At 46.0% G+C, this 72089-nt stretch overlaps 1 long non-coding RNA gene across 1 annotated transcript; it reads right to left on the bottom strand.

Moving 5' to 3' along the window:
* Positions 1–19339: 19339 nt before the first annotated feature.
* On the bottom strand, positions 19340–40259 carry LOC127489677 (uncharacterized). Its single transcript, XR_007917571.2, has 3 exons — positions 36611–40259; positions 31645–31837; positions 19340–21008 (listed from the first exon to the last, which is right to left on the bottom strand). It is a non-coding gene; the product is annotated as an uncharacterized lncRNA (long non-coding RNA).
* Positions 40260–72089: the final 31830 nt, after the last annotated feature.

The following is a 72089-nucleotide window of genomic DNA, read 5'->3' as shown; positions in this document are numbered from 1 at the left end:
TGTTGATGGTGCAGAGGTAATTGAGGAAATGCACAGGCTCTTCATCAGCATACCCCATCTGTACAAAGCATTAGGCATGGTGTAGAAGAGATATTCCAGACTGTCCATGCCAACCAAGGATGAGAAATGGTAAATGAGAAGTGGGGAGAAACAATACCAGCGTTCATGGTAAAAGGAAGAGTCCCACCTTAATATGTTGACCATGCAGGTATACTAAGGACTTGTCCTCCTTTTCGCCAATGACCCAGCAGGCTGGTTCACCACACTGATGAAGTAATACCTGATTCAGTGCCCACAGGTCACAATTATCTAGGCTATGAGCCCAGTAAACAGATGAGTGTCACCCACAGAGGTGCCAGTGAGGTGTATGAACTACTGTGCCAAGGGACCTACTATGGAGACTATCTGGGGGGATGAGCCACATCAGTGCCGAGGAGTGTCTGAAGCAACACATGAAGTTTATCTGAAATGAGACAACTTGGGATCCCCCTTCAACACAGCATCTAATAGTGACCACTTTGATGTGGATGGCCAGTTGTGGTATCAGCTTGTGGAAAGTGGATGAAGAGGTGTCAGGCAGAACAGCACCTGATGGCACACCTTTAGCTTCATAGTTCCGAGTGACAAGCACAGCACAGTGTGTGAACACTCCATTGCGTGGATGTACTTGGGTATTTTCTAGAGTGTTGAGGGTCTGCACAGCTTAAATTCAGGGGCTATGACCATCAGGGCCAGGAGAGTTGGTTTGGACTGTTGTAGGGCTCCTCTTAAAATAACAGAGGGGTGAGCATTGGGGAACAGCATGTAAGATGGCTCTTTCGAGACCCACATCCTATATTAGAGTAGGTTTGAGTCCCACTCCACTTCCAATCCAGCTTCCTACTAAAGTGCACCCTAGGAGGCAGCATATAATAGCTCAGGTACTTGGGTCTGTGCCACCCACACTGAGTTCTGGGATTTTCACTTCATAAAACCTGATGTTTTCACATCACAACCTGGCTGAATTCCAGCTATTGTGAATATCTGGAGAGAAGAGTGGATGAGAGATCACTGTGCCTTTAATGTGAATAAAATTAATTTTCAAAATTTAAATAAACCTCCTGCATCCATGTGGCCAGACTGGGACTATTCCAGTTGGGCCCCTTCCCTGTGGGGATGGCAGCAGCATAGACTAATTGAAAAAATGCCTGAATACCTCAGTGGCCTCCTTTTCTCAGTTGTGCATCATTGTTTGACATACAAAGTTCATGATGGAGTGTTATTTTCCAGATCACCAACACACATTGCAGCAAAGGAACACCTTATGTTCATCCACTCTGCATGGAGGACCCCATCAGCTCTGCTTCCCAGATGATACGAGTCTCTCATGTGGGTTACAGGGACCCACATACTTCAGCCATCACTCCCTCCAAAAGTGCATATTAGCATAAAGCTGGAATTGAGAGTTGTGACTGTAACCTAGGCATGCCAATATAGGATGTGGACATACTAAGCAGGGTTGTAACACATGCCAAATGTCAATCCCTCAGGGAATTTTTGAAGTGCCTCTGTATATCCAAGGCTTTCAGAGAAAGGAGACAGAGCCTTCTGGGCCCTGCCCCTTTACTACATAGTTTCTGCTTCTCCCCAACATTGCACACTGCTTCATGTGTCTCTCTCTGTGCATGCTCACTTCTGAGGTCTCTTCAGGCAGACAGGGAAGAGCAGCAGAGCACAGAAGAGTGGGTCTGGGAGACAAGGCAGATTAGGGAAAAACTGGACTGTGACAGTTTCTGCCTGGATCCTGCCACTTAGTGTTTAGTGACCACATCTGAAGCAGAGGAAAATTGGACATCTACATGCCAAAAACTGAAATATAATATCTTTATATTACCCAGGCATGAAAGTCAAATCAAAATGAATTGAAGGCTTACATAAAAGGGCTGAGAATATAAAACCCCTTACAAATGGAAGCAAATTCATTGATATTAGTCTCAACAATGATTGTTTAGATATGACACTAAACGCATAGGTGACAAAAGCAAAGACTGAAAAAAATCTAAGAAATATTCTGCATGTGATAGGAAAAACAGAACAGATAAAGCAAGAAATGAAGAAAACATTGGACAACCTGAGTTTGAACACAAACAACTCAAAAACAAATATTGTAATAAAAATTGCACAAAGGATTGATCAGTTTTCCATTGAATATATACAAGTAGCCAACAGGTAACTTAAAAGGGATTCAGAAACAGCTAATGAAGACTACAATGCTAATTAAGACCACAGTGATTATCATCTCATATATGTTAAAACAATTATCCAAAAGTAAAAAGATAACATTGTCCCAGGGTGGAAAAAAGGAATATAAAAATTGTTGCTGAGAAAGTAAATTGGTACATCCAATATAGAAAACATTATGTAGGTCTTCAATCAAAATTAAACATAGAACATATGACAAAGCAATCTCACAACTGCGTGTATATCCAAAGGAAACCAAATCAATATCTCAAATAGATACCTTTATCTCCACATTACTGGCAGCATTATCTACAAGAACAAGATATGGAGACAACCCCACTGTCAACATATGAATAAAGAAAATGTGATAAACACACATACACAGGAATCACAGACAACCTTAATAAGGAAATTCTTCCATTTTGTCAGGATGTGGATCCAAAAATATGAATGTGGACATTAGGCTATTTGAAATAAGGCACAGAAAGATAAATGCCACACAATATCACTCATATGTGTAAGCTAAGAAAGTCGCACTTAATCACAGAATAGAATGGTGGTTGTCATGGGCTGAGAGTGAAGGACATGGGAAAATGTTAGCTGAACACACATTTGCAGCTATGAGATAAATTAACAAAATTAACACCTCAAGACCTTAATATTCAACACAGTAAACAGTTGGTTATGGTATCACATACTCACAACTTGCTAATATCTTCCATATTCTTTAATAACATAGGGATGTAATGTGATGGATATGTTAGATTGTCTTAATCATTTCACAATGTATATGTACAAGAGGACTCCAGAAAGTTTATGAAAAAATGTAATGAAAAGATAATGTGAATTGTCCATAGCTTTTTAACGTCCCTCACATAGCAAAACATCAGTTTTTGATGATACACAAATTGTGTCAGTCATACTCTGACAATTTCGAAAAAATTAAAACAAGCAAAACTAAACAGGCTCCAATATTAAAATATAAATCCAAAATAACTTAGTAAACTAGACATATCTACAGGATTTGGAAGACTTTCATGCAAGAGAAATCATTTTTAAAACACACATAAATTTGAGTGGTCAAAATTTCTATTTTGAAAGTGCAAATAGAGATGGCACCCTGTACAGAGAAAGTGTAAGTGCTAAGACGATGCCCAAGTACCAAATTACAGGGTCTTTCTGCTTCTCTAAAACCTGGGTGAAAACCCCAAGCCAAATAAAATTTCTGTTTCTACCTTACTCAGTCTATGTTACTGTGATATTGGAAACATATGAAGGAGTGAGACATCCTAGAAACAGCTGTGTAAAGAGGTCAATGCCCTGGAAAATACCCTGCAGGCCACATATTGAGAAAACTCGGGGGAACCAGGTCCCTGTGGGGAGGGAAGGAGGAACCGACAGCGCCTGTCCTGCATGAACCGCATACACACAGCCCACATTCTCCCTAGAGACCACCCAGTCCCCACTGCACAATCGGGGGAGACGTGGAGCTACTGCCACACAGCTGGCCTGCTATGGCTCTGGGCTGAGAAGTCTCACCCAAGCAGGGAAGGGGCAGGACCTCGGCGTTCCTGGGTGCCGGTAAAGCCCCCAACCCACGGGTCTGAGGGGACCGAGGGGAAGCCCTGTGCCAGCGCCAATATGGAGCCCACAGATGCCGGAGGCCTGTGTCCTCCTGGCCTTCGGCTCCGTTTTCCCCTCTCGGTACAACCAGGTCCACACACTCACCATGTCGCGGTTGTCAGCTTCCTAGGTGCCCAGCATCCCCGGTGAGTGAAGGTGGAGAGCTGCAGAGGTCGACCTCGCTTGGGAGCCTCCTGGCGGCGGAGCTGTCTCCCAGGAGTTCACTCTGCAGGCAAAACTCTGAGAAGATTGTGATGTCCAGGCCCCGCGTGCTGATGCACTGTGGACGTCACCTTGCCTGATTGGTCAGGTTGCCAGCCTTGAGTGCACGGAACGTCACAAAGCACGGAGCCAATCAGCGTCCCCCATAGCAAGGACCCCTAACTTCAAGTTGTCCTGGATGGGAACAGCGAGAGACAGACCTGGGTTCAGGTCTGAAATAGCCGCCCCTGGGCTCTGCCTCCCCGCGGCTGGAGGGCTCTCACCTCCGAGCTCCTGCTACACACTGGCCTTGCCCTGGGTCCCCGTCCTTCTCCCTGCGGATGCTGCCTGGAGCTGGCGGTAACCTGTTGCAGTGAGTTACAGTTCTGTTTATCCGCTTCCGGCGCTTTCGTTTTCCTTGTATTTCTGCTCATTCTATTGGGTCGTTTGCATTACTTATTGATTTGAATAACATTTAGATGTAACATAATTTACTCTTTTTTTTCTTTTCTTCTGTTTTCTACTCTGCCTATTGATCTTTTATATTTTCTAGTTATTTCTTGCTGGCACTGGTAATCTAATGGATTTTTAAAACATTGATCTTTCCCACAACATTAAATTCATTTATCAGTTTATTTGTTTTTAGATTTTATGGATTCTCCCTAAATAAATATCTTCAATATATTGGCAATTTATTTTTAAGAAATTGATCTTTACATCTTATTTTATTTCTTTTTGCTCTCCCCCTCGCCCCCAACTACTCCTCCAATAAGAAGTTGGCACTAGTAGAGACTTCCTGGTCTAGGTTTACTTCCAGGGTAAAAGCTGTCAATGATTCTGTATTAATCATGGTTTTCGTTGTAGGATCCTTTTAAAAATTTTGATCTGAATAAGAAAGCCATTGCTCTTCTATACTATACTGCAAGCAGTTGTTAAAAATTACATGCTGATTTTTAAATGTTTTTGAACATTAAATTGTCATGTGATTTTCTCCTTGAATTTGTCACCTACCTGGAAAATTTACATGACTTGTTAAGAAATGTTAACCACCTCTTGTATTTTTTATTATATGTGATTTGTTATTCATTACATTTTCATATGCGATTTCATTTATTATACAAATACTAAGGATTTATACATCTGTATATGAAAGAGAGTTTATACTTAATTTATATTGAAAGTTCTGGTCAACTTTGCATCATTATCAATGTAATGCTGGCTTTCTTAAAGAAATCTGAAAATATGCTTTGCTTATTTATACTTTGATACATCTGAGAAATATAGGTTTTTTTAATTTCTTAAATGTTTGAAATATTTTGTGTTTCTATAACTGAAGTTTTGTTTCTCTAACTGTTTTATTGGCTGGTGGCCTTCAAACTGGGATTCAACTTGCTTGTTTTAATTTGGAGTTTTCCTATTTTATACTTCTTATATTGGATTTTAGGAATTTATATTTGTGTTTGTGTTTGGGAATTTGATTTTCAAAGTATAGTGGATTTTTATCTCTAGTCAAGTTTTTATCCCAAGAGTTTTTTTTTTTTTTTTGACATGCAGAGTTAGATGGTGAGAGAGACAGAGAGAAAGGTCTTCCTTCCATTGGTTGACCCCCCAAATGGCCGCTATGGCCAGAGATACACCGTTCCAAAGCCAGGAGCCAGGTGCTTCCTCTTGGTCTCCCATATGGGTGCAGGACCCAAGGACTTGGGCCATCCTCCCCTGCCTTCCTGGGCTACAGCAGAAAGCTGGACTGGAAGAGGAGCAACCAGGACAGAATCTGGTGCCCCAACCAGGGCTAGAACTCTGGGTACTGGTGCTGCAGGCTGAGGATTAGCCTAGTGGGCTGCAGCGCCGGCCTTACCCCTAAGAGTTTTGCAATATTTTTTTCTGATCTTGACAAAGCTCTTTTCTCTGTAAACAATTGTTTTAATACATGAAAATGGACACTAGTGTTACTTTTCCCTGTGTTTCCTCAATTACTTTTACTCATAGTTTATTAATTTTGTTAAAATTAAAAAGTATATCCTGGGGCTGATGCTATGGCATAGTTGGTAAAGCCACCACCTGCAGTGCTGGCATCCCATATGGGCCCCAGTTCAAGTCCCAGGTACTCCCCTTCATATCTAGCTCTTTGCTATGGCCTGGGAAAGCAGTAGAAGATGGCCCAAGTCCTTGGGCCCCTGCACCCATGTGAGAGACCTGGAAGAAGCTCCTGAATTAAGATAAGGCCAGCTCTTGCTGTTGCAGCCCTCTGGAGAGTGAACCAGTAGATGGAAGACCTTTTTCTCTCTCTGCCTCTGCCTCTCTGTAACTCTGCCTTTCAAATATATAACTAAATCTTAAAAAAATATTTCCAGAAATGAATGAAAAATCTGTCCCGGTTGCTCCTCTTCCAGTCTAGCTCTCTGCTATGGCCCAGGAAGGCAGTGGAGGGCGGCCCAAGTGCTTGGGCCCTGCACGTGCATGGGAGACCAGGAGGAAGCACCGGGCTCCTGACTTTGAATTGGCTCAGCTTGCCGGTCATGGGGGCCACTTGGGGGTTGAACCAATGGAAGAAAGACCTTTCTCTCTGTCTCTCTCTCTCACTGTCTAACTCTGCCTGTCAAAAAAAAAATCTATGAGTGTGTGTGTGTGTGTATATATATACACACATATATACATATATTATTATATTATATATTATATAGTTATATAATATATAACAGTTATATAGTTACATAACATATATAATAATTACATAATTTATAATAACATAATTATATATTAGAATATATCACATTAGACTATATATTATATATCTTAACTATAATATATATAATATAATAACTATGTATAATATATATATAATTATCAGCAAACTCAGTAAGATGTTTAATTTATTTAAAAATTGAATAAATACAAATTAAACTATGTGTTTTTCATCAGATTCAAAGCAATTATTGCAACTGCTGACATTTTGACATATATGAGGCAATGGCCATTGAATAGAATGTGAATTTCCAAAGGAAATCGGTGATGTGTACCAAAAGTCTTAGCATTACAGATTATATTTATTATATACTCTTGTCCCAAATAAGCACTTCCTAAAAAAATCTTTCTTTGGAAAAATCGGTTTCAGAGGTGTCTATGGAAACTTTTTCTTAGGGAAACTTGAGGATAGAAAAGTAAATATCTAACAGTACAGTATTCATTTAATAGTATATGATAAATCCATATGAAGAAACATAGTTTAGCTATAAAATATATTTACATTATTAAGCAAAAAAAACCTTGCAAAGCAGGATGTATTATATATATATCCACTATTTTTCAAAAACATGCTTATTTATTTTTTAAATATTGATTTATTTATTTGAAAGAGTTACACAGAGAGAGCAGAGGCAGAGAGAAAGAGAGAGAGAGAGAGAGAGGTCTTCCACTCACTGGTTCACTCCCCAATTGGCCGCAATGGCCAGAGCTGCGCTGATCCCAAGCCAGGAGCCAGGAGCTTCCCCTGGGTCTCCCACACGGGTGCAGCACTTGGGCCATCTTCCACTGCTTTCCCAGGCCATAGCAGAGAGCTGGGTCGGAAGTGCAACAGCCAGGTCTTGAACTGGTGGCCATATGGGATGCCAGCGTTTCAGGCCAGAGCATTAACCTGCTGCACCACAGCACCAGCCCCAAAAACATGCTTATACAGATATATTTCCTCAAGCCTTGTGTTATGTGTACGAAGACATCTGTTTGACTCACATAAGCATACCTTAAAATGATTGTGGAAATGGAATTAAAAGTTAAATTTATTTTGGTTCAAAACATGTTGAAATTTACATATACATGGGTTATTTAAAAAGTTCATATAAAACATGTATTATGAGAAATACATATTTCAAATGTTATGCACCAACATAAACTTATCTTCTACTTCTATTTCCCATGAAATTTTGAAATCCATCAGAAAAACATGGTGTTCCTGGGAAATATCTGCCCATTATTTAATATATTGTAGAGATGCTAAATCTGCCTGAAGTTACTAAGAAAGAGTGTGGTCGTGATTAGACACCTTTTCATTTAACCTCTCTGCGTTGTAACCGATAGTCACATTTAAAGAAACTATTTCCAGGTGTTGTGCAATCTCTGATACCTAAATCAGAGCAGAGTGTCTTCTCACCGGCCGGAGCCCTAGGGCCAGTTGAAGGGCTGCCCGCCAGCAGCGAGTCCCGGGCGGGCGTCTTGCCCACCAGGCGCAGCAAGTGGAGCTGCACAATGAGGGGCGCCTGGAGCGCGCGCAGGGCCAGGCGCACTGGGGCTGGGACAGGTACTGGGCGCGCAATACTCCATGAGAGCCACCTACGCCTGCTCCTGCAACCTCTCAGCGCGCGCAGAGGCCGAGAGCGCCATGACATTGAGGCACCGGACTCCACCGAGTCCCCCTGCAGGCGGCCCAGCTCCTCCACCTGCTCCTGGTCCAGGAAGGCCACGCGCGCTTGGCCGGCAGTGGCGCCCTGTGCAGGCAGGGGCAGCACTAAGCAGCTGCGCCGCCAGCGTTCTCACCTGGTCCATGCCCAGCGCCGCGCCACCACCCGCACCTGCCACACCCGCAGCTGCACCGAGAACAAGCCTCTGTCCGCCTTCTCGCCAGCAACCAGCCAGGAGGGCTGTCTGAGGAGGCGGCCAGCGCTGCTGGGCAGCGATTGCGGGATGCGGCCGCGCTGCAGTGCTGCGGGGCGGCAGGAGGGAGAGAGAGAGAGAAGGGCAGGGAGAAGAAGGCCAGAGCTAGGCTCTCTCAGAGTCCCCCCACCCCAGCTCCGGGAGAGCCCGGGTCGGGAGGGGGCCGGGGGTCTTCCCCAGGTGGGACTGGGAGCTGGGGCCTCGCCCATAGAAAGCAGGTGAGGTGGGAGGAGGGAAACCGAGGCGGGGAGGGCTGGCTGCCAGGCAGGGCAAATTAAGGAGCCTTAATGAGCCCGCCCACCTGGCCTGATGGAATCCATGAGCTCCAGCCTTGGGCCGGCCTCACACAGGGCGCATTACCAGCCCTGGAGGGGACTCGGGACTGGAAGTGGGGCTGAGTCCTGCAGGGGTGGGAGTCAGCTGTCCAGTAGGAGTGGCCAAATGGGGCCCAAAAGTGGTGCCCTGGTTATAAGCCCTGCCTACACCACTCCTCCCCCCCATCCTACCTCAGGGCCTTTGCACCTGCTCACCCCCCGTTCTTCAAACCCCCACCCCCAACTCTTCCTCCTCCAGCCCAGGCTGGGGCGTGGGGTTCAAATCCCACCCACAACTCCCTCTTTAACACCAACCCCCGAATTAACAAATCTGCTTTAGAGCAGTATTGGCCATGGAGGAAGGGCTGCCATGGAGGAAGGGCTACCCTGGTGGCAACTGAAGCCATGGGCTATTTACTGAGGGCCAACTGTATGCAGGGACCCTGGGGCACAACATTGCACAAGACAAAGAGAGTCCCTGGAGAAGTCATTGGGTTCCAAAGCAAAGTAAGGGGTTGTGAGCCGTGAGGGTGGGAGGCAGCTCATGGGGTGGGGGGTGCAGCACGTGGCTGTAGGCGCGCCCACCTGAGGGCTGGGCCTGCGTGATTTCAGATAAGCCACATGAGAAGAGGGGCACATGTGAACCCCCCCAAACTGAAGGGAGTGGCTTTTCCAAGGGGCTCTGAGCCGACTTTATCAGCTTCCCTCACAGACGCAGTGAGGGGGGAGGACTTTGAAAGCACGAGAGACTGGAGTCAGACGCTGGGAAGAACCGGCAGACAGAAAGCAGGTATGGGGTGCGCATTTATCCTGAGGCTGGAACCCCCACCCCCACCCCTACCCCGAGACCACCACCCCCCTCCCCCTTGTGGAGCCTGGAGAAACTGCAGGGCATTGGAGTTTAGGGCCGCGCTGCTTGGACTCTGTCTGCCCTGGGCCAGGCTGGGGCTTCTGGGGAGGGAACAAGAGTGGGGTCCCCATGGGCTCAGGCTGCCCAGCTCCTGCCTTAAGCAAACAGAGGCAGGGGTGGGAGCAACAGAAACCAAATGTGTGTATGTGCGTGTGTGTTTGTGCGTGTGTGTGCATGTATGTGTGTGTGTCTGTGTATTTCTTCAGGATGCAGTGGCCTGGCCTGGGCAGGGGACCGGGCCCTGGCCACAGCTGTAATTGGATTCCTGCGCCAGTACAGGGTGCAATGGCCCTGGTCTTGTGGTTAGCAAGTGCAACGCTGGGCCCCACCAGCCGACTGCAGGGAGGAAGGGGGCTGCTCACCCTCCTTCCGCAGGCCTCCCCCCAGCTGCAGCGGGGCTGGGGGCCACTCACCTTCCTTCTGCACAACCCCCCCGGAAGCACTTCTTGAGCCGGCAGGACTGGCACTGGTCGTGCTGATGTTGGTCCATCTGACAGTCCCAATTGGACCTGCAGGTGTAGCAGTGTTAGGAGCTGATTGTCTAATGAATATACAGGTGTGTGTTTTTAAAGCCTGATAATTTTAGACATAACTTTCTCCACGTTTTATATTTCTATTTTTTAGTTTTTGTGTATCCATTTGAAAGGCAGAGAGTAATTCTACTGTGTGCGTGGCAGGTACCCAATTCCTTGAGCCCTCCTGTGCTGCCTCCCAGCGTCTGCATTAGCAGGAAGTTGAAGACAGAAATGGAAACAACACTCAGAGGCCCTCATTCCATTGTAGCAAGGTTGTCTCAAGGGGATTCTTAACCACTTGGCCAAATGCTCCCTCCTGCTTACTACTTTTTAAACACCACTCTCTTACATTACATAGGCCCAGGATCACAAAAATTACCAATTCCAATGTTGGCAAAGCCAATGAAAATGGAGCTCTCGCAAAGAAAATGAAAGCCGGCCGGTGCTGCAGCTCAATAGGCTAATCCTCCACCTTGCAGCACCGGCACACCGGGTTCTAGTCCCGGTAGGGACACTGGATTCTGTCCCGGTTGCCCCTCTTCCAAGCCAGCTCTCTGCTGTGGCCCGGGAGTACAGTGGAGGATGGCCCAAGTGCTTGGGCCCTACACCTGCATGGGAGACCAGGGGAAGCACCTGCTCCTGGCTTCGGATCAGCGCAATGGCCTGCGGCGGCCATTGGAAGGTGAACCAACGGCAAAGGAAGACCTTTCTCTCTGTCTCTCTCTCTCTCACTGTCCACTCTGCCTTTCAAAAAAATAAAAAGAAAAAAGAAAATGAAAGCCAATGGAATTATTTAATTAGAAGTATTAGCTTGAATAAAATAATAGTTTGAGTTTCCAGTTTCATCAGGTTAGATAAGTGAATTTTCAATGTCAATATACACGGAACATAAAAAAGATGTACAAATATCTTCAACAATCAATATTACACTATTGCAAAAGCAGTGGATGCTTGAATAGTTCTACAAAAATGTGTTCTAAAATCATGTGATTAGTCTTTAAGTAAAGGAAATGAATGTTTATCTCAATGAACCATTTCCAGAAGGGCAGAAATACAAAATAAAGCCCCTAACAGGAACTGGATATGACAATAATTATCTTTGTAAATTCATTTTGTTTTAAGAACTGTTTCTGAAAACTGTATTTTTTAAAAAGTAAACAATATTTTAATGGGGAATTACTAACCATGATATAATAAAATATTTTCTGGAATTCGTGATCACAGTTTGAAGCCAGATTTAATTTAAAAAGTTACTAAACGTGGGAAATAGGCATACAAGAAAAACTATTTTTAATTTTTAAATGTATCTATATCTTTTTTTAAAAACTTTTATTTAATGAATATAAATTTCCAAAGTACGGCTTATGGATTACAATGGCTGCCCCCCCATAACGTCCCCCCCACCCGCAACCCTCCCCTTTCCCACTCCCTCTCCCCTTCCAATAACATCAAGATTCATTTTCGATTCTCTTTATATACAGAAGATCAGTTTAGCATACATTAAGTAAAGATTTAAACAGTTTGCTCCCACACAGAAACATAAAGTGAAAAATAATAGATGATTTTTTAAATGATGATGAAATCAGATCAGACCTATTGTCATGTTTAATCCCAGTGAGAGTCAAGTTGGGAATTGATAATTTCTTTTTTCTTTTTTTTCTTTTTTTTTTTTAACAGAAGATCAGTTTAGTATACATTAAGTAAAGATTTCAACAGTTTGCACCCCCATAGAAACACAAAGTGAAATATAATGTTTGAGTACTCGTTATAGCATTAAGTCTCAATGAACAGCACATTAAGGACAAAGATCCTACATGAGGAGTAAGTGCACAGTGACTCCTGTTGTTGACTTTACAAACTGACACTCCTGTTTATGGCATCAGTAATCTCCCTATGCACCAGTCATGAGCTGCCAAGGCTATGGAAGCCTTTGGAGTTCACTGCCTCTTATCTTGTTTAGACAAGGTCAAAGTCAAAGTGGAGGTTCTCTCCTCCCTTCAGAGAAAGGTACCTCCTTCTTTGAAGACCTGTTCTTTCCACTGGGATCTCACTCACAGAAATATTTCATTTAGTGTTTTGTTGTTGTTGTTTTTTGGTTTTTTTTTGTTTTTTTTTTTTTGTTTTTTTTTTTGTTTTTTTTTTTTGCCGGAGTGTCTTGGCTTTCCATGCCTGAAATACTCTCATGGGCTTTTCAGCCAGATCCGAATGGCTTTAGGGCTGATTCTGAGGCCAGAGTGCTGTTTAGGACATCTGCCATTCTATGAGTCTGCTGAGTATCTCGCTTCCCATGTTGGATCACTCTCCCCTTTATTTATTCTATTGGTTAGTATTAGCAGGTACTAGACTTGTTTATGTGCTCCCTTTGACTCTTAGTCCTTTCATTATGATCAATTGTGAACTGAAATTGATCACTTGGAATAGTGAGATGGCATTGGTACATGCCACCTTGATGGGATTGAATTGGAGTCTCCTGGTATGTTTCTAACTCTACCATTTGGAGCAAGTCAGCTTGAACATGTCCCAAATTTTACATCTCTTCCCTCTCTTATTCCCACTCTTATGTTTATCAGGGATCACATTTCAGTTAAATTTCAACACTTTAGAATAACTGTGTGATAATTACAGAATTAAACCAGTCATATTAAGTAGAACAGACCAAAAAACTGCTAAAAGGGATAATGTATTAAGTTGTTCATTAACAGTCAGGGCTATGCTGATCAACTCACCATTTCTCATAGTGTCCATTTCACTTCAGGAGGTTTCCTTTTTGGTGTTCAGTCAGTTGTCACCGATCAGGGAGAACATATGGTATTTGTCCCTTTGGGACTGGCTTATTTCACTCAGCATGATGTGTTCCAGATTCCTCCATTTTGTTGCAAATGACTGGATTTCATTGTTTCTTACTGTGGTATAGTATTCTAAAGAGTACATATCCCATAATTTCTTTATCCAGTCTACCTTTGATGGGCATTTGGGTTGGTTCCAGGTCTTGCCTATTGTGAATTGTGCTGCAATAAACATTAGGGTGCAGATCGCTTTTTTGTTTGCCAATTTAAATTCCTTTGGGTAAATTCCAAGGAGTGGGATGGCTGGGTCGAATGGTAGGGTTATCTTCAGGTTTCGGAGGAATCTCCAGACTGATTTCCATAGTGGCTTGACCAGTTTGCATTCCCACCAATAGTGGGTTAGTGTCCCTTTTCCCCCACATCCTCGACAGCATCTATGGTTGGTAGATTTCTCTATGTGAGCCATTCTAACCGGGGTGAAGTGAAACCTCATTGTGGTTTTGATTGCATTTCCCTGATTGCTAGTGATCTTGAACATTTTTTCATGTGTCTGCTGGCCATTTGGATTTCCTCTTTTGAAAAATGTCTATTGTGGTACTTGGCCCATCTCTTAAGTGGGTTGTTTGTTTTGTTTTTGTGGAGTTTCTTGATCTCTTTGTAGATTCTGGTTATTAACCCTTTATCTGTTGCATAGTTAGCAAATATTTTTTCCCATTCTTTCGGTTGTCTCTTCACTCTCCTGACTGTTTCTTTTGCAGTACAGAAACTTCTCAATTTGATGCAATCCCAATAGTAGATTTTGGCTTTGACTGCCTGTGCCTCCCGGGTCTTTTCCAGAAATTCTTTGCCTGTGCCAATATCTTGAAGGGTTTCTCCACTGTTCTCTAATAACTTGATGGTGTCAGGATGTAGATTTAGGTCTTTAATCCATGTTGAGTGGATTTTTGTGTAAGGTGTAAGGTAGGGGTCTTGCTTCATGCTTCTGCACGTGGAAATCCAGTTTTCCCAGCACCATTTATTGAATAGATTGTCCTTGCTCCAGGAATTGGTTTTAGATCCTTGATCCAATATAAGTTGGCTGTAGATGTTTGGGTTGATTTCTGGTGTTTCAATTCTGTTCCATTGGTCTATCCATCTGTTTCTGTACCAGTACCATGCTGTTTTGATTACAACTGCCCTTTAGTATATCCTGAAATCTGGTATTGAGATGCCTCTGGTTTTGTTTTTGTTGTACAAGATTGCTTTAGCTATTCGAGGTCTCTTTTGCCTCCATATGAATTTCAGCATCATTTTTTCTAGATCTGAGAAGAATGTCTTTGGTTTCCTGATTGGAATTACATTGAATCTACAAATTGCTTTTGGAAGAATTGACATTTTGATGATGTTGATTCTTCCAATCCATGAGCATGGAAGGTTTTTCCATTTTTTGGTATCCTCTTCTATTTATTTCTTTAAGATTTTGTAATTCTCATCGTAGAGATCTTAAACGTCCTTGTTAAGTTTATTCCAAGGTATTTGATTGTTTTTGTAGCTATTGTGAATGGTATTGATCTTAGCAGTTCTTTCTCAGCCGTGGCATTGCTTGTGTATACAAAGGCTGTTGATTTTTGAGCATTGATTTTATACCCTGCCACTTTGCCAAACTCCTCTATGAGTTCCAATAGTCTCTTAGTAGAGTTCTTTGGATCCTCGAAGTAAAGAATCATATCATCTGCAAAGAGGGATAGTTTGACTTCTTCCTTCTCAGAATCCGGCACCCTGACCGGGACTAGAACCCCGTGTGCCAGTGTTGCAGGCGGAGGACTAGCCTAGTGAGCCGGGGCACCGGCCTGCATGGTATGATTCTAATTCTTTTAAATTTGCTGAGACTTGCTTTATGGCCTAGTATGTGATCAATCCTAGAGAAGGTTCCATGCACTGCTGAGAAGAATGTGAAGTCTTTAGATGTAGGATTGAAAGTTCTGTAGATATCTGTTAGATCTTTTGGGCATAGTGTCGATTAAATCTGCTGTTTCCTTGTTGATCTTCTGTCCGGATGATCTGTCTATTTCTGAGAGTGGAGTATTGAAGTCCCCCAGTACTATTGTATTGGAATCTAAATCTCCCATTAAGTCCCTTAACATATCTTTTAAATAGACCGGTGCCCTGTAATTAGGTGCATATACATTTATAATAGTTACATCTTGCTGTTGAATTGAACCCTTAATCATTATACAGTGTCCCTTTTTGTCTCTCTTAACAGTTTTTGTATTAAAGTTTATTTTGTCTGATATTAATATGGCTACACCTGCTTTTTTTGGTTTCTGTTGGCATGGAATATCTTTTTCCAGCCTTTCACTTTCAGTCTGAATGCATCTTTGTTAGAGAGATGTGTTTCTTGTAGGCAACAAATAGTTGGGTTGTGTTCTTTGAGCCAATCAGCCAATCGGTGTCTTTTAACTGAAGAATTAAGACCATTAATGTTCAATGTGACTATTGATATGTAGTGACTTTGCCCTGCCATTTTCCCGGAGATATTTTCTAATATATGCTTTGAGCTTCCCATGCTCATTTTACTGGTAGGTTTTCTTCCTTTCCCTTCTTTCATATTGATGGCCGTGTTTCTGTGTTTCTGAGTGTAGCACATCTTTAAGTATCTTTTGCAGGGCCGTACAAGTGGCCACAAAGTCTTTCAATTTCTGTTTGCTATGAAAGGTCTTTATTTCACATTCATTCACAAATGAGAGCTTAGCAGGATATAATATTCTGGGCTGGCAATTTTTCTTTCTTAGCACCTGTGCTATGTCTCGCCATTCCCTCATAGCCTGTAGTGTTTCTGATGAGAAGTCTGCTGTGAGTCTGATTGGAGATCCTCTGAGAGTAATCTGACGTTTCTCTCTTGCACATTTTAGGATCTTTTCTTTATGTTTCACTGTGGTGAGTTTAATTACCACATGTCGTAGTGAGGATCTCTTTTGGTCATGTTTATTGGGGGTTCTATGAGCTTCCTGTACTAGGATGTCTCTGTCCTTCTCCAAACCTGGGAAGTTCTCTGCTAGTATCTCACTACAAAGGCCTTCTAATCCTTTCTCTTTCTCCATGCCTTCAGGAACTCCTAGAACTCGAATGTTGGTTTTTTTAATAGTATCCTGTAGATTCCCAACAATATTTTTTGGATTTCTAATTTCCTGTTCTTTTCTTTGGTTTGACTGTATGTTTTCCTGTCCTCTATCTTCTAAGTCCGATATTCTCTCTTCTGCTTCACCCATTCTGTTTTTAAGGCTTTCTAATGTGTTTGTCATTTGATCTATTGAGCTCTTCATTTCATTTTGATTTCTCTTCACTATCACACTTTCCTGCTCTACTAGTTTCTGCGTTTCATTTTGATTCTTCCTTAAAATTTCATTTTCATGAGAGAGATTTTCAATCCTGTCCATTAAGGATTTCTGTAGTTCAAGGATTTGCTTTTGAAAACTCCTAAATGTTCTTATCATAAATTTTTTGAAATCCGTATCTTGCATTTCTTCTATCTCATCATCTTCATGATCTTTGCTTGGGGTGTTTTGTTTATTTGGAGGCATCATAGTGTCATCGTTGGTCTTGTTCCCTCGATTTCTGTGTTTGTTGCTTGGCATAGTTAATTCTTCTTTTGTCACTGTGCGTTTTTTTTTTAATTTTTTTTATTTTATACTATGTCTGTGTTAAGTGGACTGCCTGCTGTTGGAGGAGCCTTGGAGGCTTGAGATGGGTGTGGCCTGAGAGCTCTGCTTGGTTCTTCCGGGTTATGGGTGTGCAAACGTGACACCCTCATGTTATGCGTGGTAAATCTCTATTTATTTATTTATTTATTTATTTATTTTATTTATTTTATTTATTCAGGGGGTAAGTAATACCGCACCGCACAGCTGTGCAGAATTGATGGTATTTAGCTTCCAGTCTCTGGCTTCTACCCAAAGAGTCTGTGCAGGCTCTGTTTCTCCTCTGGACTCCCACTGAGTTGCCTAGGCTACTGAATTGTAGTGACTCAGTTCCTTAGCTTTCCCCTGTTGTTATGTAAATCGAGAGAGGGGGCCTGCTCTTTGTCTCTTGCAAATTCTTGCAAACTCTTGCAAGCCTTGCAGAGAGAAACCCCCCACCTTTTTTTCTTTCTCTCGGGTAGTGTGTCCGGTGCACTTTCCCACTCCCCTCTAGATTTTGACTGCCGTTTCCCTGCCAATGTCTCAGGTTATTGAGCTCACCTCCCCTTCCAGCGCCGATGTGTGGACTCAGAGCCCTGGGCGTCCCAACTCTCCCCGCTGGTGTCTGTGTGACATGCACTCCCCTTTCTGCACTGGCGCGCAGACCCTGCGGCTCCCGCGGCTCGGCTTCCATGCAGTGGGCGACCTTGTTCTCACAGTAGGTCCTCCGAGTCACAGCCACTATATCCAGAAGAGTTTCCTCTGCAATTTTTTCTGGTCTTTTTCTGAGGCTACCATAACTCCACTTTTATTAAACTAAATTTTCCCAGACTATCGGTGTGCACCCTCACTATTCCGCCATCTTGGCTCCACCCCGATTCAATTTTTAAATGTATCTATATCTTTAAGCATATCAAATGTCAAAATGAGATTATTGAGAAAACACATGGTAATAGAGAATTATTAGATTTATTTCAAAAATTCTTATTGAATTTTTATAGGCTCTCAAAACTTGATGTAGCAATCTATTTTTTCTGGGACCACATTTGTTCCTTTGTCCACTCCTGTTAGCATTATTTGGCAAAAGTTGTACATTGAGGTACACGTGAGAGAATTATTACTCAATTTTCCTGGCCAGTTTTAGGTAAGAAATCAGGAAACAACCACAACCACCACAACAAACACCACTTTCTCAAGAGCATTTGCAGATCAGTTCTGCAGACTTCAAACGTTTTCAGGTTTGGAATGTTTAGACTACCGCTCTCATGCTAAATTCTCAGTGGCTTTCTTTCTATTTCTGAATTGCTTTTTACAAACAGAATGCAGCATAAGGAACTGACAGCAAAATACACTGTTCCCCAGATGGTTCAAATAATAACTATGCCAATTGTTTGTATTTATATTGCAAACATCATATTTTCACCTAAGTATCACTTACCTCAAATGTTAACTGAATAGTTTTATAGAATTGTTTTTTAAGATTTATTTTCTTTGAGAGGCAGAGTTATTCTACAAAAAGAAATAGATATCTTCAATACAAGCATAATTTTTATTCCTTCAAGTGATAGAGAAGTATGTTTTGTACCTTCAATTTGAACAGGATCTCTCCAAAATTAAATTAGATATATTGTTTACCAGTGTGATAAAATGTATTTCACAAAGAGAAAATATGATACAAAAATATAATTTACTTTATTTCTTGAATACTCATATATGTCTTGGTAGACTAAGAATAGAATCAATATATTTTTGTCAATCTAATCATTCTGAAACAAAATCAAATAATGAGTAATTTGGAAATGTTTATGAATTATTTTTCTGTTTATTTCTATGGAGGAAGGAGGAATGATGGTAATGTTTCCAAATTCTTCTGGTTAAATGTGGAACAGTTAAAAAATAACATGATATAGCTGTAAGTAGGTCTTAGGCATCCAATGCATGTGCAACCATGCATGACACGAAATGTATTAAGTTAATACAATCCTTGACTTTTTTTTTAACAGGCAGAGTGGACAGTGAGAGAGAGAGAGACAGAGAGAAAGGTCTTCCTTTTTCCATTGGTTCACCCCCACAGTAGCCGGGATCCAGGTGCTTCTCCTGGTCTCCTGGGTGGGTGCAGGGCCCAAGCACTTGGACCATCCTCCACTGCCTTCCTGGGCCATAGCAGAGAGCTGAACAGGAAGAGGAGCAACCAGGACAGAGCTGGCACCCTGACTGGGACTAGAACCCTGTGTGCCGGCACTGCAGGTGGAGGATTAGCCTATTGAGCCACAGCGCCGGCCTATAGTCGTTGACTTCTGATACCTGTGGTATCCATTCCAATGAAGATTCTGATTGGCTAGCTCATGGTAACATCAAGGACTCTGGTTGATGTGACTTTAAAACAACTATTGGATTGATTCACATATGTTAAACATAAATTTTAAAATATATGACTACTTTACTTATTAGTTTTGGCAGTTAGTGTTACCTGTTCCCTTTTATCTTTGCTTTGTAAAACACACAAAAACATTCATTTGCCATATTCTTCAAATTAAGAAAATGGTTTACTGTATGATGATGTTTAGATTCTCTTTGATCACCCAAGGATTGATTTTTTTCTTGCCATAATAAATCTACAAATGAAAACCTGTGACTAATTAATGATCTTGATCTAAATTAGCACAGAGCAGATGAGTCTGGGGCACTCTTAGATATGAATATTAAAATCTATAGAAATTAAAGAAATTACAATGGGGTGACCAAAATTATTTATAAAGGATCATTTATTAAACATTTTTCTCAAAATACAAAGATGGTTGTTCTGCAAGAATACATCACATATTAAAAAATAATGTGTTTTTACTGAATTTAATTTGAAGACATTCAGAATTGTTTTGTCTATCCCCTTGGGGAGCCCATTTGTCTTTGCTCCTTGTCTGACACCATTTCTAAGAAGGAAGAAACATTTTCTTGTTAATTAAGTCATATTCATAACAGCTTTAATTTTATAGAAATAAAATCAGACAGTGTCTGCCACAACAAAGCTCCTTCCACAAAGTAACTGATTTTCCTATGATCCTATTTTTTTTCAAGCTACAAGATAGGATAAATCAAGGAGGAGCTAGGTAAGTTGTATAATAACGTATTAGCAGCAGTGATAGTAAATGCAACATAACATTTGTTTTGTCTGTGGTACAAGAATATGTCGTATTAGACTACTGTATTTTTCTCTACTTGTACACAAGTAAGTGCATACGGATTTCCCAGAATGACACATGCATAAAAAGGCAGGAAGTTGACCTGGCTGGCATTATCAGTGCCTATTTTCATCAGCTAATATGAATGAATTGCTAAAATTAGTGAAGACAGGAAAATGACTTAAGGATAATATATACAGAGTTAAACTACATCCTTTTTAAAATCTACTTGAATGATCTCAGGCACTTTGGCTGTTCAGGATAAAAGGTTTTATGTTTTATTCTTGATAGCAATTTCTCAGTACAAGCAAAAGCAAATACCTGCCCACTGTCATAAACATGAACTCGTACATCTGAGAGGGTAAAGTAAGTTCATCTTCAACGTTTTCACTCTGGAGGCATCTCGTGTAGAAATGTGTCATAATTTGTTCTTAGTACCCGTTTAATTTTTCAGTGCAAGCAAAGGCAAACATACCTGCTCACTGTCATACACACAACCAAACATCTCTGGACTATTCAAAGCAAATTCACCTTCTGATTTTCATCATGGAAACATCTTTGATAAGTGCCACTTCCTTCCTCTATAAATCATGCAAAACAGACCCATGATGCCTGAATTTGATAATATTAAAAATCATGGCCATGGCCATCTCTCTGTGTAAACTCTGTTGGGTAAGGCTTGCCATCACGGTGTTTCTTTCCTGAAGATGGAGCTGGTCCTGTCTGTGTGGATCATAAGTGTGCATGCTCGGAGCTGTGGTCACTGTTGTGGCTGTCTTCATTGTCCAGAGAGTCCCCTGTTTGCTGGAGCGTGGCCATACCAATCCCTGACAGCTCTGAAGGGAGCAGGGTTCCGTTCTTCACGTTCACCAGTTCCTTTTCTCAGGCAGCAGTGCCCAGCTGGCCCAATTTTACCCTCTTCCTCTTCATCCGCCTTTTCTGGAACCACACTTTCACCTTGGACAAAGAAAGGAAACACACGAAGCAAAACAGAACATTAAATTCAAGTGCTTTCTCCTTTTGGTCTGCCTAGGAGAACCAGATTCTCAAAGGTTTACACGAAGACACCATGGAAGAGGGTAAATATAAAAATAATCCCACCCTGAGTTTAATCAGGTTGCATGTTTGTGATAATAATTTATAAACATTCAGAAGATGCACACAAATGATTACCTTTCATATTTAACAACAAAGAGAATTCATTGTAGTATTACCTCCCAGTTTTTGCTTTGTGGATTTAAAAATTAAAAATCACAATAATAAAGAGAAGTAGACAATAAAGGGCTTATCATTCAGGATGTCTCCAAGGTATTTGGTTCTGCTCTTGCATGATAAACCTGTGATGGAACCTATGTGGATAAGTAGCCAGGAGCTTCAATAGGTTGAATGTTATGTAAATGTTCATCTTAACACACTAATGTGAAAAAAAAATGTTTCCCAAGGTTGTATCAGTTTAGTTTTCTTATTCATTCCAGGGCATAAAGGTTCAAGTTCACCCAAATCTTTGCCTGCATTTGGATTTACCAGGTTCAACTTTTTTTTTACAACACAATGACAATAAATGTTATCTTACTGTGCTTTTATTTTGCCTTTCCTGTTTTCTAATGGAGTCAAGTATCTTTGAAGAGTTTAGGATCCAGAGTTGGTGCCCATGTCCCATGTTGTAGCACCAGGAGTCCTGGCTGCTCTGTGTCCAATTCACTCCCTGTTGCTGCACCTGGAAAGTGCTGCCATTTGGGGAGTGAGGCAGTGTATGGAAGGCCTCTTTCTCTCATTTCTCATAGATAAATTAACGTTCTTTTTTTAAAAAAAATAATGGCCCACTGTAGTGCTTCTATGAAATACCTCCCTGTATCTGGTATGAATTCTTTTTAAAATTAATCTTGCTCTTTATGGACTTTAAAATGCCTGAGTCCTAATTTAATATCTTCAGTTGTATGGAAGCTACTATCTTCTCTGTTTTGTGCCCTCCCCTTTTCTTGGAGTATTTGTTGATGATCAGAAGCTCTTAATGTATTTATATTTACACACTGTTTCTTTAATGGTTAGAGCTATTGAAGGATACTCTCTGCTGAGGCCACAAATGTATTCTACATTTTCAAAGAGTTTAAGGTTTGCATTTCAAATTGAACCTGTCAAACCAGGAAGTATTGATTTTAGTATACAGAGGAAAGCAAATGCTTCCATTTATTCTGTGTGAATAACAAGTTATTCTTGGGGCCAGTGCTGTGGTGCAGTGGGTTAACGCCCTGGCCTGAAGCACCAGCATCCCATATGGTGCCAGTTCGAGACCTGGCTGCTCCACTTCTGATCCATCTTTCTGCTGTGGCCTGCAAAAGCAGAAGATGGCCCAAGTCTTTGGGCCCCTGTACCCATGGAGAAGATTGGGAAGAAGCTCCTGGCTCCTGGCTCCTGGATTCAAATCAGTGCAGCTCCAGCCATTGCAGCCAACTGGGAAGTGAACCAGTGGATGGAAGAGCTCTCTCTCTCTCTCTCTCTCTCTCTCTCTCTGCCTCCCCTCTCTCTGTGTAACTCTTTCAAATAAATAAATAAATATTTAAAAAGAACAAGTTGTTCTAGGTAGCTTTTTATGAAAGTCACCATTTTCTCAGTGATCACTGTTTCAATTCCATCATAAATAAAGCTTCCATGTAGAAAGTGGCTTCAAAAAGCTCACAGAAAATGGAATTAAATGATAACTTCTTGTGTTCCAAGAGGTTTCTGAGGGTTTTTTTTCAAGATTTATTTTATTTATTTGAAAGTTATGCTAATGGAGACAGAGAGAGAAACAGAGAAAGAGAAAAATCTTCCATCTGTTGGTTCACTCCCACAGTCAGATGAGCCCACAACCATGTCTGGGTCTCCCATGTGGGTGGCAGGGAGTAAGTACTCAGGGCATTGTCTGCTGCTCTCCCAGGTGCATTAGAAGGGAGTTGAATCTGAAGCAGAGCAGCCAGAACTCAGACTGGTGCTCCACATGGCATGCTGGTGTTACAAACAGAGGCTCAATGCCCTGCACAACAGCACTGGCCCCATCCATGAGCTTTTCAAGGCCCCTCCTATGCACAGCTTTCTGCTTTACTCTGTTCTGTCCCTGGGTCAGTTTTTACCTGTGAGAACATAATATTTTCATTCTTGCTGTAATTTTATACCAGATCTTTGTATCTGATAGGGACAGGTCTGCTTCACCACCAAATATATTTCATTCTTTACACCAAATATATTTTGAATGTTCTGCATTTTCATATTTGAAATAATCTCAATTTCTGTGAATACACAGTGACAATGGGAATGTGCTGAGAAATAACTCAAATTTCCAAAGACATATTTATGTCTGTAACCTTCAAATCACATGATTCATAAAAGTATAAATTCCTTAGACATTTACACAATTAAATACTGAAATTGAGATGATTCTTAACTAGGGATTGTCACTGCTTTCACTGCTGGGTTCAATTAACATCATGTCTCATTTATTACCTATCTATACACTAGTCCATTTGATAAAAATAATACAATATAGTAAAAATTTGATTTAAAGTTCAGTGGTGAGGGGTCAGCACTATGGCATAGCATGTAAAGCTGCCACCTGAAGTGCCAATATCCCAAATGGGTGCCAGTTCAAGTCCTGGTCACTCCACTTACAATTCAGCTCTCTGCTATGGCCTGAGAAAGCAGTGGAAGATGGCCCAAGTTGTTGGGCCCTGCACCCATGTGGGAGACCCAGAAGAAGATCCAGACTCCTGGCTTCAGATTGGCTCAGCTTATGGCCATTGCTGCCATTTGGGGAGTGAAATAGCGGATGGAAGACCTCTCTCTCTCTCTCTCTCTCCCTTTTTCTCTCTCTCTCCCTCTTTCTCTCTCTGCCTCTGCCTCTCTGTAACTCTCTGCCTTTCAAATAAATAAATAAAGATTTAAAAATATTTGATGAGAACTGACATATTATTACTGCTTACCACTCATAAGGATCACTGCATGCATCATGTTACAGCATATGTGCTACATGTGCTTTATTTCTGATACACTTTCCCCTCATGTTGTGAACATTATTTCTATGTTATAAATGAGACAATTGAGGTAAAGTTTACATGAACATGACACAGATGGAAACTCTAACCCCAGGATTTAATCTAACAGCACGATTTAAACACCTATGTCTTTATCTGGCTCCAGAATTGGGGTTTGGTTTTTTTATTTGAATTCTATCTCAAACGCCTGTTTTTAGAGCATTCAGGATAAGAAGGTAAAGTACAGGATTGTGCAATGCGTGAGCACCATCCATATGGTGACTCCCATTCACGTAATTCCTCTACTTGCTGTGACCGGGTTGGTAAATGGGGCGCTATTTTCCTGCCCTGTACTTTAGGTAATTACACTACTCAGTCTAATCACCGTGTGAGCTTGACAGTGCAGGTTGCATTAGATCTGTTGCACATGAGCTGGGTACTACTCTTGGCTTCACTTCTGAGTTTTTGTGTGAATTTGGGAAAACCACACTTTTCTCTGTCTCAATTTTCATATTTCTGATATTGGAATAATGAGGCTTTCAAGATTCTCTATAGGGATATTTTCTCCATTGACGATTCCAGATGGAAACAAAAAACAACATGTAAGTCATCATCATAATCACTGTCACCAAGACTGAAACATTCATGCAAAATAATCTTGACAGGAAACAAAAACCGGGAGGAATAGAGTTATTGAAATCCATGCTGATGTTCTTCTCTAGGAGAGGAGGTACAGTAATTCTGTAATACCAGCATCCATCTGTCATATGCAATTTCACATGAGAAAATTCTAAGAAGAAGGTACGGATTTTAGGAATACGACTTTGTATTCAAAAGAAAGTATGTCCATTGGTTTTCTTTCTCACCATATGACATTTTGCCATTTAATTTTTAAAAATTATTTGTTTTTATTCATTTGAAAGGCAGAATGAGAGAGTGAGAATGAAAGAGATTATCTTCCATCTCTTTGTTCACTCCCCATAACCACAGGAGCCAGGAGTGGGCCATACCATAATCAAGAGCCAAGAACTCCACCTCTGTCTCCCACCTGGATGGTAGGGACCCAAGTAATTCAGCCATCAACTGATGCCTCCCAGGGTGAGCATTAGCAGGAAGTTGTATAGGAAATGGAGGTGTTATTGGAATCCAGGCACTTTGCACATTTGCATTTAATGTGTATAATATCTGGTCTCCTAGGCTTTACATTAGAGAAGAAAACAAATTATATATGAATCTATAGTGTCTCATAATTTCCTAAGGTGGCCACAGTGAATTAGGTTAATGGGAAGCTGAATCTATATAATGTCATAATCCATATTTATATTGTACCATAAATGTATGACTTTTGTAGAAACAAACAACCATAACACCAAACATCTGGATGAAATCTGAAAATTTCAGTGACATATCCAGATATCTCTACACATCTGGAATTTTTAGATTTAATGTTCCAACTGCTTCCATTTTTGTCTGGGCACTTGAAACACTGTAGACACTGTCTAACAAATATTTATTCACATCATAAATATGTGAAAACATGGAAAGAATCATTGTACAAATACAATTTTCAGATTTAATCATATTCCAGTGACTAAAGTGGCTCTGGCAGTTAATGTAGACAACCCAATGTCAACAGGCCCTGCAGACTTAACCAAGTAGTTCAGCGGCAAAGTGGGGAGTTGAAGTGAAGAATTCAAACCAAGAATGCTTTAAGGTAAGAATGAAAAAGAAAGAAAAGAAAGCTTCTCCACTTCTCCTGCCTGCAAGGATAGACATATGTCTGCCTGCCAGTGGGGTCCCTCAGCTAGTTCCAAGCCACCAGTGAACTCTGCTCTGCAGATCTGCAGCTGTGCGTTGAGGTTGGTGGTGCTTGATGGAAGGGGTATAGGGATAGAATACATTGCATGACTAACAATTGAAACCCTATTTATTGGGCTGCCTCTTGCCTTTATCATTGATTTTAGCACAAAGCTGGTGATAGATGAATCATTTTTCTATCTCTATAGTTTTCAGTTCTGAAACTTGTTTTTCCCCTTTACAAATCAATCTTGTAAAACAGGCTCTTTGATGTAGTCATACAAGTTTTACTATCCCACTTTTTTTTTGCATTTTTATTTATTTCAAACACACACATATGGAGAGGGCAACAAAGAGGGATCTCTCACCCAGTGGATCATTCTCCAAATGCTAGCTACTGCCAAGGCTGGGACAGGTTGAACCAGGAACAAAGAATTCAGTCAGTATATACCAAATGTGTGGCAGAGACTCAACAACTTGAGATTTCACCTGCTGCCTCCCAGGATGTGCATTAACCAGGAAACTGGAATCAGGAATGGAGGTAGGACTTGAACCCAGTCACTCTAATTTGAGATTGCAGGTGTCCCAAGCAGAGTCTTAATCTCTACACCAAATGCCTCCCCCCACATGTTTTTAAGAAAACTGAATACTCAACAGCTATTGTGAGCCATGGATAAATAACATGTTCAACAATAAATAACTCTTGTTGTGACAAATAAAATTTGATGTAAGAAATGTTAATCTCTTGATATTATTAAAACCAATCTTATGAAATCTCATTCTTCTTTCCAAAAGTGAACCAAAGTAATAATTCATGTGATGAGCAAAGTTGTTAGAAGTTTCATTCCTTTTAACTTGATCTTTTTGAAATGTCACAGCCGTAATAAATGCTAATAATTTCTTCTTACCTGATGAAGTTCAATGAAAATTACTTATTTCATTAACATTTAATTACAATGGAAACACACTACTTCAAATAACCAAATTTCCATATAAGGTGAAAAAATACATACTGCTTTTAGTTATTCAAAGTGAAATATCATTTACTTAGTACATCATATGGGACTTTAGCAAATTGAGTGAAAATATCAAAACTAAGTTACTTGTTTTTTTCCTTTACTTTGTTATAAAATTCCTAGCTGGTATTAACTGAAGATATGAATTTTTTGTATTCAAAGTAATTACTTTATTTCTTTTTCTTTTTTTAACTTTAACATAATAAATATAAATTTCCAAAGTACAGCTTATGGATTACAATGGCTTTTTCCACTCATAACTTCCCTCCCACCCGCATCCCTCCCATCTCCCACTCCCTCTCCCATTCCATTCACATCAAGACTCATTTTCAATTATCTTTATATGCAGAAGATCAATTTAGTATGTATTAAGTTAAGATTTCAACAGTTTGCACCCACACAGAAACACAAAGTATAAAGTACTGTTTGAGTACTAGTTATAGCATTAATTCACATTTCTGTCTTTTTCAAACTAACAAGACCAACTAGAATGACAGCTTTTTTTTTCTCTTATCATCTTGCCTAATCTCTCAATGGTGTTTAAAAACAATTAGAAACATCACTATCAATATACATTATTATAATTAACAACTTCTGCTTTCCCCACCATCTCAGGCATATCTATCAAATGTATTCAGTTAAAACAGTGAATCTCACCAAATTTATGAGTAAAGAACCATAGGACATTATCAACTTATTATGGTTGAATCTAATTGAATTAATACTGATATGTTCTGGTTGTTATCAGCATATATGTGAGCTCTCACTGATCATTCATTTACTAATTTAGAGACTACTCCCTTATATCTAAAATCATTATAAGAATTCACAAAGATTATCATTACTATTGTATGAGTACACATTGATTCCTTTCCCCAAAAAAATAGTCAGTAATTTCAATAACTGGAAGAAAGCAAAAAACTAAAAAGTATATATTATGCATAAAAATTGGGAGTGATAAAATGATTTAAAGTATAACATTTACTTTAAATTGAATGTATCTCTGAGTTTTTCATAAGTTATGGGTATATGGAGATCAAATAGCACAGTCTTTTATAGACAAAGTCTCCAGAAATAGTTCTCTTTGGCCTGAGTTCATTACCTTTTAGAACAACTCTTGTTGAAATTAAAGATGTCAACACAAAACTTTCACTGGCTTTTCAAACTTTCTAGAATTTTCTCATGAAATAAAAAAATGCATGCAAGGCTAGTGTGAAAAGAAGTGCAGGAAGTGTCCTCTCACAGCCAAATCTCCTTCCGTAGCATCACACATAAACCATGACATTTGGCTGTGATCCGCAATAGCCATCAGAATGTAACTGCTGACTTGTTGATTAAGTGCAAATTAATGTTTTAACTGCTTATTGAAGAAATTCAGGAGCCAAGTATGGAAAATTCTTAGACAATGCTGTCTTCGATGATGTTGTCCTTTCATTGTACTAAGTTGATGAATGCTCATGATAGCAAAAAGTACAACAAATTTCAATTGTTTAAAACTCATTTTTATGTATATGTACACATATATATGAACACATATACACAGATATGTAGGTCTGTGTGTGTGCTCAGAAATATTTCTTCAACTTTATAGCTGTGTGTCTATCATCTATCTATCTACCTCTCTATTATCTATGCAGAGAAAGAATAGCACTTTTAAAGAAAAAAGACCATTCTCAAGGGCAGTAGTTAGGATATGACCTTATTTTTCAGAGTTTTTGTCTTTGTCATTTCAACTTTGAATATTATGGTTATGAACCACTTACTTACTTCTCAGTCTTCTACTTCATATAGGCAATATTTTTGAAAATCAGTGTATGGAAGGTTTGAAATATTGGTCACTGTATAGATCTGTCTTTTTTTTTCACAGGCAGAGTGGACAGTGAGAGAGAGACAAAGAGAAAGGTCTTCCTTTTGCCTTTGGTTCACCCTCCAATGGCCACCATGGCCAGCGTACCGTGCTGATCCGAAGGCAGGAGCCAGGTGCTACTCCTGGTCTCCCATGGGGTGCAGGGCCCAAGCACATGGGCCATCCTCCACTGCCCTCCCAGGCCACAGCAGAGAGCTGGCTTGGAAGAGGGGCAACTGGGACAGAATCTGGCGCCCCGATCGGGACTAGAACCCGGTGTTCTGGCACCGCTAGGTGGAGGATTAGCCTATTAAGCCATGGCGCCAGCCAGATCTGTCTTTAATGTTACTATTTCTTAAATGATTTTTTTACTTACCATAAGCTTTTTGTGTATGTGGAACCTACACAAAAGAAGCAACTGACTTTTACTCCAGGTAAGTGTTAAATACTGATCCAAAGAAAGAAGCACTATTATAAAATCATTGGTAAGAAAGGACATCTCATAACAATTGAACAGACAATATGGTGGCTCACAGAAACAAAATCGATTAAACTAAGTGTTTTCATAGTAATTTACATAAATAAATCTAGAATGGGAAAAATTCTGTTAAAAATGTGCAAAAGACAAACCCACTGTTTATGTGGTGTACAAAATTATTTCCTTTTTTATACTCATCCAAAAAAAAGTGGATGGCTATGTTGAAAATACTTGGCATTGAGCCACTGAATGATTTACGAGTAGCAAACAAAACATAATCCTTCTTATTACTGCTAATGGAGTATAATCCAACAAGGTGGGGATTTTCCATTTATCTTGGCAGAGGTATTGAGTTCTCAGTATGTTTATTCCACTCATTTTAGCTGCTTTAAAAATCCACAATATTGCACCTTTGATTAGCACTGTGGAAAAGATTTTGTGAAGTGGCAGGATCTCCCACTACTTCTACATTTGGCAGCCTTCACTCTGTAAAAATGTCCTTTTTACCACTCCCTGTTAAATTCCCATGCAGCTGTTTTCTCTTTCTTCCCCCTGTCAGATACCAGATATCTGTCAGGAGACTTCTCCAAGCTTATCTGGATGAAAAAAAAAAAAGCCAGAATAAGCTCATCAGACTTGAAAATACCTTGGCACAGGAGGATCTTTAGACAGACTGGCTCTTCAAAATATTCTAAGTGGCCCTGCCAATTGAAGATTATTAGCCGTGGCTCTTGGGGATGTGGGAGGATAGGTCATAAACTGGAGGCTTTGAGTTAGAAGGTGGAGAGTGACTGCAGTGATAACTGCTCCACAACACAGCTTTAGAATTAAAAGACTTGAACCTCATCTTTGCTCTAAGGTTAGCATTTTTAGTGGAGCTGGTTTTCAATACGAGCCTCTTGTTTTCCTCCTGGTTGACCAGGTGGATTATGGAAGAAGACACCATTTAAGAGTCTGCCTTCTTTGAGAAATTTCACAACCACTATTTTTTTTAACTTTTATTTAATGAATATAAATTTCCAAAGTACAGCTTATGGATTACAATGGCTTCCCCCCCATAACGTCCCTCCCACCCGCAACCCTCCCCTTTCCCACTCCCTCTCCTTTCCATTCACATGAGGATACATTTTTGATTCTCTTTATATACAGAAGATCAGTTTAGCATACATTAAGTAAAGATTTCAACAGCTTGCTCCCACACAGAAACATAAAGTGAAAAATAATAGATGATTTTTTAAATGATGATGAAATCAGATCAGACCTATTGTCATGTTTAATCCCAGTGAGAGTCAAGTTGGGAATTGATAATTTCTTTTTTCTTTTTTTCTTTTTTTTTTAACAGAAGATCAGTTTAGTATACATTAAGTAAAGATTTCAACAGTTTGCACCCCCATAGAAACACTAAGTGAAATATACTATTTGAGTACTCGTTATAGCATTAAGTCTCAATGTATAGCACATTAAGGACAGAGATCCTACATGAGGAGTAAGTGCACAGTGACTCCTGTTGTTGACTTTACAAATTGACACTCCTGTTTATGGCATCAGTAATCTCCCTATGCACCAGTCACAAGTTTCCAAGGCTATGGAAGCCCCTTGAGTTCTCCGACTCTTATCTTGTTTAGACAAGGTCATACTCAAAGTGGAGGTTCTCTCCTCCCTTCAGAGAAAGGTACCTCCTTTTTTGAAGACCTGTTCTTTCCACTGGGATCTCACTCACAGAGATCTTTCATTTAGGGTTTTTTTTTTTTTTCCAGAGTGTCTTGGCTTTCCATGCCTGAAATACTCTCATGGGCTTTTCAGCCAGATCCAAATGCCTTTAGGGCTGATTCTGGGCCAGAGTGCTGTTTAGGACATCCGCCATTCTATGAGTCTGCTGAGTATCTCGCTTCACATGTTGGATCACTCTCCCCTTTATTTATTCTATCAGTTAGTGTTAGCAGGTACTAGACTTGTTTATGTGCTCCCTTTGACTCTTAGTCCTTTCATTATGATCAATTGTGAACTGAAATTGATCACTTGAACTAGTGAGATGACATTGGTACATGCCACCTTGATGGGCTTAAATTGGAGTCCCCTGGTATGTTTCTAACTCTACCATTTGGGGCAAGTCAGCTTGAGCATGTCCCAAATTGTACATCTTAGGTTTTTTTCTAAAATGAGACCCAAGGATTGCAAGCCTTCAGGATGACATGCATAAGGCTTATTATGAAATGCATTCAATAAATAAGGTAGAGGTAGCTAAAAATGACATCAGTTATAGAAATGGATGTTTCATAGGTAATCACAATAAATTTACGTATGAAAACATGTCAAAGACTAATTTTGATTTTTAAGTCAGTTGTCATTTAAGAGAAAATTATTTCTCTTAAACAATCCTACCATGGAGCTAGATGAGTTAACACTTATTGTTTTTCCCATTTGCAGGATAGAATTTCTTTGTACTTACATCTTGAAAAGCTTTGGCCAAGTCAAGACAGGCATTTGTTAGATTTAGAGATTTAAAGGCAGAGAGAGAGAGAGAGGAGAGAGAGAGAGAAGTAGAGAGAAATAGGGTGATCTTCCATCTGCTGGTTCACTCTCCAAGTGGTCACAACTGCATCAGGCTGGTCCAGACAGGCATTTGTTAGATTTAGATGATCCTATTTAAGTGAAGGAAAACACTGATCAGTATGAGGTTTGATACACATACTCACAAAGGAATATTGTAAGTTCCTGTACTAAATCACAGTATTTCAAAGTGTGCATTGAAGAATGCAAGTGAAAAGAATGCATATATGTAGTTAGATTTTTTAAAGATTTGTTAATTTATTTGAAAGTCAGAGTTATGGAGAAGGCAAGAGAGAGAGAGATCTTGCACCCTTTAGTTAGAGCATTTAATATGTGGAAATCCTGCAAAACAGTATCACTCAAGACCAAGATGAGGATTACATGATAAGCATGCATGGCATTAGTGAAAAATTAAAGTAATTGAATAGCTATACTGTAGTTTGAACATTTGTACCTTCCAAACTCCAAATGTTAGAATCCTGTCTGTGAAAGTGACCACATTAAAAGTGAGGTCTGAGACCCACACACTGGTGCAGTGGGCTAAGCATCTGCCTGCAACACTGTCATCCCATATGAGCTCCAGTTCAAATCCCAGCTGCTCTACTTCCAATTCAGCTCCCTGCTGAAGGGCCTGGGAAAGCAGCAGAAGATGGCCCAAGTTCTTGGGCTCTGCCACCCACCCACACAGGAGACCTAAATGGAGTCCTGGACTCGTGGCTTCAGTCTGGACCAGCCTGAGGCAGTTGTGACCATTTGGAGAGTGAACCAGCAGATGGAAGATCACCCTATTTCTCTCTACTTCTCTCTCTCTCCTCTCTCTCTCTCTCTCTCTCTCTCTCTGCCTTTCAAAAAATTATTTTTGAAAAAATAAGGACTTTTGAGAGTGATTAGTTCATGTGGGCAGAGCGCTTGTGATTGGGCTGGGTGCCTTGTAGAACAGGCCCCAGAGAGCTCAGCCAAACCTCTCACCCATGTGAGATGGTTGCTGTCCAGGAAGAAGCAGGCCCTCATCAGACAGGAACTCTGCTGGTGTCTTAACCTTGATCCCAGTCTTCAGCTGTGAGCAACTAGTTCATGCTGTCTGTAAACCATCCAGTCTATGGGATTTTGCTCTGGCAACCCCAATGGACTAGGACAGGCAGCTTCCCAATTTAAGAAGGTAGAATTCTGTATATAACTCTATGTCTATAACTTTAAGAGTCCAATCTTCAGAAAATAAATTGAAAATATTTTACTGGATGAAAGCCCTGGCATTTTGGAGAAACACATCTTTGGGTCACTAATAATAGAAAAATTGATGGTTGAAATCTACAATAATTCTTCTGATAAGTTCAGCACAGTAAAATTCAGCCCAGAGAATAAAAGTAAAGCCTTTAGAATCTTAAGATGCTGTACAGGTGCAGAAGGATAAGAATAAATTTACATTTGATGAAACCAGGAACATATTCGTATATGATCCTGTCATTCTTCTCTTGTGACATTCAATGCTGACCACAGTGTTGTTACTAGTTCAGTTTTTGCCTCTTCTGTGTGTTCAGGAAGTTACTTTTCTAGCTTAATGTAACAATATTTTACATCTAACACCTGGCTCAATGTATATTTGTATTATAAAATAATTAGTTGACATGTATATCAAAGATTTTCCTCCTGTGGTTGATGGTTAGGTTTTTGTACTTTATGCTAAGAACTCTTTCATATGCATTATAATATAGAATTCTAAGGAAAAGAAAGAGCATGCAATTTTAATCTCCATGTTGTGTCTTGAAAAGATTGTTACTTACCTAACAAAGCACAATTCTGAATGGCAAATCTCAGAATTCTAATCAGTGTTTTGCATAACAATTGAATTCTTTCTGAGGAACCCTGAGGACTTACTTTTAATTGGGAATTTACATTCCACCCACATTCATCTCCTTTTCATATTATCTTGCAAAACTGCACCTAAATATTTGTGGAATAAATTAATCTGCATAATATCAACTGTTCAGTTCTTTGAAAACATAATTATTACTCAAGTGTTTTGCTGTTTGTTTGTTTTTTCCACCAAGGCCATGCTTAGATTATTCTAGGAATGTCTGGCAATGACATAATCTCCTTCTCCTGTCCACACTGAGTTTGATTGTATGACTTTCTCTGGACAATGAAACTAAATTAGCAAATATGATCCAAGCAAAGACTTGAGAAACCTTCCATGTTGCAGCTTTCCCTCTCAGAGCTCCTGGAAATGCTTCTACAACCACCTGAAGATTGGGATTCCAGCCTATCCTGGTAGAAGATGGAAACACACACAACAGAAATGCATTGTTTTAGTGGAGGCCCAGTCAGCTCATAGTCAACCCATCAGCCAAGTGCAGATTCATGAGGAAGGCAGGTACTGCTGGCAATAAAACTGGCCAAGTAATTCCAGTCCAAATCTGATGCACAAGATTGTGAGTGAATTACAGCTCAGTATCCATTAAGATCCAGCAATGTGTAGAGTGGTTTATTATACAGCATTGGCTTAAGATCATGGCATTGAAAAGGGACTTCAAAGAAGTGAATAAAGTTGTGTGTGCATGTATGTGTACATATGTAGATATATCATATTTACATATCATTATTTTTCAATAGTGTTAAGTCATTTAAGAAAAAAAAGAAAAAATATCCAAATACCTTCAAAACCTCTCAAACTAGGCTTATAGAATTACTTTTCAAAAGGAATTACACTCATACAAAAGTGAAACCTGTTGAATGCCTAGATAGCTGGGGAAAACCAAGATCCCCAGGTTAGTAAACACAGAGTTTCTACTTTGTTCTTCACTGAAGGCTCAGTATTACAGCCATCATTATGAACACTGGAAGCAAACTCCAATTTCCATCTTCCTTCATGTATTATATAAAACACAGTTAGCTTTCCTGGAGTTCACTGTCTCTCTATAATGACAGAAATTTGTGGTTCCCCCTGCCTATTGTCCTGTACCCAGTTAAAGAAATAATTAAACAAGAGAAAAACACAGGATAGGTTTTGGTCTAGCAGTTATGATGTTGGTTGGTTGCATTCCATGCTGGGTTCAGCTCAGCTCCTGGCTCCAGATTCCTGCTAACATAGATCCTGGGATGCCACTGTGGTAGCCTCAGTCAACAAGTTCCTTACTACTCACAAGGGAGACCTGGATTGGATTCTTGGCTCCCAGCTTCAGCCCCGAGCCGAAGATCATCATGTGCACTTGGGGTATGAGCAAGCAATAGTTGTATCCCCTCTCTCTCTCACTCTCTGCTCTCAAATAAGTAAATAAATAATAATTTTTTAGAAATTAAAAAACAATAAAACAAATGCCCCCTCTCTTTCTCTCTGCCTCTCAAATAAGTATATACATTTTTAAGTAAACAATTTTTTAGAAATGAAAACATAGTGAAACTATTGTCTGATGATATAGATTTTGGAACAGGCTTTCTTGCATGCCATAAGCTGTACACTTATAGATAGAACTTTGTGAAGTTCAAGGGAAGGAAATGTTATGCTCCATAAGTTAGGTACTAGTCATGATTAATAAAACACAAACTGGCAATGTATAAAAACACATGAAAGTGTTCCTTATGCATTTTCCCCACCCAGAAGTAACCTAACAGGGTTGAGATGTAAAATTAACAGAGGAAAGAAGATGATTTAAGAAATTAGATGAACAGTTTGCTCGCCTAAGATATGCATTCATATGTCTGCACCCTGTGGATATTTCCTTGGTTCCAGTGGGATCCCGGAGGAGGTGTGTACAGTGAAAGAGGAAATGAGACTCCAGCCCTCCAAGTGCCAATAATAACTGCACTGTCCATAAAGATCTTTGCATTTGACTTTCAGGAATGTTTATCTGAAGCTGAACAACTGGTAACCGTAAATCGGCTAGATTCTCCCAGGGCAAGTCACAGCCCTTACAAAGAGTGTACTGGGAGCATCATAAGAGGAGACCATTTGTCATCCAAATAAAATTCAAGAAGGGGATCTAGGAAGTAATTAATACAAAATTAATGTAATAGTACTCTTTAGGTCTTACTATTTGAGATCTGCAAATTTTTAATAATTCCAAAGTGTTCTCTGAGTTATTAGCAGAATTTTGCATTACCAAGACCAGCACAATTTCAAAAATATTTGGAGTAATGGGACAAAAATATTCATGAGTGGTCTACGTGCCCTTGTATTCCATCATTTCCTTTACGTTGCACCATTTGATGATTTCTGAACCTGAAACATTAATGCGGGTCATGGCCCATGCAAGCATTCAAGGGCCAGTGCATGAACTCACAACGACTGCTCACCTTCCGCGGTTCCCAATGACATCATAAGTGGAGATGCCAGAGAGCCACCATGCTGGGAGTGTTTATTTGGAAGCCTGGACTTAGGAGACTCAGTATGGAGAGTGAGCAAATGAGCATTTTTGTATCATGCCATTGAGGCTTGGAAGCTAATGTGTTAGCACAACATAACATACCCTATTCTGACCAATACAGGAAACTACTCGGGGGTTGTCAACTTTCTAACATGCCAAATAGGAGATTTTGAAAGGATACAAAATTCCTCACCACATTCCATCATTATGTCAAATAAATATTTTCACACACACCTCCTCACCACCAATGAATACAGAAAGAACGTTATTGCAGAACACAGAATTCTTCTTTAAACTCAATAAATGTAGAGTTTTTTCCCCCATAAAATCACTCACTGATTTTTGATTTTTTCATTTTGCTGGGTAAAAATACTTAATCATTAAATAGCACACCTTTCTTCCTTTTGATAATTAAGAACAATGATTCCAAATATTTAAAAAATGGTACAAGAGGGTTATTGAACCAAAGCAATGAAAACAATCCCTGGCAATGCCCAGCTTTACCTGTCTTTTGGTGAGATCCAGATTCTCTGCTATCTTGTATCTCCTCAGTCTAGTCACATAGTTGTGATGGGCAAATTCTGCTCCTAGTCCTTTGATTTGCTCTTGGTAAATGTTGTCCTTTCCTTCCTGGGTTTGCTGTTGACTTCAGACTTGTAATTTCCTTCTTGGGATCTGAAAAAAATTAGTACCAACTCATTCATTCAAATATATGTAATCATGTGATTTACTGTATTCATCATGGCTGAGTTACTGCTTTCCCAAGTGCTGTGCTAGTCTTGGGACAAATGGAGAGTAGAAGCAGTAAAATACTCTCACCTCCATCATGCGCAACACATTCCTTGGTTTTCCCATCTGCCTTCAAACAACTGATGACCTAATTGGAGATGTGTCAAATTTTCTCCTTACAAAACATGAACTGTATATAACCACTCATCATATGATATTATAATAAGATGGACAAAATCCTCTCTAGAAAACAATTTTAGATATGAAATTTAGTAAGTTCTTAACACACAGGCTTGAGGTCTAAGTATGAACAGAATGATTCTCCATTTTTTAAGCATTATTTATTTATTTGAAAGGCAGAGCAAGTGATAAAGTGAGAAGGAGAGACAGAGAGAGAGATCCTCCACCCACTGGTTCACTCCCCAAATGACCACAAAGGTCTTAGGCTGGGTCAACCAAAGCCAAGAGCCAGGAACTCCATCTGCATTCTTCTGCTACTTTCCCAATAGAATTAGCAGGGAGCTTGTTGGAAAGCAGTAGAGCCAAGAACTTGGGTCCCTGCCGCCATGTGGGAGACCCAGATGGAGATCGGGCTTCTTAATTCAGCCTGGCTCAGCCCTGGCCATTGTGGCCATTCAAGGATTAAACCTGTGGATGGAAGATCCTTTTTCTAGTTTCTCTCCCTCTCTATATAGCTCTGCCTTTCAAATAAATAAATCTTTGAAATTAAAAATAGAAGAATTAGAAAATACCTCTATTTAATTATGATACTAAGTATTTTTATGATAACTTAAGTATTGCTATGATAACTAAGACACACAAGCAGACTCTTGGTTACCCAAGAAGCCACATTCATCTGATGTTAAGAGCACAACCTCTGCCACTCACCTGCTTATTCAACCCTACTTCCTTCGTTTCCTGACCTTTAACCCAGAATTCATGTGAAGATGGTTAAATTAAGTAAATAATTTAGATAAATGCCCACATATTGTAGGATTCAATAATTAATTGTAAACTCTAACCTTTAAGAGAGGACTGTAGCCTAAGGCCTTAGTATTTGGAAATAATACATTTAATACAATGAAGAATTAGAAAACATTTAAAAAAAATAGGAAAAGTTTGTTCTTAAAATGGAGCTCAGTCTAAAATGTAAGAAGTTTAGAATTCACACAATGGGGCCGGCGCCACGGCTCACTAGGCTAATCCTCCACCTTTCGGGGCCAGCATACCGGGTTCTAGTCCCGATCAGGGTGCCGGATTCTGTCCCAGTTGCCCCTCTTCCAGGCCAGCTCTCTGCTGTGGCCTGGGAGTGCAGTGGAGGATGGCCCAAGTCCTTGGGCCCTGGACCTACATGGGAGACCAGGAGAAGCACCTGGCTCCTGGCTTTGGATCAGTGCGGTGCGCCGGGCGCAGCACGCTGGCCGCGGTGGCCATTGGAGGGTGAACCAACAGCAAAGGAAGACCTTTCTCTCTGTCTCTCACTGTCCACTCTGCCTGTCAAAAAAAAAAAAAAAGAGCATCTTGGACTCAAACCGGTGCCCATGTGGGATGCTGCTGCTGCACACTGGGACTTTAAGCTGCTGCGCCACAGCTCCAACCCCAGTGCATCAGTATTTTTTTTTAAAAGTTGATAATTGCAGCCAGGTCAAGAGGTGTCGTCATGCTTTTAGCTTTTGTTGGCTGGTAGGAATCTGCTCTAGAACCTCCCCCAGGGAACGCCACCAACACAGGTTCACAGAGAAGATGACTTCTTTTCTCCATCGAGGTCACTGCCACACACAAGGCCTTGCTGTGCTGTCCTTCTACCCGGGGTCAGTCCTCTCGAGGGTGTAGTCTGCTCTTTAAGCTCTCAGGCTCCTGAAGGACTTCCCACTTGAGACAGGGCAGTAGTCACAGATCCTGGGACGTGCAAATCCATGTCGGCTGGTTTCCCAGAGCCCACCTCAGCCCACCTGTGCTGCAGGGCAGCCCCGCATCAGCTTCGCAGCTGAGCTCACGAGGCTTCGCCTTCTCGTTGTTTCTGTGTCCTCTGGATTACCCTTCCCAGGCTTTTTTTTTTTCTATATATACAGAAGATCAGTTTAGTATACATTAAGTAAAGATTTCAACAGTTTGCACCCACATAGAAATACAAAGTGAAAAATACTGTTTGAGTACTCGTTATAGCATTAAGTCTCTATGTACAGCACATTAAGGACAGAGATCCTACATGAGGAGTAAGTGCACAGTGACTCCTGTTGTTGACTTTACAAATTGACACTCCTGTCTATGGCATCAGTAATCTCCCTAGGCTCCAGTCATGAGTTTCCAAGGCTATGGAAGCCTTTTGAGTTCACCGACTCTTATTTTATTTAGACAAGGTCATAGTCAAAGTGGAAGTTCTCTCCTCCCTTCAGAGAAAGGTACCTCCTTCTTTGAAGACCTGTTCTTTCCACTGGGATCTCACTCACAGAGATCTTTCATTTAGGTCTTTTTTTTTTTTTTTTTACCAGAGTGTCTTGGCGGAAATACATACTTATATTCACTAATTTGAAAGAACATACTTACAATATATATTGTATATCCCCCCCCACAAAAAAAAATAGCATTACACCAATTAATCAATTTTAGTTATTTTAACTGAAAGTGGGCAGTTTATACCCTGTTCCCACACTGCTTGGAGAACAATCAAATGTAATGGAAGCCAAGCAATTGACACTATTTATAGACATTCTCAGAACCACCTACTTTGTACTGATTGTTTTAAGCACCATAGTAAACTTTTGATTTTTAAGAGTCCCTTTGAAGATGTAGCAGATGTCGGCTTGCTAATCATGCTGGAAAGCATAGTGGGTTCAAAGTTACAAAAATGTTAACACATATAAATTAGTATTAAACTTGGTTATTTTCAATTGTTAATAAAATAAACTATAATGAAGGCCTAAAGTCCATAAATATTTGTTTCTGAACCCCTAAGCTTCTATGATTTGTACGTGTGTGCATTCATGTGTGTTTGTGAAAGGGAAATGCATATAAACGCGTACTGGGAAATGTTACACATTGTACTTTTAGCATCATTACTGTGAATACAGATGTGAGATTTATAAATATTTGTGGTGCTTTTCAATATTTCTAGTGATTCAAATGCTGTTAGAATTTAGCATGGTCATTAACACTACATGTACAGTTCGGTGTTAGATTCAGGCGTTCAGACTTTACCATAGTTGTATGCATCATGTTCACTCTCCACTATAACTAGACAGTGATTATAAACTTTATGACCAAATGCACATGATCTCCCGATGCATGATCTGCATTTTACTTAACACAATTTCAATTTTCCAGAGTTAAGAAATCAACTTTATTATAGGTTTTAGAAATGTTAGAGGGAGCAGGGTCAGGCCCTGGAGGGTATGGAGGGAAGTGGGGTCCCGCACTGAAGGGAGGCTAGGGGAGCAGGGTCAGGCCCTGGAGGGCGAGGATGGGAGAAGGGCCCAGGCCCTGGAGGGCGAGTGTGGGAGTGGGGCCGGATCCTGGAGGGCGAGGAGGGAAGTGGGGTCCCGCACTGGAAGGCAACAAGGGGAGCAGGGTCCAGCCTGAGAGGGTGAGGAGGGGAGCTGGGCCCAGGCCCTGGAGGGCAAGGAAGCCAGAGGGTCAGGCCCTGAGGGCAGGGAAGGGAGGGGAGACTGGTCCAGGATGGTGAGGAGGGGAGCAGGGCCTGGCCCTGGATGGCGAGGAGGGCACCGGGGCCTGGCCCTGGAGGGCATGGAAGGGAGCTGGGCCCAGGCCATGGAGGGCGAGGAGGGGATCAGGGTCAATCCCTGGAGGGCGAGGAAGGGAGCAGGGTAGGCCCTGGAAGGTGGCAGGGGGAGCAGGGCCTGCCCTTGGAGGGTAGTGAGAAGTGGGGGGCCTGGACCTGGAGGTCGAGGAGGGGAGCGGGGTCAAGCCCTGGAGGGCAACAGGAACAGGGCCAGACCCTGGAAGGTAGTGAGGAGATCAGGGCCCTGGCCATGGAGGGCATGGAGGTGAGCAGGGCCAGGCCTTGGAGGGTGAGGAGGGGAGCAGGGTCAGGCCCTGGTTGGTGGCAAGGGGATCCAGGCAAGGAAATGGAAGGCAGTGAGTGGAGCAGTGTAAGGCCCTGGAGGGCATGGAGGAAAGCAGGGTCAGGCCCAGTAGGGCAGCGAGCGGAGCGGGGCAAGGCCATGCAGGGCGAGGAGGTGAGCAAAGCCCAGCCCTGGAGGCAAGGAGGGGAGCTGGGCCTGGACCTGGAGGGCATGGAAGGGAGCTGGGCCCAGACCATGGAGGGCAAGGAGGGAATGGGGCCATGCCCCGGAGGATGAGGAGGGGAGAAGGGCCCAGGCTTTGGAGGCGAGGAGGTGAGCAGGGCCTGTCCCTGGAGGGGAAAGAGGGGAGCAGGGCCCGACCCTGGAGGGTGGCAGGGGGAGCAGGGCCTGGCCCTGGATGACAGCAAGAGGTACAGGGCTTGGACCTGGAAGGCATATAGGGGAGGAGGGTCCATGCCCTGGAAGGCGAGGAGGGGAGCAGGGCCTGGCACTGGAGGGTGAGGAGGAGAGCAGGGTCTAATCTCAAGAGGGTGAGGAGGGGAATGGGGCCTGGCCCTGGAGGGCAAGGAGTTGAGGAGGGCCCAGCCCTGGAGGGCAAGGAGGGGAGAGGGGTCAGGCCCTAGAGTGTGGCAAGGGGAATGGGGCCAGGTCCTGGAAGGCAGTGAGGGGAGCAGGGTAAGGCCCTGGAGGACGTGGAGTGGAGCGGGGTCAGGCTCTGTAGGGCAGCGAGTGGAGCGGGGCAGGGCCATGGAAGGCAAGGAGGGGAGCGGGGCCAGGCTCTGGAGGGTGAGGAGGGGAGCAGGGCCTGGCCCTGGAGGGTGAGGAGGGAATGGGGCACAGGCCCTGATGGACTAAGAGGGAGGCAGGCAGGGCCCATTCCCTGGAGGGCAGTGATGGCAGTGCCCAAGGGGAATGGGGCCTGACCCTGAAGGGCAAGGAATGGAGTGGGGCCTAGCCCAGGATGGTAAGGAAGGCTGCAGGGCCTGGCCCTGGAAGGCGAAGAGGGGAGCAGGGCTGGGCCCTGAAGCGTGAGTAGGGGATCAAGGCGCAACCCTGCTGGGCATCAAGGTGAGCGGGCCCACGCCCTGGAGGGCAAGGAGGGGAGCAGGGCCTGGCCCTGGAGGGTGGCAGGTTGAGCAGGGGCCAGCACTGGAGGATGGCAAAAGGAGCAAGGCCTGGCCCTTAGAGGGCAACATGGGGAGTGGGGTCCATGTCCTGATGGGCAGCGATGCCTGTTTATGAGGGCTGGGCCCTGCTCCCCTCCTCACCTCCAAAGCCTGACCCCACTCCCCTCCTCTTTCTCCAGGGCCGGACCTTCCTATCCTCCTCGCCCTCCAGGGCCTGGGGCCTTGTGCCCTCCTCACCCTCTAGGGCCAGGCCCTGTTCCCCTCAGGCGTGGCCATTGGGCCCTCCAGAGCATGGGCCCACTCCCCACTTCACCTTCCAGGTCCAGGCTCGCTCTTCATGCTGCCCTCCAAGGCTGGACCCTGCTCCCATTCTCACCCTCAGGGCCAGGCCCTGCCCCTTTCAGACATGGCCATCACTGCCCTCCAAGGCTTGGGCCCCACTCCCCTCCTCACCCTCCAGGGCCAGGCCCGCTCATCTTGCCGCCCTCCAGGGCAGGGCCCTGCTGCCCCATTGCCCTCAAGTACAGGACCCCACTCCCCTCCTTGCCCAAGAAGGCCGGGCCCCACTTCCCTCCTTGCCCTCCAGGGCCAGGCCCTGCTCCACTCTCCTCCCTCCATGGCTGGCTGGGCCCTGCTCCCTTTGCCACCCACCAGGGCCAGGTCCTGCTCCCCTCCTAGCCCTCCATGGCCCTGCCCTGCATACCTCCATGCCCTCTAGGGCAAGGCCCCACTCCCCTCTCATGGCCCTCACTTCCGTCCTGGGCATGGGCCATGCTCCCCTCACTGCCTTCCAGTGTCTGACCCTGCTTTCCTCGTTGCACGCCAGGGCCAATCCGGCTGCCTTCCTCACCCTCCAGGGCTAGGCCCCGCTCACATGTACGCCCTCCAGGACCTGGACCCACTCCCCATGATGTCCACCAGGGTCAGGCCTCGCTCTGCTACTCAGGCGCCAGGGCCCAGCCCTGCTCCTCTCCTCGCCCTCCAGGGCCAGCCCTGCATCCCTTCTACCATCCTAGGCTAGGCCCCCCTCCCCTCCTCGCCCTCCAGGGTCAGGCCCCACTCCCCTCTGGCATGGCCATCACTGCCCTCCAGGGCATGGGCTCTGCTCCCCTCCTTGCCCTCCAGGGCTTGGCCCCGCTTCCCTGCTTGCCATCCATGGTGCTGTCCCCTCCATTCGTTGCCCATCAGGGCTTGACCCCACTCCCGTCCACACTCTCCAGGGCCTGACCCCGCTCCCCTCACTGCCTTCCAGGGCCTCACCCAGAAATCCTCGCCACCAACCAGGGTCTGACCCTGCTCCCCTATTCGCCCACCAAGGCCTGGCCCTACTCACCTCCATGCCCTCCATGGACTAGGACCCACTCACCTCACTGCCTTCCAGGGACTGGCCCCATTCCCCTTGCCACCCTCTAGGGCGTGACCCCGCTCCCTCCCTCGTTCCCCAGGGCTGGACCATGCTTCTCTCCTTGCCCTCCAAGGCCTAGGGTCTGGTGCCCTCCTCACCCTCCAGGGCCAGGCCATGTTACCCTCAGGCATGGCCATCACTGCCATCCAGGACATGGGCCCTGCTCCCCCCTTTGCCCTCCAAGGCCGGGCCCGCTCCTCTTGCCTGCCTCCAGGGCAGAGCCCTGCTCCCCCACCACCCTACAGTGCAGGACCCCAGTCCCTTCCTTGCCCTCCAGGGCTGCGCCTTGCTCCCCAACTCACCCTCTAGGGCCTAGACCGGCTCCCCTCCTCACCCTCCAGGGCCAATCCCTGCTCTCCTCATCGCCCTCAAGGGCCTTAGCCCTGCTCCCCTCCTTGCCTTCCATGGCCCTACCCCACTCCCCTTGCCACCCTCCAGGGCCAGATCCTGCTCCCCTCCTCACCCACCAGGGCCAGGCCCGCTCATCTTGCTGCCCTCCAGGGCAGAACCCCACTCCTCTCCTTGCCCAGGAGGGTCAGGCCCCACTTCCCTCCTCAACCTCCAGGGCCAGGCCCTGCTCCACTCTCTGCACTCCACAGCTGGCTGGACCCAGCTCCCCTTGCCACCCACTGGGCCCTGCTCCCCCAGCCTCCCTCCAGTGCAGGACTCTGCACCCTTCCTTGCCCTCCAGGGCAAGCCCTGCTCACCTCCTGGCCCTCTAGGGCCTGGACCCTGCTCCCCTCTTAACCCTCCATAGCCCTGCCCTGCATTACTCCATGCCCTCTAGGGTAAGGCCCCATTCCCCTCAGTCTTGGCCATCACTACCCTCCTGGACATGGGCCCTGCTCACCTCACTGCCTTCCAGGGCCTGACCCTGCTTCCCTCCTCGCCCTCCTGGGCCTTTCCTGCTGCCTTCCTTGCCCTCCAGGGCCAGGCACAGCACCCCTCCTTACCATCCGGGCTAGGCCCCCCTACCCTCCTCACCCTCCAGGGTCAGGCCCCACTCCCCTCAGGCACGACCATCACTGCCCTCTAGAGCATAGGTCCTAGTCCCGTCCTCGCCCTCCAGGGCCTGTGCCCCATTCCCTCCTCACCCTCCAGGGCCTGACCCTGCTCACCTCTATGCCCTGCAGGGCCTGGGCCCCATTCCCTCCTTACTCTCCAGGGCCTGAGCCCCACTGCCCTCCTCGCCCTCCAGGGCCAGGCCCCACTCCGGCCAAAAAGGGCCGGGCCCTGGTCCCCCTGCCACCCTCCAGTGCAAGACCCTGGTCCCCACCTTGCCCTCCAGAGCCAGGGCCTCTCCCCTCCTCACCCTAAAGGGCCAGTCCCTGCTCCCCTCCTCACCCTCCAGGGCCAGGCCCGACTCCCTCCTTGCCCTCCTGGGCTTGGCCACACTCACCTCAGGAAGGGCGACACTGCCCTTCAGGGCATAGGCCGTTCCCCACCTCACCCTCCAGGGCCAGGCCCCACTCCCCTTGCAGCCCACCAGGGCTGGTCCCTGCTCCCCTCCTAGTCATCCAGTGCCTGGCCCTGCTCATTTTGCCCCCCACCAGGGCCAGACCCTGCTTCCCTCCTCACCCTCCAGGGCCTGGGACTGCTCCCCTTGATGCCCACCATGGTCAGGCCTCACTCTGCTACTCAGGCTCCAGGGCCCAGCCCTGCTCCCCTCTTCGCCCCCCAGGACCAGGCCCTGCAGCCCTCCTTACCACCCTGGGCTAGGCCCCCCTCCATTCCTTGCCTTCCAGGGTCAGGCCCCACTCCCTTCAGGCACTGCCATCACTGCCCTCCAGGACATGGGCCCCGCCCCCATCCTCATCCTCCAGGGCCTGTGCCCCATTTCCCTCCTCGCCCTCCAGGGCCTGGCTCTGCTCAACTCTATGCCCTCCAAGTCCTGACCCGTTCCAGCTCCACTCGCTGCCCTGCATGGCCTGACCCAGTTCCCCTCCATGCCCTCCAGGGCCTGACCCCGCTCCCCTCCACTCCCTCCAGGGCCTGGCCCAGATCCCCTCGCCATCAACCAGGGCCTGACCCTGCTCCCCTATTCGCCCTCCAAGGCCTGACCCTGATGCCTTCCTTGCTCTCCAGGGCCAGCGCCCACTCACCTGCACGTCCTCCAGGGTCCATTACAGGACCCTGCTCCCTTCCTTGCCCAAGAGGGCCGGGCCCTACTTCCCTCCTCGCCCTCCAGGGCCAGGCCCTGCTCCACTCTCTGTACTCCACAGCTGGCTGGGCCCAGCTCCCCTTGCCACCCACTGGGCCCTGCAACCCCCGCCTCCCTCCAGTGAAGGACCCCACTACCCTCCTTGCCCTCCAGGGCCACGCCCTGCTACCCTCCTGGCCCTCTAGGACCTGGACCCTGCTGCCCTCCTAGCCCTCCATGGCCTTGCCCTGCATACCTCTACGCCCTCTAGGGCAAGGCCCCACTCCCCTCAGTCATGACAATCACTTCCCTCCTGGACATGGGTCCCACTCCCCTCACTGCTTTCCAGGGTCTGACCCTGCTGCCTTCCTTGCCCTCCAGTGCCTGGGCCCTCTCCCTTTGATGCCCATCAGGGTCAGGCCTTGCTACGCTACTCAGGCTCCAGGGCCCAGCCCTGCTCCCCTCCTCACCCTCCAGGGTCAGGCCCCACTCCCCTCAGGCATGGCTATCACTGCCCTCCAGGGCCTGGGCCCCACTCCCCTCCTTGCCCTGCAGGGCCTGTGCCCCATTCCCTCCTCACCCTCCAGGGCCTGGCACTGCTCACCTCCATGCACTCCAGGGCCTGGGCCTCATTCCCTCCGCACGCTCCAGGTCCTGACCCCGCTTCCCTCCTTGCACTGCATGGCCCTGCCCCGATCCACTCACTGCCCTCCAGGGCCTGATCCCATTCCCCTCCATGCCCTCTAGGGCCTGACCCTGCTGCCCTCCCTGCCTTCCAGGGCCTGGCCCAGATCCCCTCGCCACCAACCAGGGCCGGCCCTGCTCCCCTGCTCGCGCTCCAAGGCCTGGCACTGCTCACATCCATGCCCTCCATGGCCTGGGCCCCAATCCCCTCACTTCCTTCCAGGGCCTGGCCCTGTTCCCCTCGACACCCTCCAAGGACTGACCCCGCTGCCCTGCTAGCCCTCTAGGACCTAACCCACTCCCCTCCTCGTTCCAGCCCCTGGCCCTGTTCACATCCATGCCCTCCGTGGCCTGGCCCTGTTCCTTCCTAGCCCTCCAAAGCCTAGGCCCAGTTCCCTCCTCACCCTCCTGGAACAGACCCTGCTCCCCTCCTCACCTCTAGGGCCTAGACCCTGATGCCCTCCTCACCTCCAGGGCCAGTCCCCTCTCTCCTCAGGAACAGCCATCACTGCCCTCCAGGCATGGGCCCCACTCCCCTCCTCTCCTCCAGGGGCAGACCCGCTCCTCTTGCCAACCTCCAGGGCAGGACCCTACACCACCCCAGCCTCTCTCCTGTGCAGGACGCCACTCCTCTCCTTTCCCCAGAGGGCCGGGCACTGTTCCTCTCCTCGCCCTCTAGGGCCTGGACCCTGCTACCCTCCTTGCTTTCCAGGGAAGGGCCTTGCTCCCCTCCTAGCCCTCCAGTGCTGGGCCCTGCTCCCTTCCACACCTTCAGGGCCTGGGCCCCACTCCCCTTACTGCCCACCAGGGCCTGACCCCGCTCCCCTCCTTGACCCCCAAGGCCTGGCCATGCTCACCTACATACCCTCCATGGACTGAGCCCCGATCCCCTCACTGCCTTCCAGGGCCTGACCCCGCTCCTCTCCTTGACCCCCAAGGCCTGGCCATGCTCACCTACATACCCTCCATGGACTGAGCCCCGCTCCCCTCACTACCTTCCAGGGTCTGACCCTGCTCGCCTCTTTGCTCTCCAGGATGTGGCCCTTCTCACATCCATGCCCTCCATGGCCTGGGCCCCGTTCCTTCCTAGCTCTCCAGAGCCTGGTCTCAGTTCCCTCCTCGCCCTCCAGGACTGGACCCTACTCCTCTCCTCACCTCCAGGGCCTGGGTCCCGCTCCCCTCCCTTACCTTCCAGGGCCTGGCCCGGATCCCCTCGCCACCAACCAGGGCCTGACCCTGCTCCCCTCCTCACCCTCAAGGACCTGGCAATGACACATCCATGCCCTCTATGGCCTGGCCCTGTTCCCTACTCACCCTCCAGGGCCTGGGCCCTGATCCTCTTGCCACCCTCCAGGGCCAGGCCCTGCCCCCTCCTTGCACTCCAGGGCTGGGCCCCCTCCGCTAATCACACCCAAGGACCAGGCACTGCTCCCCTCCTCACCATCCTAGGCAAGACCCCACTCCACTTCTTGCCCTCATGGCTCAGGCAATTTCCCCTCCTTGCCCTCCAGGGCGTGGCCCCCATCCCCTCTCACACTAAAGGGCAGGGCCACACTCCCCTCATCACCCTCCAGGGCCTGACCCCAGCTCCCTTCTATGCCCTCCAGGACCAGGCCTCACTCCCCTCCTCGCCCTCAACAGCCTGTATCTAGCTCCCCTCCTCGCCCTTCAGGGCTGGGCTATGCTCCCCTCCTCACAGTCCAGGGCCGGGCCCCACTCACCTCAGGAACATCACTGCCCTCCAGGGCATTGGTCCCGCTCCTCTCCTCGCCCTCCATGGCCAGTCCCCACACCTACTGCCACCCTCCAGGGCCAGGCCCAGCTGCTCTTGCTGCCCACCAGGGTCAGGCCCTGCTCCCCTCCTAGGCCTCCAGGGCCAGGCCCTGCTCCCCTCCTCACCCTCCAGGGCCTGGGCCCACGCACCTTAATGCCCACAAGAGTCAGACCTGGCTCCCCTACTTATGCTCCAGGGCCCAGCCCTGCTCTCCTCTTCACCCTCCAGGGCCAGACCCTGCACCCCTCCTTAAAATCCTGGGCTAGGCCCCCCTACTCTCCTCGCCCTCCAGGGTCAGGACCCACTGCCCTCAGGAATGGCCATCACTGGCCTCCAGGGTATGGGTCATGTTCCCCTTGCCCTCCAGGGCCTGGGCCTCATTCCCTTCTCACCCTCCATGGCCCTGCCCTACTCCACTCGCTGCCCCCCAAGGCCTGACCACACTCCCCTCTTTGCCCTTCAGGGCCTGAACCCGCCCCCCTACTGCATTTCAGGGCCTGGCCTGGCTCCCCTCCTTGCCCTCCATGGCCGCACCCCTCTCTCCTGCCTAGACCTGCTCACCTCCATGCCCTTCATCGCCTGGGCCCCAATCCCCTCACTGCCTTCCAGGGCCTGGCTCCATTCCCCTCACCATCCTCCAGTGCTGGATACCACTCCCCTCCTAGCCTTCCAGGACCAGGCACTGCTCCCCACCTCACCCCCCAGGGCCTTGGCTATGATCCCCGTTGTTGCCCTCCAGAGCAAGGCCCAGTTCCCCTCCTCACCCTCCAGGGTCTGGGCCCTGCTCCCCTCCTTTCCTCCAGGGCTGGACCCCGCTCCCCTTGTTGCCCTCCAGGGCGGGACCCTGCTTCCCTCTATGCCTTCCATGGCCCTGCCCTGCTCCCCTCGCCGAGCTCCAGGGGCTTACCCTGCTCACTTCCTTGCCCACCAGGGCCTGGGCTGTGCTCCCCTTGCTGTCCACCTGGGCCACGCCCCACTCCCCTCCTCACCCTCCAGGGCCAGGCCCTACTCCCCCCTCCTCCTCCAGGGCCTGGGACCTGATCCCCTCACCGCCCTCTAGGGCCAGGCCCTGCCCTCTCCTTGTCCTCCAGGACCGGCCCCCCTCCCCTAATCACCCTCATGGACCAGGCCCAGCTCCCCTCCTCACCATCCTGAGCCAGGCCCCCCTCTTCTCCTTGCCCTCATGTGCCAGGCCAAATTCCCCTCCTTGCCCTCCATGGCCCTACCCTGCTCCCTCACTGCCCTCCAGGGCCTCACCGTGATCCCCTCCTCGCCATCCAGGGCCAGGCCCTACTCCCATCCTCACCCTCTAGGACCTGGGGCCTGAACCCTCCTCGCCCTCCAGGGCCTGGCCCTGCCCCCTCCAAGGCAAGGAGGGTGAGGAGGGAATGGGACCCATGCCCTGGAGGATGAGGAGGGGGGTGGGGCCCATGCCCTGGAGGGCAGTGATGGCCGTGCCTGAGGGGAGTGGGGCCTGACCCTGGAGGGCGAGGAGAGTAGGGGGACCTAGCTTAGGATTTTAAGGAGGGGTGCGGGGCCTGGCCCTGCAGGGCAAAGAGGGGAGCAGGGCTGGGCCATGGAATATGAGAGGGGAGCGAGGCCAGACTCTGGGCATCAAGGGGAGCAGACATAGACCCTGAAGAGAGAGCAGGGGAGCATGACCTGGCCCTGGAGGGTGAGGAGGGTGCTGGGCCCAATCCTAGAGGGAGTTGAGGGGAGTGTGGCCCAGCCCCTTAGGGCAAGGAGGGGATGGGGCCCAGGCCCTGGAGGGTGAGGAGGGGAGCAGGGTCAGGTCCTGGAGGTTGGTGAGGGGAACAGGGACAGGCCCTGGGAGGCAGTGAGAGGAACTGGACCCAGGCCCTGGAGGGCAAGGAGGGGAGCAGGGTCAGTCCCAGGAGGGCAAGGAGGGGCGGGAGTCCCAGGCCCTAGAGGGTGAGGATGGGAGGAAGGGCTGACCCTGTAGAGTAATGAGGGGAGCTGACCCAGCCCTAGAAGTCAAGGAGGAGAGCAGGGCCAGACCCTGGAGGGCAAGGAGGGGAGCAGGGCCTGGCCCTGGAGGGCAGTGATGGACATACCTGAGGGAGTGGGGCCAAGCCCTGGACTGTGAGGAGGGGAGCAGGGCTCAGCCCTGAAGGGCTAGGAGTTGTGCCCAGGCCATGGAGGGGGAGGAGGGGAGCAGGTCCTAGTTTGGAGGGCGTGGAAGGGAGATGGGTTAGGCCCTGTAGGGTGAGGAGGGCAGCTGGGCCTTGCCCTGGAGGGTGAGGACTGGAGCAACGCCTGGCCCTGGAGGGCGATGAGGCATCGTGCCCAGGCCCTGGAGGGCAAGGATGGGAGCAGGGCCTGACCCTGTAGGGTGAGGAGGGGTGCTGGGCCCAATCCTAGAGGGCATTGAGGGGAGTGTGGCCCAGCCCCTTAGGGCAAGGAGGGGATGGGGCCCAGGCCTTGGAGGGTGAGGAGGGGAGCGAGGCCCATACCCTGGAGGGCAGTGTTGGCTGTTCCTGAGGGGAGAAGGTTCCGGTCCTGGAGGACGAGGAGGGAACTGGGCCCAGGCTCTGGAGGGCTAGGAAGAAACGGGGCCCAGGCCATGGAGGGCGTGGATGTGAGCAAGGCCAGGCTCTGGAAGGCGAGGAAGGGAACGGGGTCAGGTCGTCTAGGGCAAGGATGGGAGTGGAGGCAGGTCCTGGAGGCTACAGAGGGGAACAGGGCCAGGTCCTGGAAAGCAATGAGGGGATTGGGGCCCAGGTCCTGGAGGGCGTGGAGGGGAGCGGGGTCAGGTCCTGGAGGGTGGTGAGGGGAATGGGGCCAGGCCCTGGAAGGCAGTGAGAAGAGTGGGACCCAGGTCCAGGAAGGCGAGGAGGGGTGAGGGGGCAGGCCCTGGAGGCTGGCAAGAGGAACTGGGCCAGGCCCTGGAAGGCAGTGAGGGGAGTGGAACCCAGGCCCGATGGGTCAGAAGGGGAGTGGATGCTGCACTGGAGGGCAGCGGGGTCAGAAGTGTCCAGCCCTGGAAAGCTGCTAGAGGAGCAGAGCCAGGCCCTGGAGGGTGAGGTGGGGAGCAGGGCCCATGCCCTGAAGGGCAGTGATGTCATTCCTGAGGGGAGTGGTGCCTAGCCCTGGAAGGCAGTCTGGGGAGCAGGACCCAGGTCCTGCAGGGTGAGGAGGGGAGCGGGGTCAGGCCCTGGAGGGTGGAGAGGGGAACGGAGCCAGGCCCTGGAAGGCAGTGAGGGGATCAGGGCCCAGTCCAATGAGGGCATGGAGGTGAGCAGGGCCAGGCCCTGGAGGGCAAGGAAGGGAGTGGGGTCAGGTCCTGGAGGGTGAGGAGGGGAGTGGGGTCAGGTCCTGGAGGCTGAGGAGGGGAGCGGGTTCAGGTCCTGGAGGGCGAGGAGAGGAGAGGGGGCAGACCCTGGAGGCTGGCAAGGGGAATGGGGTGAGGCCCTGGAAGGCAGTGAGGGGAGCGGACCCAGGTCCTTGAGGGCAAGGAAGGAAGCAGGGTCCTGCACTGGAGGGCGGCGGGGGAAGCAGGGTCCGGCTCTGGAGGGTGGCAAGGGGAGCAGAGCCAGGCCCTGGAGGGTGAGGTGGGGAGTGGGGCTCATGCCCTGGAGGGCAGTGATGCCCTTCCTGAGGGGAGTGGACCCTAGCCCTGGAAGGCAGTGAGAGGAGTGAGACCCAGGCCCTGGAGGGTGAGGATGGGAGCAAGGCCTGACCTGGAGGGTGAGGAGGGGAGCAGGGCCCATCCCTGGAGGGCAGTGATGGCCGTTCCTGAGGGGCATGGGGCCCGGCGCTGGACTGTGAGGAGGGGAGCAGGGCCCAGTCCTGAAGGCCTAGGAGGGGAGCCGGGCCCAGGCCATGGAGGGCGAGGAGGTGAGCGGGGCCTGGTTTGGAGGGCATGGAGGGGACCTGGGTTAGGGCCTGGAGGGTGAGGAGGGGAGCTGGGCCCAGACTTGGAGGGCAAGGTTGGGAGCAGGGCAAAACCCTGGAGGGCGAGGAGGGAACTTGGCCCAGGCTCTGGAGGGCTAGGAAGGAATGGGGGCCAGGCCATGGAGGGTGTGGATGTGGAGGGCGAGGAGGGGAGCGGAGACAGTTCCTGGAGGGCGAGGAGGGGAGTGGGGCCAGGCCCTGGATGTTGGCAAGGGGAATGGTTCTAGGCCCTGGAAGACAGTGAAGGTATCGGGGACCAGACCTTGGAATGCATGGAGAAGAGCAGTGTCAGGCCTTGGAGGGCGATGCAGGTGGCGTGCCTAGGCCCTGGAGGGCAAGGATGGGAGCAAGGCCTGACCCTGTGGGATGAGTGGTGCTGGGCCCAGCCCTTGAGGGGAGCATGACCTGGCTTTTTAGGGCAAGGTGGGGATGGGGACCAGGCCTTGGAGGGTGACGAAGGGAACTCAGTGGCCCATGAGGGCAAGGAGAGGATGGGGGCCTGGCCCAGGACTGTGAGGAGGGGAGCTGGGCCTGGTCCTTGAGGGCGATTAGGGGAGGGGAGGCAGGCCCTGGAGGGCAAAGAGGGGGCAGGGCCTGGCCCTGGAGGGTGGCGAGGGGATCAGGTCCTAGGCCCTGTAGGCAGAGGTGGGGAGGAGGGCCTGGACCAAGATGGTGAGGAGGGGAGTAGGGCGTAGCCCTGGAGGGCGAGGAGGGGAGCGGGGCGTGGTCCTGGTGGGCAGCAAGAGGAGCACAGCCCAGGCCCTGGTGGGCAAGGAAGTGAGCAGGGTAAGCCCCTGGAGCACAGCAAGGGTATCAGGGCGGGGCAATGGAAGGCATAGAGGGAAGCAGCGTCCTGCACTGGAGGGCAGCAAGGGGAGCGGGTCTGGCCCTGGAGGAAAGGAGGGGAGCAGGGCCCAGGCCCTGGAGGGCGAGGAGAGGAACCGGTCAGGTCCTGGAGGGTGAGGAGGGGAGCGGGGTCAGGCCCCGTAAGGCAGTGAGGGGAGCAGGACCCATGCCTTGGAGGGTAAGGAGGGAAGCGGGTTCAGGTCCTGTAGCACAAGGAGGGGAGCAGGTTCCAGGACCTGGAGGGCGAGGATGGGAGCAAGGCCTGACCCTGTAGGGTGATGAGGGGAGCTGGCCCAGCCCTGAGGTCAAGGAAGGGAGCGGGGCCTGGGCCTGGAGGGTGAGGATTGGAGCGGGGCCCATGCCCTGGAGGGCAAGGAGGGAAACTGGGCCCAGGCCCTGGAGGGCGAGGAGGGGAGCGGGTCAGGTCCTGGAGGGCAAGGAGGGGAGCGGGGTCCTGCACTGGAGGGCAGCGTGGGGAACGGGGCCCAGGTCCTGGAAGGCAACAGGTGAGCTGGGCCCGGCCCTGGAGGTGAGAGATCTGAGCCTAGATCACGGTTCACTTATTTTAGACTGAGCCTCCATCTTGTTATTTGGGCCTGATAGCCACCCTCCAGGCCAGACACCGCTCCCCTCCTCACTCACCAGGGCCTGGGCCCTGCTCCCCTCAGTGCCTTCCAGGGCCAAACCCAGCTCCCCTCCTTGCCCTAAAGGGCCTTGGCCCAGCTCCTCTGCTTGCCCTAAAGGGACTGGGCCCCGCTCCCCTCCTTGACTTCCAGGGCTAGAAAATGCTCTCCTAAGGTGCAGGCCTCCTCGCCCTCCAGGGCCTGGCCCAGCTCAGCTTGCTGCCTTCCAGGGCTGGAGGATGCTCCCCTCACAGCCCTCCAGGTCCAGACCCCGCTCCCCTCCTCACACTCCAGGGCCTGGGCCTTGCTCCTCTGCTCGCTCTCAAGGGGCTTGGCCCCACTCCCCTTTTTGCCATCCAGGGAATGGGCCCCGCTCATGTCATCACCCTCCAGGGCTGGACCCCGCTCCCTTCCTCGCTATCCAGAGCCTGGGCCCTGCTCCCCTCCTCACTCTCCAGGGACGGCACCACTCCCACCTCACACTCCAGGGCCAGTGCCGTGCTCCCCTCACCGCCCTCCAGGGCTGGGCCCTTCTCCCCTCTTTGCCCTCCAGGGAGTGGGCCCCGCTTCCTTTCTAGCCCTCCAGGGCCTGTGCCATGGTCCTTTACTCGCCCTCCAGGCACTGGGTCCTGCTCCCCTCCTTGCCCTCCAGAGCCCAGCCGGCATCCCCTCCTCACCCTCCAGGGCCTGGGCCCTATTTCCTTCTCACCCCCCAAGGCCTGGGCCCTGTTCCCTCCTCGCCCTCCAGGGCCATACCCTGCTCCCCTCCTCACACTCCAGGGCCATACCCTGCTCCCCTCCTCACCCTCCAGGGCCAAACTCTGCTCCTCCTCTAGCCTTCCAGGGACTGGGCCCCGCTCCCCTTGCCACCCTCCAGTGCCGGACCCTGCTCCCCTCCTCGCTCTCCAGGGATGGGTGCCACTCCCCACCTCGCACTCCAGGGCCTGGGCCCTGCTCCACTCCTCACCCTCTTGCCAAGCTCTGCTGCACTACTCGCCCTTCAGGGCCTGGCCCTGCTCCCCTCCTCACCCTCCAGGGTCTGGGTCCAGCTCCCTTCATCGCCTTCCAGGGCCAGACCCTGCTGCCCTCCTTGCCCTCCAGGCATTGGGCCCAGCTCCCATCCTCCCCCTCCAGAGCCGGACTCAGCTCTGCTCCTCATTCTCCGGGCAAAACCCCGCTCCCCTCTGGCCCTCTAGAGCCTGGGCCCACTCCCCTCCTTGCCCTCCAGGGCCTGGCCCTGCTCCCCTCTGGCCCTCCAGGGCCTGGGCCCCACTCCCCTCCTTGCAATCCAGGGGCAGACTCTGCTCCCCTCCTCAGTCTCCAGGGCCTGGGCCCTGCTCTACTCATGACCTCCAGGTCCGAAGCCCGCTCCCCTCCTCGCCCTCCAAGTCCTGGGCCTTGCACCCCTCCTTGCCCTTTTTCATTTTACCTGCTCTGACTCCCCATACTGAAGGCCTCAATGAACGCCCATGCAAATACAGCCTGTTCAGGCTGCACTGCTTCGCTCTGCAATCTGTTCATCAGGAACTCCATGCAGTCACTGCCACAATTCTCCTGCTTCTTAAAGTTGTTCTGACCCACAGCTGATTTTAATTTCCTCCCACCCTACCGCGTTAATGAGCTCTACCCTCTTCCCCCCAGCCCTCCAGCCCACTACTCTCCTAAGATAGAGAATCTGCAACAATCTTGCCTCACTGCCAGCCATTCCTACCAGGTGTGAGAAGAGCAATTTTCAACTAGAAAAAATTATATCCCTCTTAAAACCTATCACTATTCACCAAATCTATCGATTCAGATGTAAGCAATTATTTTATTTCGCTCTCAACCATTCAGAGAACATACAGATGTATGCACATATGACATTCCTGATGGATGTATCTAAAAATAAATTTCTATTTAATATTAACCTATGAAAACAGATCATAACAATATGCTCCTGAATTATTTGGAAACAGAGTCACTAAGTAGTTTCTATACAAGTGTTACCTATTAAATCTGCTTTTTATAATTTCTTTCAGTGCTAGTTGCTTATAGCATTCATAAAAGTATATAATCTTGTGGCCAGCACTGTGATGTAGCAGGTAAACACATCACCTGCAGTACTAGCATCCCATACGGGTGCTGGTTTGAGTCCTGGGTGCTCCACTTCTGATCCAGCTCTCTGCTATGGCCTGGGAAAGAAGTAGAAGATGGCCCAAGTCCTTGGGCTCCTGAACTCCCATGGGAGACCCAGAAGAAGCTCCTGGTTTCTGGCTTTGGATCAGCACAGCTCCAGCTATTGTGTTCATCTGGGGAGTGAACCAGAAGATGGAAGACCTCTCTTTCTCTTTCTCTTTCTCTTTCTCTTTCTCTTTCTCTTTCTCTTTCTCTTTCTCTTTCTCTTTCTCTTTCTCTTTCTCTTTCTCTTTTTCTCTGCCTCTGCCTCTGCCTCTCTGTAACTCTGACTTTTAAATAAATAAATCTTGAAAATATAAATCATCTATTATGGTTTCCTCCTCCTATCATGAATCTGAATAAAATGTGAATGTGAATAAAACATAAGCTGGACAGTGGCCATGGGGTAGGGGATGGAGGGAGAGTTGACTAGGTCAAGGTGGGAAGGCTAGGTTAACACTGTGACTCGCAGGGTTTTATAGTAACAGATTGCTGGTTTACTCACTGTACAGGTCCATCATTTGTGGCAGGGGACTCTGCTCACAGAAGTCATACTATCTTTGTTACCCAGGCGTGCCAAGCAAGAATAGTAGAATCCTGTCCCATGACAGCACAAGGAAAAGGGAACATGGTAACACAAAACCTATCCCTTTCAACTTCTGCCTCACATGGCTCTCATTAGTCAACACAAGTTAGTCAAGCCTAACCTACACCTGGGAGGGGAAGTGGCTGCTGATCAAGTGTATCTTTTTAAAATTGAATTTATTTCTTTGTATTGCAGATCAAAAGCAACATTGAGAGAAAAAGGGAGAGAGAGATTTTCCAACTGCTGGTTCACACTCCAAATACCCGCAACAGCTGGGACTAGGCTAGGCCAAAGTCAGGAACCAGGAACTCACTCCACAAGGGTGGCAGAAACTCAAAGACTTGGACCATTTTCTGTGTCTCCTGGGCACATTCATAAAAGCTGGAAAAGAAGAGTAGCAGGGACTCAAACTAAGCATTTGATATGAGACATGGGCACTGTAAGTGTTGACTTAACCTACTGTGCCACTACGCTCACCCTAATAAAGTTTATTTTATGAAAGATTCTATGTGCAGCAAAACTCATGTTCAATTCATATGAATATGAATTATGAGCATGTTCTTAATTTTCGTTGTTGTTTTCACCTGAATCTTTACTGTTTCTGAAGGTAAGTTCTTTCTCTCACTAAATAAAAAGCTTAAAATTTTAAGAAAAAAAAAGACAAGTGCTAAAACTCTTCCCATATTAACCTACATAAGAATTTAGAATTCTATATCTTCCCACTGAATTGATAACTATATCATTATGAAATCTCTCTGAATATATCTAGTAATAGTTCCTGCATGAAAGTCTGTCTTGTCAGATCTCAAGAGAGTCTTCTATTCAAAATGTGTAGGTATATTTTCAACATTTTTACTCTTAAACATTTAAGGATTGTATCCTAAATAGCAAATAATTAACTGGTTTTCCATTAAATAAGAAAATTTTGATTTCTAGCTGGATCACTTAGTTAATTTACATTTAAAATTTTGTGATATGTTTTACCTGAATTTAGCATCTTACTTTGTTTCCTGTTTTAGTAGTTTCCTCTTCTCCCTCATTTTGAATCTATATAGTTTGTTACTTAATTTCCTCTCCATTGGTTTGTTTTTTTTCTTTTTTTTAACTTTTATTTAATGAATATAAATTTCCAAAGTACAGCTTATGGATTACAATGGCTTCCCCCCCATAACGTCCCTCCCACCTGCAACCCTCCCCTCTCCCACTCCCTCTCCCCTTCCACTCACATCAAGATTCATTTTCGATTCTCTTTATCTACAGAAGATCAGTTTAGCATACATTAAGTAAAGATTTCAACAGTTTGCTCCCACACAGAAACATAAAGTGAAAAATAATAGATGATTTTTTAAATGATGATGAAATCAGATCAGACCTATTGTCATGTTTAATCCCAGTGAGAGTCAAGTTGGGAATCGATAATTTTTTTTTTTTACAGAAGATCAGTTTAGCATACATTAAGTAAAGATTTCAACAGTTTGCTCCCACACAGAAACATAAAGTGAAAAATACTGTTTGAGTACTATTTATAGCATTAAATCTCAATGTACAGCACACTAAGGACAAAGGTCCTACATGAGGAGTAAGTGCACAGTGACTCCTGTTGTTGACTTAACAAATTGACACTCTTGTTTATGGCATCAGTAATCACCCTAGGCTCTTGTCATGAGCTGCCAAGGCTATGGAAGCCCCCTGAGTTCACTGACTCTGATCATATTTAGACAAGGCCATGGTCAAAGTGGAAGTTCTCTCCTCCCTTCAGAGAAAGGTACCTCCTTCTTTGATGACCCATTCTTTCCACTGGGATCTCACTCGTGGAGATCTTTCATTTAGGTTTTTTTCCCCCCCAGAGTGTCTTGGCTTTCCATGCCTGAAATACTCTCATGGGCATTTCAGCCAGATCCGCATGCCTTAAGGGCTGATTCTGAGGCCAGAGTGCTGTTAGGACATTTGCCATTCTATGGGTCTGCTGTGTATCTCACTTCCCATGTTGGATCATTCTCTCCCTTTTTTATTCTATCAGCTAGTATTTGCAGACACTATTCTTGTTTATGTGATCCCTTTGGTTCTTAGTCCTATCATTACGATCAATTGTGAACAGAAATTGATCACTGGGACTAGTGAGATGGCATTGGTACATGCCACCTCAATGGGATTGAATTCGAATCCCCTGGTATATTTCTAACTCTACCATTTGACGTAAGTCAGCTTGAGCATGTCCCAAATTGCACATCTCTTCCATCTCTTATTCCCACTCTTATATTTAACAGCGATCACTTTTCAGTTAAGTTTCAGCACTTAAGAAGAATTGTGTATTGATTACAGTATTCAACCAAAAGTATTAAGTAGAGCAAACAAAAAAAAATACTAAGAGGGATAACATATTAAGCTGCTCTTCCACAGTCAGGGTGAGGGCTGATCAAGTCACCTTTTCTCATAGTGTTCATTTCACTTTAACAGGTTTCCTTTTTGGTGCTCAGTTAGTTGTCACCTATCAAGGAGAACAAGTGGTATTTGTCCCTTTGGGATTGGCTTATTTCACTCAACATAATGTTTTCCAAATTCCTGCTCATCACATGAATTATTACTTTGGTTCATTTTTGGAAAGAAGAATGAGATTTCATAAGATTGGTTTTAATAATATCAAGAGATTAATGTTTCTTACATCAAATTTTATTTGTCACAACAAGAGTTATTGATTTTTTTGTTTTGACAGGCAGAGTGGACAGTGAGAGAGACAGAGAAAGGTCTTCCTTTTGCCATTGGTTCACCCTCCAATGGCCACTGCAGCAAGTGTACTGTGGCTGGTGCACCACGCTGATCTGAAGCCAGGAGCCAGGTGCTTCTCCTGGTCTACCATTGGGTGCAGGGCCCAAGCACTTGGGCCATCCTCCACTGCACTCCCTGGCCACAGTAGAGAGCTGGCCTGGAAGAGGGGCAACCGGGACAGAATCTGGAGCCCCGACCGGGACTAGAACCTGGTGTGTGGGTGCCCCAAGGTGGAGGATTAGCCTAGTGAGCTGCAGCGCCAGCCTAAGAGTTATTTATTTTTCAACATGTTATTTATCCATGGCTCACAATAGCTAGTGAGTATTCAGTTTTCTTAAAAGCATGTGGGGGGAGGCATTTGGTGTAGAGATTAAGACTTTGCTTGGGACACCTGCAATCTCAAATTAGAGTGACTGGGTTCAAGTCCTACCTCCATTCCTGATTCCAGTTTCCTGGTTAATGCACATCCTGGGAGGCAGCAGGTGAAATCTCAAGTTGTTGAGTCTCTGCCACACATTTGGGATATACTGACTAATTCTTTGTTCCTGGTTCAACCTGTCCCAGCCTTGGCAGTAGCTAGCATTTGGAGAGTGATCCACTGTGTGGGAGATCCCTCTTTGTTGCCCTCTCCATATGTGTGTGTTTGAAATAAATAAAAATGCAAAAAAAGTGGAATAGTAAAACTTGTATGACTATATCAAAGAGCCTGTTTTACAAGATTGATTTGTAAAGGGGAAAACAAGTTTCAGATCTGAAAACTATAGAGACAGAAAAATGATTCATCTATCACCAGCTTTGTGCTAAAATCAATGATAAAGGCAAGAGGCAGCCCAATAAATAGGGTTTCAATTGTTAGTCATGCAATGTATTCTGTCCCTCTACCCCTTCCATCAAGCACCCCCAACCTCAATGCACAGCTGCAGATCTGCAGAGCAGAGTTTGCTGGTGGCTTGGAACTAGCTGAGGGACCCCACTGGCAGGCAGACATATGTCTATCCTTGCAGGCAGGAGAAGTGGAGAAGCTTTCTTTTCTTTCTTTTTCATCCTTACCTTAAAGCATTCTTGGTTCGAATTCTTCACTTCAACTCCCCACTTTGCCGCTGAACTACTTGGTTAAGTCTGCAGGGCCTGTTGACATTGGGTTGTCTACATTAACTGCCAGAGCTGCTTTAGTCACTGGAATATGATTAAATCTGAAAATTGTATTTGTACAATGATTCTTTGCATGTTTTCACATCTTTATGATGTGAATAAATATTTGTTAGACAGTGTCTACAGTGTTTCAAGTGCCCAGACAAAAATGGAAGCAGTTGGAACATTAAATCTAAAAATTCCAGATGTGTAGAGATATCTGGATATGTCACTGAAATTTTCAGATTTCATCCAGATGTTTGGTGTTATGGTTGCTTGTTTCTACAAAAGTCATACATTTATGGTACAATATAAATATGGATTATGACATTATATAGATTCAGCTTCCCATTAACCTAATTCACTGTGGCCACCTTAGGAAATTATGAGACACTATAGATTCATATATAATTTGTTTTCTTCTCTAATCTAATGTAAACCTAGGAGACCAGATATTATACACATTAAATGCAAATGTGTTTCTCAAATTCTAATGTACTCATTGAAACAAATTTCAAAGCAAAATTCTCTTGGCTGCTTTCTTCATTAAATAGAGTCAAGATTGAGAACACATATTTTTCTATTTACTTGAGGAGTAATTGGATCATCTAAACAATGTAAATATTAAATACTTAATTGACTAAGGAGACTTCATGGTAGTATGTTCTGAACAGTAAAGTCTATAATTGGGGATTTTAAATATTTATCACTATAACAATCTATTTCATGGTTTAGTTATTTTTATTAGGCAGATTTTGTTGAAAAATACCACCTGCATGCACAGATATTAATAACTTAGAAGGTTTGGCTCGTGTATTTTTGAGTTCATGAATAACAACCTCTCTACATTATTCCTATTTGGATTTGATTTTATCTAATTTGTTAATCACACTCCATAACATGACACATTTTACACAGTCTTACCTTAAATCCAGTCTTGAAAAAAGGGAATTATTTAAAAACCCTCCTTTATTCAGCACTTTTCAGAAAAGTTGCAGATCAGAAGATATCATTGACTTGAACCCCAAATAAAATCAACATCAGCATTCATAAAATGCATGTACCATGCTCAAATAGTTTATTTGCTTTGCTGTATGTAATATATTTGGTAAGTCAACTTTCTAGAACCCAAGGTTCTAGCCTAGGTTACTGGAGTAAAAAAAATGTGGAAGGCACACAGGATGCTAACAATGGCAAGGATGTGTGATTCTCAGAGGGAAAATCTCTGTGGTCACAGTCATGTGACAGCTCAACAGTATAGAGTTTTAGGCCACCACTTGGATGGGGGACTTTTAATGACACTCACAGAACAGTGAATGGTTTAGGAACATTCTGTAGAATATGAGTATGGAGCTAAACTTTTACAATTCTCATCACTGATGAAAGCCTTATGCATTGCCAACAACCATCTGTTGTTTACAAGCCTCCCATTTATTCATTGGGAATGCCTTAAGGGCAAGGTCTGCATTTTATTTTCTGTGCATTCCTCACTCAATCCCTCTCATCATGGTTCTACACAGTACTGGTACCTGGACACTAAGTAACATCTTAGAACCTGTGAATGGATGAATAAATAGAGATCACAAGTCATCAAGAAAACATGGATTCTTTTCATTCTATATAGCTTATATGGTTTGTAAATTCAGCATACTGTATGTACCATGCTTGTATATTTTCACTAAAAATCATTAGAATACTTATTTTGAAAAGCTGAAGTCTTAGGCATTTGGATGAATATACAAAGGAATTTCAAAAAGTTTGTGGAAAACAAAATTAAAAGTTTATCTTGGTGCAAAAAGTTTTGAACACAGTGAATAATTTTTTTCAAAACACACTCTTTCCCTAAACAGTTTGAAGACACTTCATACTTCAGCTGCCATCAAAAGTAGAAAAATAATTTTTTTCATTCCAGTCAATGAAGCTGGATTAATAGTCATACTAACTTGAACTATAAAAATTTTTATGTATAAATCTACCATGATGTCATTATTTTAATAGAAATATTTATAATCTGGAATTATTTTTTCAGATTGTGTTTGCTCATCTTGAGATGAAGATAAAGAAACATGTCTCCTCCAAATTTTCCTCTTATTTCAACTCACTCCAATCTTCTTAGTATATTTGAATGGAAATGTAAATGTGTTGACTTTTGGAGTTCTGTACTTGTCCTTCCATTTTCTATAACATGTGTCCATTATGTATCTGTTGCCTTTTTTGTTCCATTACTAACTTTGTGGAATTTTGGTATTAAATATGCAGTGTAACTCTCAAAGAAAATAGTATATAAGGCATTACAATTACTATAAAATCATCAAAGGTTTTCCCCATATAAATATGTGTATATAAATGTATATGCATATATTTATGTGTAAATGTGTATTAATATTTACAGGTATGTGGCTCTTATTTTCCACTATGATGTCTATTTTAAAAATTGAAATGGAAGTCATTTGTTGTGCTGCACCTGTTAAGCCATTGTTTGGGATGCCCATGTAGTGAAGTGTCTGGATTCCAGTAACACCTCCACTTCCTATACAACTTCCTGCTAATGCTCACCCTGGGAGGCATCAGTTGATAGATGAATTACTTGGGTCCCTACCACCCAGGTGGGAGACAGAGGTGGAGTTCTTGGCTCTTGACAATGGTATGGCCCACTCCTGGCTCCTGTGGTTATGGGGAGTGAACCAAGAGATGGAAGATAATCTCTTTCATTCTCACTGTCTCATTCTGCCTTTCAAATGAATAAAAACAAAATAATTTTTAAAAATAAAATGGTAAAATGTCATATGGTGAGAAAGAAAACCAACGGACATACTTTCTTTTAAATACAAAGTGGTATTCCTAAAATCCGCACCTTCTTCTTAGAATTTTCTTACGTGAAATTTCACATGACAGATGGATGCTGGTATTACAGAATTACTGTACCTCCTCTCCTAGAGAAGAACATCAGCATGGATTTCAATAACTCTATTCCTCTCATTTTTTGTTTCCTGTCAAGATTATTTTGCATGAACATTTCAGTCTTGGTGACAGTGATTATGATGATGACTTACGTGTTTCCCCCCCCCCCCAATCTGGAATGGTCAATGGAGAAAATATCCCTATGGAGAATCTTGAAAGCCTCATTATTCCAATATCAGAAATATGAATACTGAGACAGAGAAAAGCGTAGTTTTCCCAAATTCACACAAAAACTCAGAAGTGAAGCCAAGAGTAGTACCCAGCTCATGTGCAACAGATCTAATGTAACCTGCACTGTCAAGCTCACACGGTGATTAGGCTGAGTAGTGTAATTACCTAAAGTACAGGGCAGGAAAATAGCACACCATTTACCAACCCAGTCACAGCAAGTGGAGGAATTACATGAATGAGAGTCACCATATGGATGGTGCTCACACATTTCACAATCCTGTACTTTACCTTCTTATCCTGAATGCTCTAAAAACAGGAGTTTGAGATAGAATTCAAATAAAAAAAAAAAACCCAATTCTGGAGCCAGATAAAGACGTAGGTGTTTAAATCCTGGTGTCAGATTAAATCCTGGGGTTAGAGTTTCCATCTGTGTCATGTTCATGTAAACTTTACCTCAATTGTCTCATTTACAACATAGAAATAATGTTCACAAGATGAGGGGAAAGTGTATTAGAAATAAAGCACATGTAGCACATATGCTGTAACATGATGCATGTAGTGATCCTTATGAGTAGTAACCAGTAATAATATGTCAGTTCTCATCAAATATTTTTAAAGATTTATTTATTTATTTTAAAGGCAGAGAGTTACAGAGAGGCAGAGAGAGAGAAAAAGAGGGAGAGAGAGAGAAAGAGGGAGGGAGAGAGAGAGAGAGAGGTCTTCCATCCGCTATTTCACAGTCAATGATTATAGGCTGGCGACGTGGCTCAACAGGCTAATCCTCCATCTGCAGCACCGGCACATTGGGTTCTAGTCCCAGTCGGGGCACCAGTTTTGTCCTGGTTGCTCATCTTCCTAGTGTCTAGCTCTCTGCTGTGGCCCGGGAAGGCAGTGGAGGATGGCCCAAGTGCTTGGGCCCTGCACCCACCTAAGGGACCAGGAGAAGCACCTGGATCCTGGCCATTGTGGGGGTGAACCAACGGAAAAAGGAAGACCTTTCTCTCTCTCTCTCTCTCTTTCACTGTCCACTCTGCCGGTCAAAAAAAAAAAAAAAAAGAGAGAGAGAGAGAGAGAAAGTCAATGATTATATTAACTTAATACATTTTGTGTCATGCATGGTTGCACATGGATTGGATGCCTAAGACCTACTTACAACTATATCATGTTATTTTTTAACTGTTCCACATTTAACCAGAAGAATTTGGAAACATTACCATCATTCCTCCTTCCTCCATAGAAATAAACAGAAAACTAATTCATAAACATTTCCAAATTACTCATTATTCGATTTTGTTTCAGAATGATTAGATTGACAAAAATTTATTGATTCTATTCTTAGTCTAGCAAGACATATATGAGTATTCAAGAAATAAAGTAAATTATATTTTTGTATCATATTTTCTCTTTGTGAGATACATTTTATCACACTGGTAAACAATCTATCTAATTTAATTTTGGGGAGATCCTGTTCAAATTGAAGGTACAAAACATACTTTTCTATCAATCACTTGAAGGAATAAAAATTATGCTTGTATTGATATCTATTTCTTTTTGTAGAATAACTCTGACTTTCAAAGAAAATAAATCTTAAAAAACAATTCTATAAAACTATTCAGTTAACATTTGAGGTAAGTGATACTTAGGTGAAAATATTTTTGTAGAACTATTCAAGCATCCACTGCTTTTGCAAATGTGTAATACTGATGGTTGAAAATATTTGTACATCTTTTTTATGTTCAGTGTATATTGATATTGAAAATCCATCACTTATCTAACCTGATGAAACATGAAACTCAAAGTATTATTTTATTCAAGCTAATACTTCTAATTAAATAATTTGCTTGGCTTTCATTTTCTTTGTAAGAGCTCCACTTTCATTGGCTTTGCCAACATTGGAATTGGTAATTTTTGTGATCCTGGGCCTATGTAATGTAAGAGAGTGGTGTTTAAAAAGTAGTAAGCAGGAGCCAGCATTTGGCCAAGTGGTTAAGAATCCCCTTGAGACAACCTTGCTACAATGGAATGAGGGCCTCTGAGTGTTGTTTCCATTTCTAACTTCCTGCTAATGCAGACGCTGGGAGGCAGCACAGGAGGGCTCAAGGAATTGGGTTCCTGCCACACACACACAGTAGAATTACTCTCTGCCTTTCAAATGGATACATGAAAACTAAAATATAGAAATACAAAACGTGGAGAAAGTTATGTCTAAAATTATCAGGCTTTAAAAACACACACCTGTATATTCATTAGACAATCGGCTCCTAACACTGCTACACCTGCAGGTCCAATTGGGACTGTCAGATGGACCAACATCAGCGTGACCAGTGCCAGTCCTGCCGGCTCAAGAAGTGCTTCCAGGGGGTTGTGCAGAAGGAGGGTGAGTGGCCCCCAGCCCCGCTGCAGCCTAGGGGGGGCGTGTGGTAGGTGGGTGAATGGCACCCCAACCCGCTGCAGCTGGTGGGGGAGGCCTGCGGAAGGAGGGTGAGCGGCCCCCATCCTCCCTGCAGTCGGCCGGTGGGGCCCGGGCTTGGCACCTGCTAACCACAAGACCAGGGCCATTGCACCCTGTACTGGCGCAGGAATCCAATTACAGCTGTGGCCAGGGCCTGGTCCCCTGCCCAGGCCTGGCCACTGCGTCCTGAAGAAATACACAGACACACATACACAGACACACACATACATGGACACACATATACATGCACACACACGCACAAACAACACACGCACATACACACATTTATTTGGTTTCCGTTGCCCCCACCCCTGCCTCTGTTTGCTTAAGGCAGGAGCTGGGCAGCCTGAGCCCGTGGGGACCCCACTCTTGTTCCCTCCCCTAGAAGCCCCAGCCTGGCCCAGGGCAGACACAGTCCAAGCAGCGTGGCCCTAAACACCAATGCCCTGCAGTTTCTCCAGGCTCCACACAAGGGGGGGGGGGCGGCAGTGGTCTCGGGGTAGGGGTGGGGGTGGGGTTCCAGCCTCAGGATAAATGCGCACCCCATACCTGCTTTCTGTCTGCCGGTTCTTCCCAGGGTCTGACCCCAGTCTCTCGCGCTTTCGAAGTCCTCCCCCCTCACTGCGTCTGTGAGGGAAGCTGATAAAGTCGGCTCAGAGCCCCTTGGAAAAGCCACTCCCTTCAGTTTGGGGGGTTCACCTGTGCCCCCTCTTCTCACGTGGCTGATCTGAAATCCCGCTGGCCCGGCCCTCAGGTGGGCCTGACTACAGCCACGTGCTGCACCCCCCACCCCATGCGTGGCCTCCCACCATCACAGCTCACAACCCCTTACTTTGCTTTGGAACCCAATGACTTCTCCAGGGACTCTCTTTGTCTTGTGCACTGTTGTGCCCCAGGGTCCCTGCATACAGTTGGCCCTCAGTAAATAGCCCATGGCTTCAGTTGCCACCAGGGTAGCCCTTCCTCCATGGCCAATACTGCTCTAAAGCAGATTTGTTAATTCGGGGGTTGGTGTTAAAGAGGGAGTTGTGGGTAGGATTTGAACCCCACGCCCCAGCCTGGGCTGGAGGTGGGAGAGTTGAGGGTGGGGGTTTGAAGAAGGGGGGGTGAGCAGGTGCAAAGGCCCTGGGGTAGGATGGGGGAGAGTAGTGGTGCAGGCGGGGCTTATAACCAGGGCAGCACTTTTGGGCCCCATTTGACCACTCCTACTGCACAGCTGACCCCCACCCCCGCAGGACTCAGCCCACCTCCAGCCCCTAGTCCCCTCCAGGGCTGGTAATGTGCCCTGCGTGAGGCTGGCCTAGGGCTGGAGCTCATGGATTCGATCAGGCCAGGTGGGCGGGCTCATTAAGGCTCCTTAATTTGCCCTGCCTGGCAGCCAGCCCTCCCTGCCTCGGTTTCCCTCCTCCCACCTCACCTGCTTGCTGCGGGCAAGGCCCCAGCTCCCAGTCCCACCTGGGGAAGACCCCAGGCCCCCTCCTCACCCGGGCTCTCCCGGAGCTGGGGTGGGGGGGGACTCTGAGGGAGCCTCGCTCTGGCAGTCTTCTCCCTGCCCTTCTCTCTCTCCCTCCTGCCGCCCCGCAGCGCTGCAGCGCAGCCGCATCCCGTAATCACTGCCCAGCAGCGCTGGCCGCCTCCTCTGGCAGCCCTCCTGGCTTGTTCGCGGTGCAGCTGTGGGCGGGGCAGGTGCAGGTGGCGGCGGCGCGGCGCTGGGCATGGACCAGGTGAGAACGCTGGCCGCGCGGCTGCTCTTAGCGCTGCCCCTGCCTGCACAGGGCGCCACTGCCGGCCAAGCGCGCGCGGCCTTCCTGGACCAGGAGCAGGTGGAGGAGCTGGGCCGCCTGCAGGGGGACTCGGTGGAGTCCGGTGCCTCAATGTCATGGCGCTCTCGGCCTCTGCCCGCACGGAGAGGCTGCAGGAGCAGGCGCAGGTGGCTCTCATGGAGTATTGCGTGCCCAGTACCCGTCCCAGCCCCAGTGCGCCTGGCCCTGCGCGCGCTCCAGGCGCCCCTCATTGTGCAGCTCCACTTGCTGCTCCTGGTGGGCAGGACGCCCGCCCAGATGCTCACCCGGGACTCGCTGCTGGCGGGCAGCCCCTTCAACTGGCCCTAGGGCTCTGGCCGGTGAGCCGCCGCGTCAAGAAGACACTCTGCTCTGATTTCGGTATCACAGATTGCACAACACCTGGAAATAGTTTCTTTAAATGTGACTATCGGTTACAACGCAGAGAGGTTAAATGAAAAAGTGTCTAATCACGTCCACACTCTTAGTAACTTCAGGCAGATTTAGCATCTCTACAATATATTAAATAATGGGCAGATATTTCCCAGCAACAGCATGTTTTTCTGTTGGATTTCAAAATTTCATGGGAAATAGAAGTAGAAGATAAAGTTTATGTTGGTGCATAACATTTGAAATATGTATTTCTCATAATACATGTTTTCCATGAACTTTTTAAATAACCCATGTATATATAAATTTCAACATGTTTTGAACCAAAATAAATTTAACTTTTAATTCCATTTCCACAATCTTTTTAAGGTATGCTTATGTGAGTCAAACAGATGGCTTCGCTCACGTAACACAGGCTTGAGGAAATGTATCTGTATAAACATGTTTTGGGGGCTGGTGCTGTGGTGCAGCAGGTTAATGCCCTGGCCTGAAACGCTGGCATCCCATATGGCCACCAGTTCAAGACCTGGCTGTTGCACTTCCGACCCAGCTCTCTGCTATGGCCTGGGAAAGCAGTGGAAGATGGCCCAAGTGCTGCACCCCTTGGGAGACCCAGAGGAAGCTCCTGGCTCCTGGCTTGGGATCGGCGCAGCTCTGGCCATTGCAGCCAATTGGGGAGTGAACCAGTGGGTGGAAGACCTCTCTCTCTCTTTCTTTCTGCCTCTGCTCTCTCTGTGTAACTCTTTCAAATAAATAAATCAATATTTAAAAAATAAATAAGCATGTTTTTGAAAAATAGTGGAGATATATATATCATACATCCTGCTTTGCAAGGGTTTTTTTTTCCTTAATAATGTAAATATATTTTATTGCTAAACAGTATGTTTCTTCATATGGATTTATCATATACTATTTAATGAATACTCTACTGTTAGATATTTACTTTTCTATCCTCAAGTTTCCCTAAGAAAAAGTTTCCATAGACCCTTCTGAAACCTATTTTTCCAAAGAAAGATTTTTTTAGGAAGTGCTTATTTGGGACAAGAGTATATAATAACATAATCTGTATTTCTAAGACTTTTGGTACACATCACCGATTTCTTTTGCAAATTCACATTCTATTCAATGGCCATTGCCTCATATATGTCAAAATGTCAACAGTTGCAATAATTGTTTTGAATCTGATGAAAAACACATACTTTAATTTGTATTTATTCAATTTTTAAATAAATTAAACATCTTACTGAGTTTGCTGATAATTATATATATATTATACATAGTTATTATATTATATATTATATTATAGTTAAGATATATAATATATATATATTATATATATATAATATATATATAATGTGATATATTCTAATATATAATTATATGTTATTATAAATTATATAATTATTATATATGTTATGTAACTATATAACTATGTCATATATTGTATAACTATATAATATAATAATATATGCATATATGTGTATATATATACACACACACACTCATAGATTTATTTTTTTGACAGGCAGAGTTAGACAGTGAGAGAGAGAGACAGAGAGAAAGGTCTTTCTTCCATTGGTTCAACCCCCAAATGGCCCCCATGGCCGGCAAGCTGAGTCAATTCAAAGTCAGGAGCCCGGTGCTTCCTCCTGGTCTCCCATGCACGTGCAGGGCCCAAGCACTTGGGCCGCCCTCCACTGCCTTCCTGGGCCGCAGCAGAGAGCTGGACTGGAAGAGGAGCAACCGGGACAGATTTTTCATTCATTTCTGGAAATATTTTTTAAGATTTATTTATATATTTGAAAGGCAGAGTTACAGAGAGGCAGAGGCAGAGAGAGAAAAAGGTCTTCCATCTACTGGTTCACTCTCCAGAGGGCTGCAACAGCAAGAGCTGCCCTTATCTGAATTCAGGAGTTTCTTGTAGGTCTCTCACATGGGTGCAGGGGCCCAAGGACTTGGGCCATCTTCTACTGCTTTCCCAGGCCATAGCAAAAAGCTAGATATGAAGGGGAGTACCTGGGACTTGAACTGGGGCCCATATGGGATGCCAGCACTACAGGTGGTGGCTTTACCAACTATGCCATAGCATCAGCCCCAGGATATACTTTTTAATTTTAACAAAATTAATAAACTATGAGTAAAAGTAATTGAGGAAACACAAGGAAAAGTAACACTAGTGTCCATTTTCATGTATTAAAACAATTGTTTACAGAGAAAAGAGCTTTGTCAAGATCAGAAAAAAATATTGTAAAACTCTTAGGGGTAAGGCCGGCGCTGCAGCCCACTAGGCTAATCCTCCGCCTGCAGCACCAGTACCCAGAGTTCTAGCCCTGGTTGGGGCACCAGATTCTGTCCTGGTTGCTACTCTTCCAGTCCAGCTTTCTGCTGTAGCCCAGGAAGGCAGGGGTGGATGGCCCAAGTCCTTGGGTCCTGCACCCATATGGGAGACCAAGAGGAAGCACCTGGCTCCTGGCTTTGGAACGGTGTATCTCTGGCCATAGCGGCCATTTGGGGGGTCAACCAATGGAAGGAAGACCTTTCTCTCTGTCTCTCTCACCATCTAACTCTGCATGTCAAAAAAAAAAAAAAAACTCTTGGGATAAAAACTTGACTAGAGATAAAAATCCACTATACTTTGAAAATCAAATTCCCAAACACAAACACAAATATAAATTCCTAAAATCCAATATAAGAAGTATAAAATAGGAAAACTCCAAATTAAAACAAATAAGTTGAATCCCAGTTTGAAGGCCACCAGTCAATAAAACAGTTAGAGAAACAAAACTTCAGTTATAGAAACACAAAATATTTCAAACATTTAAGAAATAAAAAACACCTATATTTCTCAGATGTATCAAAGTATAAATAAGCAAAGCATATTTTCAGATTTCTTTAAGAAAGCCAGCATTACATTGATAATGATGCAAAGTTGACCAGAACTTTCAATATAAATTAAGTATAAACTCTCTTTCATACACAGATGTATAAATCCTTAGTATTTGTATAATAAATGAAATCGCATATGAAAATGTAATGAATAACAAGTCACATATAATAAAAAATACAAGAGGTGGTTAACATTTCTTAACAAGTCATGTAAATTTTCCAGGTAGGTGACAAATTCAAGGAGAAAATCACATGACAATTTAATGTTCAAAAACATTTAAAAATCAGCATGTAATTTTTAAAAACTGCTTGCAGTATAGTAAAAAAGAGCAATGGCTTTCTTATTCAGATCAAAATTTTTAAAAGGATCCTACAACGAAAACCATGATTAATACAGAATCATTGACAGCTTTTACCCTGGAAGTAAACCTAGACCAGGAAGTCCACTAGTGCCAACTTCTTATTGGAGGAGTAGTTGGGGGCGAGTGGGAGAGCAAAAAGAAATAAAATAAGATGTAAAGATCAATTTCTTAAAAATAAATTGCCAATATATTGGAGATATTTATTTAGGGAGAATCCATAAAATCTAAAAACAAATAAACTGATAAATGAATTTAATGTTGTGGGAAAGATCAATGTTTAAAAATCCATTAGATTACCAAGTGCCAGCAAGAAATAACTAGAAAATATCAAAGATCAATAGGCAGAGTAGAAAACAGAAGAAAAGAAAAAAAAAGAGTAAATTATGTTACATCTAAGTGTTATTCAAATCAATAATACAAACGACCCAATAGAATGAGCAGAAATACAAGGAAAACGAAAGCGCCGGAAGTGGATAAACAGAACTGTAACTCACTGCAACAGGTTACCGCCAGCTCCAGGCAGCATCCGCAGGGAGAAGGACGGGGACCCAGGGCGAGGCCAGTGGGTAGCAGGAGCTCGGAGGTGAGAGCCCTCCAGCCGCGGGGAGGCAGAGCCCAGGGGCGGCCATTTCAGACCTGAACCCAGGTCTGTCTCTCGCTGTTCCCATCCAGGACAACTTGAAGTTAGGGGTCCTTGCTATGGGGGACGCTGATTGGCTCCGTGCTTTGTGACGTTCCGTGCACTCAAGGCTGGCAACCTGACCAATCAGGCAAGGTGAGGTCCACAGTGCATCAGCACGCGGGGCCTGGACGTCACAATCTTCTCAGAATTTTGCCTGCAGAGTGAACTCCTGGGAGACAGCTCAGCCGCCAGGAGGCTCCCAAGCGAGGTCGACCTCTGCAGCTCTCCACCTTCACTCACCGGGGACACTGGGCACCTAGGAAGCTGACAACAGCGACATGGTGAGTGTGTGGACCTGGCTGTACCGCTGTACCGAGAGGGGAAAACGGAGCCGAAGGCCAGGAGGACACAGGCCTCCGGCATCTGTGGGCTCCA

The sequence above is a fragment of the Oryctolagus cuniculus genome, chromosome 19 (assembly GCF_964237555.1).
Source record: "Oryctolagus cuniculus chromosome 19, mOryCun1.1, whole genome shotgun sequence".
NCBI classification, from domain to species: domain Eukaryota; kingdom Metazoa; phylum Chordata; class Mammalia; order Lagomorpha; family Leporidae; genus Oryctolagus; species Oryctolagus cuniculus.
The sequence above is the reverse complement of the archived record's forward strand: the minus strand, read 5'-3'. Positions and strand labels throughout refer to the sequence as shown.